This window comes from Mustela erminea, chromosome 9 (assembly GCF_009829155.1).
Source record: "Mustela erminea isolate mMusErm1 chromosome 9, mMusErm1.Pri, whole genome shotgun sequence".
NCBI classification, from domain to species: domain Eukaryota; kingdom Metazoa; phylum Chordata; class Mammalia; order Carnivora; family Mustelidae; genus Mustela; species Mustela erminea.
The window spans coordinates 98,834,265-98,906,353 of NC_045622.1; the positions used below are offsets into that span (position 1 = coordinate 98,834,265).

At 36.2% G+C, this 72,089-nt stretch overlaps 3 protein-coding genes across 3 annotated transcripts; all 3 read right to left on the minus strand.

Annotated features, from left to right (window-relative positions):
* Window positions 1-11,280: 11,280 nt before the first annotated feature.
* LOC116600081 (olfactory receptor 4C11-like) lies at window positions 11,281-12,213 on the minus strand. The gene has a single exon (XM_032360087.1). The coding sequence runs from the start codon at window positions 12,211-12,213 to the stop codon at window positions 11,281-11,283; it is 933 nt and encodes a 310-aa protein (XP_032215978.1).
* Window positions 12,214-21,309: 9,096 nt separating this feature from the next.
* On the minus strand, window positions 21,310-22,242 carry LOC116599709 (olfactory receptor 4C46-like). Its single transcript, XM_032359700.1, has one exon. It carries the CDS (start codon window positions 22,240-22,242, stop codon window positions 21,310-21,312), a length of 933 nt encoding a protein of 310 aa, XP_032215591.1.
* Window positions 22,243-42,669: 20,427 nt separating this feature from the next.
* Window positions 42,670-43,602, minus strand: LOC116600057 (olfactory receptor 4C11-like). The gene has a single exon (XM_032360040.1). It carries the CDS (start codon window positions 43,600-43,602, stop codon window positions 42,670-42,672), a length of 933 nt encoding a protein of 310 aa, XP_032215931.1.
* Between the last annotated feature and the right edge of the window lie 28,487 nt (window positions 43,603-72,089).

The window sequence follows — 72,089 nt, forward strand, 5'->3', positions numbered from 1 at the left end:
AGTTTCAGGTACCATTTTGTATGTCTTTTCATCTTGGAACCTTTTCTGACCCCTGGTTCTTTGCTGTGTGTCCCTCAAACATGTTTTCATAGCACCTGTGCTGCCTCTAACCTCATCATGTATAACAGTGTGCTGTCATTTCCTGCTCTCCTCTGGGTGTCTCTTAGTGGATCTGAAACTCTGTGAAGGCAAGATCCAGGTTCCTCTCTATTCACCTTTGAAACAGAAGCTGTGAATGTGTCTAATACATTCTATGGGCTCTAGAAATTTTTGATTAATGAGTGAGGGATAGAAAGAATTAATAGAATATATTCATCCTGAAGTGTTTTGTGTGTAAATAGAAGCATATATTTTTAAAACTATCTTTTCATAATGAAATGTTGCCAAAAAGTAAACTAACAGATAAAAAGAACATGAAGACCTCACATTAATATGTTGATATCCTACTGAAAGCAGGGAGAGTATTAAGGTAAGCTATTTGCCCCTTCATTGAGAATCTCAGCTTCAATTTCTGTTTCATTTCACAATTTAAGCAGGAGTTAAGACAAATTGTGTTTTTTCAAAGAGATCTAGCTAGAATTCTGAGAGTCTGGTTAGGTCAACAGCAGAAAAGAAATTCCCTACCTCCCGCCCCAAAATTAGATATATCTATCTATATATAGATAGATCTATCTATATAGATATATAAATATGTCTAATTTTTATCTAATATCTATATATAGATATATCTAATTAGATATATCTAATTTATAATCTTACAAATATCTAAATATATATCTAGATATGTAAATAAATATCTATATATATATAGATATAGATATATCTAATTTTGGGGTGGGAGGTAGGGAATATATATATTCTATCATCTATCTATCTATCTATCTATAATTTGCTTTAAATTTTATTGACTTTATTCACCTTATTTTACACTTTTTTAAATTTTCCTTTTTTTGCATTCATTTCATTTCTATTCTTTTCAATGTAAGATTTATGATAAATAGCAGTAACTTTTTTCCCCTTTATTTCATATGTGTTCCTTGTCAAGATCATCCAAAATATCTTTTTGACCTTTGCTTGAGTTGAATCAATATGGAGGTCCAGTTACATTTATTTGTCACCTAAAATAGCTTTCTTGCTACATAATTTCCTAATGACACCCATATTAAATCCTTTCATCTGGTCATTTTCATCTGGTCATTTCTCAAGGTATAGATTAAAGGATTTAATATGGGTGTTATTGTAGTATAGAGCAATGCAACTGCTGTATCAATAGATAAAGTAGCTGTGGATCTCACATACACAAATATGCAGGACACAAATAATAGGACAACCACTGTGATGCAGGAGACACAGGTAGAGAGGGCTTTGCACCTTGCCTCCAAGCTGTGGTTCCTTAGGGAGCACAGAATGACCACCAGGAGACCAGCAAGAGGAGGAAATTTAACAGACAGAAAGAACCACTGTTGGTAGCAACGAAGAGCCCTAGAGTGTGGGTATTAGTGCAGGCAAGATTGAGCAAAGTGCTCAGATCACACATAAAGTGATCTATGAGGTTAGGGTCATGGAGGGTAATGGGATGATAAAGAGGATCTGTATGGCTGCATGTAGAAAGCCTTTCTCTCACACCAATCCCATTAGCAGGACACACACATATGAGGTGAAATGGCTTGAAGATGGCCACAAGTGGTCACAGGCCATCACAGTAAGCAGGATGATATCAGAATGTTCTCCAAATATTTGGTAATACAGGCATTGAATGGGATGATCTTCTCTCCATGAAGTGAATCTAAGGTCTGTGTAGGTGCATTGACAGAAAAATAGCAGGCATCAATGAAGGAGAGATAGGAAAAAGTACATGGGGACCCTGATAAATGGCTGTCAGTGACAGTGACCAAGATAAGCACATTCCTTACCCAAGAGATGATGCAGCGACAAATATGATTTTTTGCATCTTTAGATTCTCTCTGAACCCCAGTAAGAAAAAAAAAAAAAAAAACACTGTCAATTTCTTCCTATTCTCCATTATTTCATTTGTGAATAATTAATTACCTGAAAAAATCCTTTTTGATTAATATAACCTTGAATTTATTAAGCTTTTTTTTAATCTAGTAAATAATTAATGCCTAACTTCTATTGAGTTGTGGATTTTCATGGGGTTTTTTGAGCTAGAAGGTAAGTTCTGATTCTTTTTTTTTTTTTAAGATTTTATTCATTTATTTGACAGAAAGAGATCACAAACAGGCAAAGAGGCAGGCAGAGAGAGAGGAAGGGAAGCAGGCTCCCAGCCAAGCAGAGAGCCCGATGCGGGACTCGATCCCAGGACCCCGGGACCATGACCTGAGCTGAAAGCAGAGCCTTTAACCCACTGAGCCATCCAGGTGCCCCATAAGATCTGATTTTTTTTTTTAAAGATTTTATTATTTATTTGACAGAGAGAGATCACAAGTAGGCAGAGAGGCAGGCAGAGAGAGAGAGAGAGAGAGGAGGAAGCAGATTCCTGCTGAGCAGAGAGCTGGATGCGGGACTTGATCCCAGGACCCTGAGATCATGACCTGAGCCGAAGGCAGTGGCTTAACCCACTGAGCAACCCAGGCACCCATAAGATCTGATTCGTAAAGATTGTCTTTGCACACCTCATTGTCAGAGATGGCTGAGAGCCTATATTCAAGGGTGGCAATATCATCTAAGTTTGAAAATAGTGGTAGAAAATGGATGTCAAGGGTATAAATGTAAATCTGGACTGTTTCCTTTATCCTTAGGATGTGGAGACCCATGGAAGGTATTAGAGAATATGAGTGGAAGGATGAAAAGGAATTGGAGTAAGGATGACTTTGAGATATATCTTTGGTAAAGATCTTTGTGTGTCTTGGATTAAGTCAGCTGACCTTCAGTAAAGGGATGCAAGCTAGTGAAAAGAAATCCAAGTATTTCACTATTTATAATAGTTCATAAAAAGGGTAGCAGGGTGTTTCTTACATAAATATAATAAAAAGCCTTCAGGAGCTTGTATAAAAGAATTGATAATACCTATTGCCAAATGTAATAACATTATAATGTCTTATAAATATACTTTTTAATGATCAATTGCTATGTGCATGGCAGTAACCTATGTGGACAATATTATTTCATCCATTTTGCAAATGAAGAAACAATTGCAGAGACTGATGTTAATAGTAATAATAATGATAATATCAATTAAAACTTAGTAGACACTTGCTTGTGCTCGTTTTTGCAAAAATGTTATTGTTTCTCACTACAAAACTCACTACAAAAGTGAGATAATTACCACTATTATTTTATACTTCTTTTACACAGAAAGAAATGCAAACATAGAGAAATTATGGATCCTGTCAAAGGTCAAGAAGATAATAAAAGGTAGAGCCAAAATTAGATCAATTTATACTTGTTAACTTTTTTCTAATTTTTTGATCTTTTCCTTACATTGTTATGTTATAATAAACAATGTTGAACTAGGAATCTCCTTTTGACATAGCATAATAATTATAATGACTTTAATTCTCCTTCACAGGCAAGTGTACATGAAGCAATATCATCAACAGACACACACACACACACACACACACACACACACACGCATTGGAATCCCTAAATATTAATACAAATGTGGTGGTATTTTCAATGAACAACACCTTTACCTTGGCCTCTTATGGAGCCCTATTTCCTCCCTTCCCAGTCTCCTTACAAGAGCGGGACTCTAGATTTTTCTGAACAATGTTGAAAATGACTACCATAGTGGTTAAGTGTCTTGTATTGGCTTGAAAACCAGAGAAACTAGATTGGAATCTTGCCTTTTACACTTGTAACTTTCTTTTTCCAGGGTATATTTCTTGGCAACTTACATCCTTGTTTCCTCTTTTATAAAATGAGAATTATAATATCAACATCCCAGGTGTTATGAGAATTGAGGGAACATATATGAACATACCCACCACATTATTGTGGGAGCACAAAAGACTTTTACTTTTTTTTTTTTTTTTTTTTTTTTTTTACTGTGTATGCAACTACGTGATAGGAAGAATTGGTATTTTGAGTGAAATTCAGGGAAAAAAATAAACCATGCAATAAGGCGAGGGAGAATCATCTCCTGAATTTAATTTTCAAGAAGCCACAGAGGCTCACATTATTCATGGCCATTAACCTCAGGAAGGACTATCTCTGGTCATGCTTATATTAAATGACTGGTGACTTATGTCATTGATTACTGATATGTATGTCTTTTCTGTGTGTGGAGTATATTTACATTTGATTTTCATGCTCATGATTAGTCTTTAATGTTAATGTTCTCATGGCAAAAAAAAGTGAATGGTGTCAAAGAGCTGGTTCTTGAAGACTGTGTAATCATTATGAGCCTCAATTTTTTCATTTGTCAAATTAGGCTAATGATATTTATCAACTATCTTCTGAAGAATTGGTGTGAGGATAAAATATTACTTTATTTGACTAGTGTTGAAAGATAATGGTTATTATATATAGAAAGTTCCAATCTTTCTCTCTCTCTCTCTCTCTCTTTTTTTTAAGTATAGGGATAAAGGGAACATTTCTCAATTTCATAAAATCTATCTATGAAAAACCCACACCAAATATCATTTTCAATGGGGGAAAAGCTGACAGTCTTCCCAGGAACATGACAGGGATGTCCACTCTTGCCATTACTGTTCAACATAGTACTTAGAAGTCCTAGCAACAGCAATGAGACAACAAAAATAAATAAAAGGTATTCATGGAGCACTGAGTGCAGTGCACAAACCTTGAATCTTGGAACACTGAAAAATATAAAATTAAAAAAATGCTCAACATAAAAAAAGAAATAAAAGGTATTCAAATTGACAAGAAATCAAACTCTCTTCACAGATGACACAACACTTTATATGAAAAACCCAAAAGACTCCACCCTCAAATTAATAGAACTCATACAGCAATTCAGCAACGTGGCAGGATACAAAATCAATGCACAGAAATCAGTTGCTTTCCTTTACACTACAATGAAAATACAGAAAGGGAAATTAGAGAATCAATTCCATTTACTATAGCACCAAGAACCATAAGATACCTTGGAATAAATCTAACCAAAGAGGTAAAGGATCTGTTTTCAAAGAACTACAGAACACTCATGAAAGAAATTGAAGATGATACAAAGAGATGGAAAAGCATTCCATGCTAATGGACTGGAAGAATAAACACTGTTAAAATGTCTATACTGCCCAGAGCAATTCATACTTTCAATGATATCCCGATCAGAAAGTACCGATCTTTAAGATGCTTCAATGCTACTGAAAAACTTATAGTCTTAGATTATCTTAATGATGTTTAGGCTTATGAGATGTAATTCCATTTTCAAATTGACCTCTCCTAGGAAACGTTCAGTATGAAGTATATGGAACACTCAGACATGGACTATTTCCGTAATCCGATAACCAATCAACAGTTTTTGAGAAAGTGTTTCTATTAGTTTAAAACTTTCCTTCTAGCCTAAAGCCTCAGAATTCTTCGTAGAAAATCTGGGATTTGAATTTAGAAAGAATTATTTTGAAACACTATGGAGAAATGACCTGCAGATGTTTCTGGTCCCATAGGCAAGAGGCAATAAATGTGGAGGAAACACTTTCAAATGGATCATTCCTACCCTAATGAATCTTGCTCTGGAAGATTTTCATCTGGCACTGCATGGATATTTTAAGAGGTTTTCATAAATATTCAAGGACCTTGGCTTATAGCTCCTGCTTTTTTTCTTTGGAATAATTATCTGCTTTGGTGGAAATGCTTTGACTTAGGAGCAAATATTCTGAAGAGTCATGTTAGAGAAACACCCAATTTTGAATAGGGAATTGTATTTCTTGTACTTGGGACCCACACATGCAAAAATCCTCTTTCTCTTTAGAACTTTGGTTTCATTTGTTCCTTTCTTCCTTCCTTCCTTCCTTCCTTCCTTCCTTTCTTTCTTTCTTTCTTTTTTTTTTTTTACTTTCTTTTTTGGAAAACGAATGCCTGCATAGGTTGAGTATTTATTATCAAGGCATGGCAATCGTATTGTAGGTATGGTATGGGTGACATCAGTACTGGCATTCTTAGGAATGGAATGATAAAATATCAAGGACTTGCTTTACTATTCTCAGACAGCAACAACAATAAAACAAACAAAAAATAAATAAGCCCATGTGGAATGAGGGGAAGTGCAATGAGATGAAATAGGAATAATAATATGTTGATAATTGTTGAATCTGGATAATGGTGGAAGGGACTTCTTATAGAGGTTTTTTTGTTTGTTTATTTGTTTTGTTTTGTTTTTATCAGGCTCATAGTATTTATTAACAAAAACAATCGCCTTTAACTTTTTAATATATTTATTTATTTATTTATTTGTTTGTTCACTTATTTTATTATGTTAGTCACCTTATAGTACATCATGAGTTTTTGATGTAGTGTTCCATGATTCATTGTTTATATGTAACACCCAGTGCTCCATGTAATACATGCTCTCCTTAATATCCATCACTGAGTTAACCCATTCCCCCCAACCTCAGCCCTCTAAAATCCTCATTTTGTTTCCCAGAGTCTGTAGTCTCTCATGGTTCATCTCCCTCTCTGATCTCCTCCCCTTCATTTTTTCCTTCCCTCTCCTAATGTCCTTGATGCTACCCTCATGTTCCACATATAAGTAATCCATACGATAATTGGCTTCCTCTGTTTGACTTATTTCACTAAGCTTAAACCCCTCCAGTTCCATCTATGTCAGTGCAAATGGTGGGTATTCATCCTTTCTGATGGCTGAGTAATATTCCATTGTATATATGGGCCACACCTTCTTTATCCATTCATGTGTTGAAGATCATCTCAGTTACTTCTACAGTTTGTGTATGGTGGATGTTGTTGCTATAAACATTGGGGTGCATGTGCTCCTTCTTTTCACTATATCTGATTCTTAATGTCTTAATGACAGTCACTGTTCTACTTTTTTTCTGTGAAAATGATCAGTAGATTTGAATGGGAATTTTTTTTTTGAAGGAGTTAGATATACTAGTAAGTTTTTTTTTTGCAATATAATTCTTTTTTGAGATTATTTTATTATTTTATTTTACATGTAATCAAATGCAACCTTTTAAGTATGTGGTTTGATGAGTTTTGAAAAATTTATATATTTACATAGCGATTAACAAATTCAGGATTTAGAATACTTTCATTAACCCAGAAAGATCTGTCATGCTCCATTTCAGTTAAGTCTCTCAGATTCAACTACTGTCCTAATTGGCACCACTCTGTTTTAGTGCTGTCTATTCTTTAACTTCATATAAATTGAATCATATCATCTACTAGCAGTGCATGGTCTCTTTGTTCCAAAATTAAGCATTATACATTGATATATGTATCGTTAGTCCATTACTTTTCTTTGCTGAAGATTATTGTCTCTCTCACCAACTTCTGACTTTCAAGTGCAGTGTATTTTCCTTTAATGTGATTGTTTAATTTTGGGGAATAAATTCATCTTATTGTAGTTTACTTTTCAGTCACCTTCCTAACTTCTATTTTTTTGTTCTATAAACTTTTGAGCTAATAAAGTAGATTCTTTTGATCTATTATTCAATTTTCTCTTCTTCTTAACAGATTTTTAAATAATAGATTCCATTTTCTTCAGCAGTTTCAGGTTCATAGGGAAGTTGGGCAGAGGCTATGGAAATTTCCTTTATCTCCTCTGATTACAAAATAGGCAGAGGAACTGGATAGATATTTTCCAAATACATATAAATTGCCAACATCATGTCAAAAGAAGCTCAACATCACTTGTCATGAGAGAAATGTAAATCAAAATCATAATATCACTTCACTTCTGTTAGAATGACCAGTATTGAGAAGACAAGAGAAAAGGAATGTTGGTGAAGATGTGAAGCAAAAGGATCCCATGTGTACTATTGATGGGTATGTGAATTGGTGTAGTCATTATGGAGAAAAGTACAAAGTTTCTTCAAAAATATTAAAATAGTACTACCTTCCATTAGTCATACTCTTGGGTATATATCTAAAGGATCTCAAATCATGATTGTGTAGGGCTTTCTGAATTCTCAGTTTCATTGCATCATATTTATAGTAGCCAAGGAGTGGATACAACCTCATCCTTGACTGATGAACCAATATAGGAAATGTGGGACATACATTATTCAGACTTTAAATAGAGGAAAATTCTGGGGTGCCTGTATGGCTCAGTGGGTTAAAGCCTCTGCCTTCAGCTCAGGTCATGATCCCAGGGTCCTAGGATTGAACCTCACATCTGGCTCTCTGCTCTGTGGGGAGCCTGCTTCCTCCTCTCTCTCTGCCTGCCTCTCTGCCTACTTGTGATCTCTGTCTGTCCAATAAATAAATAAAATCTTTTAAAAAAATAAATAAATAGAGGAAAATTCTTCCATTGGCAATAACATAGATGGAGCTGGAAAATTTGATGTTAAGTGAAACAAGCAAGAATAGAAAGATAAATATTGCATGATCTCACTTATATGTGGAAATGATAAAAGTTCTATTCACAGAAGTAGAGAATAGAATAGTGGTTACCAGGGGCTAGGTATTGGAGGAAATGGAGAGATGTTGGCCCAAGGGTGCATGGTTTCAGTTATGTAGAATGAAGAAGTTCTAGGCATTGAATATATAGCATGGTCACTATACTTAATACCATAACCTATACTTAAAATTGTAAAAAAGGAGAGATCTAAATTAAAACTTCTTACAAACACACACACACACAGACACATGCAATACAATGTTAAGTATATAGAAAAGATAGATGTCTTAATTAGATTGTGATGACTTTTCAGTATACACACACACACACACACACACACACATACACATATACTTTTACTATATCAACATGCCAACTTGCGACACTAGTGCAGTCACTAAGCTTCACAATATCCCCAAAAGCAAAAAGTAATGAGAACACTTAAAACATGATATCTTAATGAATTCATTTTAAAATAATCTTTGACTGGATGAAACTATTGGTATTGAAAATGTTTTTCAGGTAAACTATGAAGAACAGCATTAAAATTAAATGGAATCTTGTCTCAGTTACTAAGGATGTGGTGAACTTGAATACACTGATATCAATGATTTTATTTATTTATTTATTAGCTTTTATTTAAATTTCTTTTAGTTAACATGCATTGTGATAAGAATTCCAGGTGTACAAATGAGTCATTCAATACATACCACACCCAGTACACATAACAATTATACTCCTTTATCCCTATTTTATATTTAACTCATTGTCCTACCCACCCCACTCTCTGGTAACCATCAGTTTGTTCTCTATAGTTAAGAATCTCTTTCTTGATTTGTCCCCCCTCTCTGTTTTTCCGTATACTGATTTATTTAGTTTGTTTTTTTATTTTTATTTTCACATGAGTGAAATCATATGGTATTTGTCTTTCTCTGACTGAATTTTTTCACTTAGCATAATACTCTGTGGCTCCATTCTTGTCATGGAAAATGCAAGATTTCATTTCTCATTCTTGTTTATGAATAATATTCCATTATGTATTTGTGTGTATATATATATACACCCATATATTTGTGTGTGTAAATACATAAGCATTTGTGTGACACACACAAATACATAAGTCATATTTTTTTTTTAAAGATTTTATTTATTTACTTGACAGAGAGAGATCACAAGTAGGCAGAGAGGCAGACAGAGAGAGAGAGGAGGAAGCAGGCTCCCTGCCGAGTAGAGAGCCCGATGCAGGACTCGATCCCAGGACCCTGAGATCATGACCTGAACCGAAGGCAGCGGCTTAACCCACTGAGCTACCCAGGCATCCTACATAAGTCATCTTTATCCAATTCATCATTCTATGGATACTTGGACTATTTCCATAATTTGGCTACAGTAGATAATGCTGTTATAAACATTGGGTTGCATGTATCACACTGATTTCAGTGAATCTAAACTTCGGCCTGCTCTAATTCAAAGTATGACTGCTAATCTGCTCTGCTGGCCTCAAAAACTTATTGCCAGTTCTAGCATCAAAATACACACTACACTTTTACTAAGAAAGAACAGAGAAAGGAAGCAGCTTCCTGCTGCAAAAGTAGGGTCTCTCTAACTCCATTAACTAGAGACAAGTATAGTGAGTAGTTCTGAATGCCTCTTATACTTTCTTTTATTTCACTGATACCACCCACATTTAAATGAAATAATATACACTTTTTTTCCCTTTAAAATAAGTTTTACCTTCTGGTACTTCAATCTCAGTATATGTTTTATCTATGCCGTATTTCAAATCTTATTTAGTCTTGACAGCATATATTGTTTTGTTCTTTCCCTCTTAGATCTGTAGAAGTCTCTTGTATTAGCCCCTATTTACCAATTATGTAGATTAGCTGAATATCTCCAGGACTTTGTAATACTACATTTAAAAATCTCAGGGTCACCTGTGTGACTCAGTGGGTTATAGCCTCTGCCTTCGGCTCAGGTCATGATCCCAGGATCCTGGGATCGAGCCCCGCATCGGGCTCTCTGTTCGGCGGGGAGCCTGCTTCCCCCTCTCTCTCTGCCTGCCTCTCTGCCTACTTGTGATCTCTGTCTGTCATATAAATGAACAAAATCTTAATAAATAAATAAATAAATAAATAAATAAATGAAAATCTCATATATAATGCCTCAGTTATCTCAATAGTCAATGAAAACAATGAGAAAAAATTATTTAAGAAAAAAATACATATATTTATGTGTGTGTGTGTGCACACACTCACACATATGTATATGGTCTTTTGACCTTTGATTTGCTAGAATGGAACTTTTTAAAGATAAACTAATGATACAGTGAAAAGAATTATTGCCACACAATGTTAATTCATTTGATATGAATGTGTTCAAGACAAAGCAAGACACCTTATTTGAAATGTGCTATAGAGACAATTAAAAGCCATAGTAAACAGACTATTATTTATGGATGCTCGGAGTTTGAACAGTTGTGATTGCAAAAATATCTTTCTCCTTATCAAACTAGAGGGTAGACTTAGATGTGAGAAGTACTTCATTATCACCAATTATTCATGATAGTGTGTCATTATCACCAATATCAAAATTGAGCTCTCAGGAAAGGTAAGAACCAGGCTAGCATTATGAGGGAAACCACTAGTTTGAGGGCAGAAGTACAGAGAAAAGAAAGGAAATTAGGTGCACTACCTTAGATTGCATTGCGCAAGTCAAGATATACACTACCCTATGTGATATCTGCACAGAATAAGTAATCAACCAAAGCCCTCAATTCATCTTTTGCATTCAGATGTAATTTTAATATGCCATATCATTCTCATGGCATTTTTCACTTCTGCATTCCTCAGTGTGTAGATGAATGGGTTGAGAAAAGGTGTCCCAATAGTATAAAATACAGTCACCATCTTGTCCATTGGGAAAGTGGTTGCAGGGCGTGTATATATGAATATACATGGAACAAAGAATAACACTACTACTATGATATGAGAAGTGCAAGTAGAGAGAGCTTTTTTCCTTCCTTCTGCACTGTGGTTTCGCAGTGAATGCAAGATGATAATGTATGAGATTATCAGAATCACAAAACCACTTGTGGTAATGGCCCCACTGTTAGACACCATCAACAGGTTGATCTCATATGTATCCATGCAAGCAAGTTCCATCAAGGGCTGCAAATCACAGCAGTAATGATCAATGAAATTGGGTCCACAGAAAGGCATTCTCAAGGCCAGGATAATCTGGGTTGTAGAATGGATGAAAGCCCCAATCCATGCAATAATAATCAAAATGTTGCAGACTTGCTGGCTCATTATGGTTGGATAATGTAAGGGCTTGCAAATGGCCACATAGCGATCAGCAGCCATGAGGATGAGCACAAAGATCTCCATGCCACCAAAGAAATGTAGTGCAAAGACTTGAGTCATGCACTCATTGTAAGTTATGATTCTTTTTGCAGAGAGTGAATCCGCAATTAGTCTAGGAGCTATGGAGGTTGAAAAGCAGGCATCAGCAAAGGACAAATAAAATAGGAAAAAGTACATGGGGCTCCTAAGTGTCCGGCTGGACTTGATGGTCACAATAATAAGCAAATTCCCTACCATTGTTCCCAGATAAAAAATGAAGACGATTACAAATACCATTTTCTGTCTCATAGGATCTTCAGTCAATCCTAATAGGATGAATTCAGTCACACTGTTGTTTTGCTGCATAATTTCAGGCAACATGGAGAAAGCATTGGTTAGAAATGGTTAATCTGCAAAGAAAGAAATATTATGCAATGATTACTTAATTTAGAGATTAAATCCATATGCTTGATCATGGATGCACCACTTACCAATGTGTAATCCTTTACCTTCTGTGTCATTTTCTTCTGAATAAAGAGGAAATCATATTATCTCTTCACAATCTATTCAGCTGATTATTAATGGAAGCAATGAAAAATATCAATAATGAAAGAGTACCTGATTCTTCAGGCACAATAAATATTAACCTAGGGGATTTTGTGTGAGAAGGCATCTTTCTGAAGTGAATGTCTTTCTTTAGTTTAACATAAAAAAAGAGAGAGAGAGAGAACAAGAGAAAAACAAACAATATTTTAACAGTAAACTTTCAGTCAATTGGTAAACTCCATTGTGAAACTTGGTCTGGTAGCTTGAGTCTTTATTTCCTATTCTTTTAGCTCTCAATAATTTCTAGTTGCTTAGAGTTCTAAATTCAGCTTCTATCATAATATTTTGTACTTTTGAAATTATACTATGTTGCCAAAAGTTAAATTCTTCACCTCATTCACTATTTTATTTGTTTTTTTTTTCAGCATATTTTGTTAAAACATAAGGATCGACTGAGATTGCAATATAGGATAAATACAGAACATATGACATAAATCAAAGTGTTCTTTCAAATTTTGTTATTTTAAGCACCAGGGACTTAGAATTCTTGGAATCTATGTTTTGAGTGACCATACCTGGTTTTCAATAAGAGAAGATAGATAGAGGAAGGGAATGAATATTTATTTATATATACCAAACAGTGGAAAAATCCTTATCTGTCCTCATCATATGTATTTACCATATTGTAGCACAATACCAAAAAATGCCAAATCATTTAAGGAGATATGCAACATGTATTCCACACAGAAGCACAATTTTCTCAAATGCAAATGACTTTCAGAGATCACTCTTTAAGAAAAGAGTGTGTAGGGTGCCTGTGTGGCTCAATCAGTTAAGCATCCCATTCTTGATTTCCACTCAGGTTGTGATCTCAGGTTTGTGGGATTGAGTCCCATTCTAGGCTCCGCATTGATCATGGAGCCTGCTTAAAATTCTATCTCTCCATCTCCCTCTCTTCCCCTTTCCCTGTTCAGGCTCGCCTCTCTCTATAAATAAATAAACAAAATCTTTTTTAAAAAGTGCAAATAAAAATGGGGGAAAGAACTGACTTCAAGAGCAACTCTTCTTATTAAACATTATTTGACAGTATAATCATATTCATTTGCAGAAAAATACATTCAGATTTAAATTCCAGTTAAATATCTTTTCACCTATCAGATTAACAGTGGCCTTTTTGATAAATGCCTATTAACAAACACTGCTGAAACTGATGTGGGAAACAACTGATGCCACACATCCTTAGCAGGGTCTTAAAGGGATGCAGTCTCCCAGGGAGTGATATTCGGCATGATGATATTTCAACAGCGCATAGACACAGGACTGGTGTTTCCATTTGCTGCAAGTAATTTCAGTCACAGGCACAAAGACAATCACAACAGCCCTTTCCAAGTAGGCAAAAATTACGAAACAACTTCAAGCCCATCAAAAAGGAAGCTAAATGAATGAGGGATGGTATTTTATGTAATTATCAATAAAAATGAAGTGGCTATATACACAAATGGTTTTTAATATACATTGGAAAGTGATAGAGTTCAGGACTATATGTGGAAGATGGTAATATTTTCTTTCACATCATAATAATGTATATCACACACACATGGACTCATTTCAATTAATTGTATTTAAGATAGTAACAAAATAGCATAATATTTGTGACTTGGTGTGGGGGGATTGATTCCTCAATTCACAATTGGGAGGAGGACTTACCTTTTAAAACATTTCCTTTGGTCACTGAAAATATATCATAATGATGCTGCATTAAAAATAAAGCTTTTAGAAACCTCTTAGTAGATGGTTTGCTAATCACATTGGCATATTACTGCTTTATAACAACTGTCTTTGGACAAAGGCTGTAGGGACAGTAAGATTCCCAGGGCCAGAGTAAGATTTAAATGTCTGTGTCACAGGGTGAGTCAGCTGTAGAGTCAGTCCTGGACTCACAGCTCTTAACCACATCGTATCCCAACCACACTGCCATTCACTACAGGTTCCTTTGCATTCTTAGGGGTTTGCCAGATATGCTTTTTGTCCAAATCTTTAGCAAATGGGAATGAAAACTTGTTTGTGGTTTTTAACAGTCAGTTACTATAAAAAGATATCTAATATCTATCCAATTGTCAATCCAGCCACCTACTGATCTATTATCATCGATTATCTATCTATATATCCGATAGAATTATAGACTAAACTATTTGTATAGTTAACATAATAATAGATATAAGCTTGGCATACATTTGAATGAAGCAAACTAAGGAAGGCAGATTTTATTCACATTTGTTCACTTCTGAATTTAAACATCTAGAGAAAATACATATTTAATAATAAGTATTCATAAAGTAAATGAAAGAATTAAGAGAATTTCCTATTATTAGGATCCAATTGTTTGGTCCTATTCAATATTCAGTTACCACTGAAAAGGGAAGCCTACTCCGTCCAAAATAAATCATCATCTCCATGGAGCATTTCCTGGAACACTCAGATATTATTTCTATTTGCTCATTTCTCCACCAGGAGCTGTTGTGCATTTATCTTATTCTGTCTTCTCAGTTTCTATTATAATCTACTTCTAGAAAACCCCCAAAACTTTCTATCCTTCTACAAATGCCTTCTATGTGCTAGATGAACACTGTGACATTGATCAGATAATTTTTCTGAGTATTAAATAAAGTCACGTTAATCTCCAACACAAATCTTACCAGTTTTAAGAGCTTATACAAACATTAGGATTTAGAGTAATCTTTTCTTCTCAAGGTAATTTGGCCACTATTAGTTCAAATGAGAAAAAAAATAAATGTTTCTAAAATCCTGTCTGATCTTTTTATATGTCACTGAGGCTTAGGTTATTGCCTGCATACCAGAAGACAAAGTCTCCTGGATTCATCTGACACTTTCTGAAACCCACTCTCACATGTAATTTTGACTGGAAAATGCTCCTTTTCTGCCTTTCCTGCACTAGTATTTAAACATGAATGATGCAAAATATAGGAGTCTGGGGAAGGTCATTCCCTGAGGTCTCCCTTCCCTTTTAGTTAAGAAGCATGATCTAGATGTAATGAAGTAGATAATTTTCAATATTTATTTTTTAGATTATGGGGAAAATGTGATCTCTTCTTGCAATTAAAGGAGCTTATTTGGACCATAAATGATGACTTTTGTCTAGAATAAAAAAAAAAAATCAGTGATTATCAAATGATCTATGACCAGGACATGGTTCCAGACACCATTATCTAAAAATAGCTGACTCTAGCTTGGGGGCATGAAATATACGAGATGAACTGGAGCATCTTGTAATGTTAGAAGGTAAGGAAGTGCTAACACCCCCCCACACACACACACACGCAGAGATACACACACACAAAGAGATTTATTGAAAAGAATTGATTCTCATGTATATGGAGCTGGCAAGTGCAAAACCTGCACAGTCTATGTCCCATTTTGAGTCTAAAGACCAGAAACTGCTATAAACCAGTAAAAGCCAATGTCCCGGTTCAGGTCCATAGAGAGGAGGCTCCTTTCATCAGGAAGTGTTAATGTGTCAGAGTGAAAATTATCAGACAGGAAGAGCTGATGGTTCAGTTTGAAGGCTACCAGGCAGGTGAATTCCCTCTTACTGAGGGGACATTAGCCTTTTGTAATTTTCAGGCCTTCATTTAGTTAGATGAGAACCTTACTTTAGTGAGATTAATCTATTTTATTCAGTCTACCCATTCAAAAGTTAATATCATCCAGAAAAATATAGTCGCAAACCAAAACAATAGTTGAACAAATATTTGAGTACCCTGTAGCCCAGGCAAGTTAACATATAAAATCAACAAGTGCAAATCCATTGTTTATCCATTAGTACCTATACACATCTCCTAAATCCATACTTGCTCTCCAAAAAAAACAAAAAACAAAACAAAACAAAACACAAGGTCATAATACCACCTAACATCACACAACTATCCTGTTTAGAACTGAAAATGACCTAGAAGCCCCAAAGTAAAGGGAAGTAAATTTTGGGGGGTGATTTTTACTTTCCCCTTAATATTCAGTAACTTCAATATTATGGTGGAAAACAAAAATACTAAAATGCCATGGTAGAAATTCAATATATATTTAGTTTCATAGTAAAGTAATAAGAAAGGGAAGAAAACAAAGATATTTGCTTTATATATATTCAAACACACAAACACATTCATAATATAAGGAGTAAATACAATAATTACAGTCTTCATTTTACAACAATCAGATGCTTAATTTATAATTTCTTCTGTTACTCATTCTATACTCAATGTGTCTTCAGCAAGCACAGATGCTGCTCATGGTTCTCAAGCTGGTGGGGTGACACAAACCTTCATTACTGAAGCATCTGGGTCCTTAGTAGTTCTGCCTGGATTGGGTTGTTGTAGTTTTCCATTGACCATACTCAAAGACTATGGTGATACTAAGAGTGATCCTAGGGGATCTCCTGTATTCTAGATATACTATTTGTTATCTCCATTCTGGAGTAGTTGTCCAATTTCCCCTTTGTTGCCAGGAACAATCACCTCAAGAAGAACAGTAACTTACATCTTTGCCTATAGATTCAAAGGCATGAGCATGAGCTGCCAAAAGTGGTCAGGCAGCAGTCTTAACACTGTTAAATAGAATCTTGTGTCTCTTGCTGGAAGCACTTCTCCCTTTGGATTAAAGACCTCAAAGCAAGAAGAGCATAAGTAAGAGGAAACAGGAAGCAAAAAATTTGCTGGTGGGTCACTAAGGGTAAAAATGTGTAATGCCAGGGCGCTTGGGTGGCTCAGTGGGTCAAGCCGCTGCCTTCGGCTCAGGTCATGATCTCAGGGTCCTGGGATCAAGTCCCGAATCAGGCTCTCTGCTCAGCAGGGAGCCTGCTTCCTCCTCTCTCTCTCTCTCTGCCTGCCTCTCTGCCTACTTGTGATCTCTCTCTGTCAAATAAATAAATAAAATCTTTAAAAAAAAAAAAAGTGTAATGCCTCGGGGCACCTGGGTGGCTCAGTGGGTTAAAGCCTCTGCCTTCAGCTCGGGTCATGATCTCGGGGTCCTGGGATCGAGCCCCGCATCGGGCTTTCTGCTCAGCGAGGAGCCTGTTTCCTTTTCTCTCTCTCTGCCTGCCTCTCTGCCTACCTGTGATTTCTGTTTGTCAAAATAAATAAAATTTAAAAAAAAATGTGTAATGCCTCACCCATTTCTATCCTTTGATTACAAAACCTGGCAATGGGAGGAAGAGCATGTCATGGATGTTTATTCAGAGCATAAGTCTTTCCAGAAAACTGAAGAATCTTGCTCCAAACCTAGAAGGTATTGTTACCTGGCATGTACTATAACTAATTCTGCAAAGGATTTTCTCACCATTTTATCAGGACAGTTCTTCAACGGGGTGAGAAATGTAGTAAGACCAGTGAATTCCATGAGCATGGATCCCATTATAGCCCTTTATTTGTTGTGAAGTGAGATTGTTTGATCACAAGCAATGCTGTGTAAAATGACATGAATGTGGGTAAAAAATTCTCTAAGTCTGTGGATGGTAGCTTTGGCAGAAGCATTGCATACAGGGGATGCAAATCCATATCCAAAGGATGTGTTTAGGCAATAAGAACAAAACACTGCCCTTCCATGATGGAAGCAGTCCAATGAGTTCAATCTGCAAACAGGTTGATCATCCCAGGGAATGCTGCCATATTACAGACTTCATGTTGCATGTCCTACTGGAAGATTTGGCACATAGCAGTGGTCATGGCCAGGCTAGCTTTGGTGGGTGAAAGTCCACGTTGTTGAGCTCATGGACAACCTCCTCCCTGCCACCATGACCACTTTGCTCATGGGCCCATTGTACAATGATGGGAGTGGTTGGGGAAAGAGGCTGACTGTATGCACAAAATGGATCATCCTATCCACTTGATGTTAAAATCATTCTCTGGGGTACCTGGGTGGCCCAGTCATTGTTTGCCTTTGGCTCAGATTATGATCTCAGAGTCCTGGAATCTAGCCCTGCTTTGGGCTCCCTGTTCAGCAGGGAGCCTGTTCCTCCCTCTCCCACTCCCCCTGCTTGTGTTCCTGCTCTTGCTGTGTCTCTTTCTGTTAAATAAATAAATAACCTTTTTTTTTTTTTTTTTTAATTGGCTCCTGCTGGTTCCTAGGATGATGGGCATAGCCTATAATTTCATTCTGGAGGAAATGTACAGAAATGATGGGGCTCTGAGTTCTGGGCTGTTAGTAGTGCAGACACAGCAGCTTGGGCATTGGAGAATTGAAGGGAAACTGAACTGGACACAGCAATGCCCACCATTTTCTGTATCCTTTCTGGCATCACCATTCTTCAGGCCTCCATCCTTTCACATCCAAATCATTTCAGTAACATCCTGACACCACTCTTGCTCCCTTCAGACCACTTCCCACCCTGATAACCCATTCAGTTATCATCTCAAACTCAAATCATACTGCATCATTCACTGTTTCAAAGGTCCTCGCAAAGTTTGTCCCATGATATTTAGCAATAAACTTTAACATGATTATGAGACCCATGTTCCTTTCATTCCGGGTTCATATCCTGCTGCGTACCTTTTATAAGTTCATTGTGTAGTACACTGCCTGGCTTATGGTGAGACTTCAGTAAATACTTGTTGATTGAATGGATGGATTAACAACCATAGTCATACTACTTTCATGAGGTTTCCTGCATACTGATTTTCACACCCTGGACTTTGTTACGTATTCTCTCATGTAGGAATGCTCCTACTCTAACTGATGTGAACATACTCATACTGTTGACTTGATTTCAAGCTCCAGGTTCCATGTTGCATGTCCTTTCATCTTGCAACCTTTCCTGACCCTTATTCTTTGTTGTGTATCCCTCAAACATGCTTTCATAGTACCCAGTGAAGCCACTATGTTAACATTTATAACATGGTGTTGTCATTTTCTGCTCTCCTCTGGGTATCTCTCAGTATATCCAACGCTCTGTGAAGGCAAGACCCAGGCTCCTCTCTATTCACTTTCAAAGCCCCAGCCACCATCAATGTGTCTGATATATTCTTTGGGGTCACAAAATTTCTGTTGATTAATGAGTGAGGAATGGAAGGAATAAATGAAATATATTTAACCTGAAGTTGTTCTGTGTGTAGATGGATCTGCATATTTAAAAAAAAATACTTTTTAATAATGAAATGTTGCCAAAAACTAAACTAATTAAGAGAGAATATGAACAGCTCCCATCATATGATGAAATCTTGCTGAGAAGAGGAAGAGTATCAAAGTAAGCTATTTGCTCCTTCACAGAGAATCTCAGCTTTAATTCTTTCTCATCACACATTTTAAGCAGGAGTTAAAGCAAATTGTAGTTTCTCATAGAGAATTCTCAGAGTTTGAATCAGGTAAAATATGAAAACCAAACATAACTACACCGCAGTATTTTTTTTCTCTACATTTTATTGACTTTATCTATCTTCCTTTATACTTTTATTTTTTATCCAACATTTATCATGCACCAGACATTGTACTGCTTGTAAAAACTATTGTTAATTGTCAGGCAATAAGTTTATGGACTATAAATGTATATTAAAAAATAGAAATTACTATCTGACATTGAAATAATCTTTCCTTTGAGGCACTGCATTTTCTAATGGCTTATTAGTGTACTGTTTAACTGTAAAAAGTTTAACAGACAGATGAAACCACTGTTGGCAGCAACAAAGAGCCCTAGAGTGTGGGTATCAGTGCAGGCAAGATTGAGAAAAGGGTTCAGATAACACATAAAGTGATCTATGACATTAGGGCTATAGAAGGGTAAAGGGATGATAAAGAAGATTTGTATGGTTGCATGTAGGTGACATGAAAAATACAAAATGATTCTGAAGCCTACAAGGAAATTTGGAAACATGATATAATATTCTTCACCTACCCCTTAAGGGTTCAGTGGGCCATTGTTTTTATATATATATATTTTTTAAAGATTTTATTTATTTGACATAGAGAGATCACAAGTAGGCAGAGAAGCAGAGAGAGAGAGAGGAGGAAGCAGGCCCCCCGCTGAGCAGAGAGCCCGATGCGGGACTCGATCCCAGGACCCTGAGATCATGACCCCAGCCGAAGGCAGCGGCCCAACCCACTGAGCCACCCAGGCGCCCCCTGCTTTTATATTCTTAAAGTAATTATATACCACAATATTTTAGTGGACATATTATCAACTAGGATAAATAAAATTGAGCAAGTTGTTAATGAAATGGCCATAGAATTTAGTTATAGGAAATTAATTAATATACATATAATATATAATTATATATAACTACATATAATTCTGATATATAATACACGCATATACATGTGTATGTATGCTATATATAATATGGAAATAATAAATATCTTATATTTTATATTATATATATGTGGTATCAGACAAATCCTTAGTTCAATAAATGATATCTATTATAATCATCTTGTATCATCATTATCTGGCACTGTACCACAGCATTTAAGAGCATGTCTTGAGAAATCAGGTATATTCTGATTACTGACTCTTCAGTCTACTTATTTTGATACTTTCCCCTTTCTGTCTCCTCACCTATAAGAATGGGGATAATGGTAGTACCTCCCTCTTTTGATTGTTATAAAGACAGCTGCTCAATACCAATATATTTTTAATTATTAAATTATGATGACAGATTAGGAATCTATACATATGCATGAAGCTAGTAAAACAAAGCCCCAATTTCATAGAATTGCCCAAATATGCAAAGAGTGATCCTGAGTCAGTGTTATTTTTTATTTTCTTGAACTCATTTCTGTTCTTTTCAATGCAAAATCTTTGATCCATAGCAGTTTGTTTTTTTTTTTCATTTTATAGGTATCCCTTGTCAAGATCATCCAAAATGTCCTTCTGATCTTTGTTTGAGTTGAATCAATATGGAGGTCCAGGCACATTTATTTGTTACCTAAAATAGATTTCCTACTACACAATTTCCTAATGGCATTTTTCATCTGGTCATTTCTCAAGGTATAGATTAAAGGATTTAACATGGGCGTTATTGTAGTATAGAACAAAGCAACTGCTTTATCAATAGATAAAGTAGCTGCAGGTCTCATGTACACAAATATGCAGGGCACAAAGAATATGACAACCACTGTGATATGGGAGACACAGGTGGAGAGGGCTTTGCGCCTCGCCTCCAAGCTGTGGTTCCTTAGGGAACGCAGAATGACCACATAAGAGACCATCAAGAGGAGAAAGTTTAACAGACAGATGAAACCGCTATTGGCAGCAACAAAGAGCCCTAGAGTGTGGGTATCAGTGCAGGCAAGATTGAGCAAAGGGTTCAGATCACACATAAAGTGATCTATGATGTTAGGGCCACAGAAGGGTAAAGGGATGATAAAGAAGATTTGTATGGTTGCATGTAGAAAGCCTCCCACCCATACCACTACCATTAGCAGGCCACACACCCGCCGATTCATTATGGTCATGTAATGCAGTGGCTTGCAGATGGCCACATAGCGGTCATAGGCCATCACAGTAAGTAGGATGACATCAGCACCTCCAAAAAAATGCTCCCCAAATATTTGGATAATACATGCATTGAATGGGATGGTCTTCTTTTCACGGAGTGATTCTATGATCAGTGTAGGGGTATTTACAGAAGAGTAGCAGGCATCAATGAAGGAGAGATAGGCCAGGAAAAAGTACATGGGGGACCCTGATAATGGGCTGGCAGTGATAGTGACCACGGTGAGCACATTTCCTACCAAAGAGATGATGTAGATAACCAAAACCACAGCAAATATGATTTTTTGCATCTTTGGATTCTCTGTGAGCCCCAGTAGAACAAACTCTGTCACGTTGTTCCTATTTTCCATCATTTCATATTATGATTAATTACGTTACCTGAAAAAGAAATACCTTTTGTTTAATGTAACCTTGACTTTATTGAATTTTTTTCATCTCATAAATAGTAAATATCTAGATTCTATGGAGTTGTGGGTTCTCATAAGGTTTTTGAGATAGGAGTTCTGAATTCTTGAAGATCCTCTGTGCACACATCATTTTCCGAGAACTATCTATTATCTTTAAGTGGTGATACTGGTAGCTAAGTTTGAAAAAAGTGTGTGGAAATGGGTGTCAAGGCTATGCGTATACAGCTAGGAATTGTTCCTTTATCCTTAGAAATAGGGACCCATAAAAGGTATTTGAGAATATTAATGGAAGGATGAACAGGAGTTGGAGGAAACATGACTCTTCCTGCATGCAAGTATGGTGAAGAACTTTGTGTGCCTTGATGAAGTCACCTGAGGTTCAGTAAGGGAATGCAAGCCAGTGACAGAAAGCCCAGTATCAGATTATTTATAATAGTTGACAAAAAATATAACACATTGTTTCTTACAAGAATGTAATAAAAGTCTCCAGGAGCTACTATAAAAGAATTAGTAATACATGTTGTCAAATCCAATAACATTTTAATAGCTGATAAATATGTCTTTAATGATTGATTGTTATGTGTATGACATGAGAGTAACCTGTGTAGTTAGTATGATTTTATCCATTTTGTAAATGAAGTAATAATTGCAGAGATTGGTGTTAATAGTAATAATAATGATAATATCAACTAAAACTTACTAGTTACTTGTTGTGTTCTGTTTTTACAGAAATATGGCTGTTTAATCCTCTGTACAAACTTGTGAAATAATTACCACTATTATTTTGTTCTTCTTTACATAAGAGAAAATATAAACACAGAGAAGAAGTTAAGGATCCTGCCCAAGATTAAGCAGATAATAAAAGACAGAAACAATATTAGATCAAATTGTATTTGTTAAATTTTCCCCCCAATTTTTAATCCTTGCCCTACATTGTTATGTAATAATAAGCAATGTTAAACCAGTAATCTTCTTTTGACATGGCCATCGTAATTATAATGACTTTAATGTGATTTCAGAAAATTATAGATGAGGAAATTTCATGAACATACACACACACTGGAATCCCTAGATATTAATAAAAATGCAGTGCTAGTTTCATTGAATTGAACTTTTACTTTGACTTCTTTTTTTTTTTTTAATTTTTTATTTTTTATAAACATATATTTTTATCCCCAGGGGTACAGGTCTGTGAATCACCAGGTTTACACACTTCACAGCACTCACCAAAGCACACACCCTCCCCAATGTCCATAATCCCACCCCCCTCCCCCCAGCAACCCTCAGTTTGTTTTGTGAGATTAAGAGTCACTTATGGTTTGTCTCCCTCCCAATTCCATCTTGTTTCATTGATTCTTCTTCTACCCACTTAACTTTGACTTCTAACACAGCTCCATTTTCTCCCTTCCCAACCCCTTTATAAATAATGAGTCCCTAGATTTTTCTACACAATGCTGAAAATGACTACCACAGTGGTTAAGTGTAGTGTATTGGTTTAAAAATCAGAGGGACTAGATTGGAATCTTGCTATTGAACTCCACTTATTTTATCCATGTTATAGTTCTTGGCAACTTAAATCTTTGCTGCCTCATCTATAAAGGGAGAATGATCATATCCATATCCCAAGTGTTATGAGAATTGATTGAGGAAATATATATTCACATACCCACCACATCACTGTGGGCACATAAGAACTTTCACCTATTTCTGTGACTGTGTATGAACCTAGGAGGTAGGGAGAATTGGTATTTGAGTTTGTATTGGAATTGGTTTTTTTTTTTTTTATAAAACCTCATCACTGATACAATTAACTAAACACAGAGCATGAGGAACAGTGACAACTCTCTCATCAGAGTGTCCAAAGCATGCTTATTATGATCACCCAAAAAAACAGGAAAATCTGTGTTCTTCTCTGATTTATAAGTATGAGATATTATGAGCTTCATAATGATGTGTTACCACAACCACCTAATCAAACATGTTTCTACCTGATAATCCCTCAAGTTTAAGATCCAACTTTCCTGATTTCTTATGTGCTTTAACTTAACTGTGTAATATATTCCTTGGGTCTTTGAGGCAATGACACTAGTATTAATCCAAAGCAAATATATTAAAAGCAAATGTATTAATCCAAATACAGAAAAACATTAAATCATGCATTAAGGTGAGGAAGAGTCATCTCCCCAATTTTACTTTTCAAGAAGCCACAGAGACGTTATCCATAGCAGTTAACTTCAGGAAGGACTGTCCCTGGTCATTGTTCGATGATTTATGAATGATGATTTATGTTATTTATTACTGATATTTATGTCTTTTCTATGTGTGAAGGGTATTTACATTGGATTTTCAGACTCGTGATAAGTTTTGAATGTTAAAGGAGTTGTCTCATGCCAAAAGAAAGCATGTGCTGTTGGAGCTGGGTCCTACAAATTGTGTTATCTCTATAAGCCTCAACATATTCATCTGCCAAATTAGGTTAATGACACTTACCAATTATCTTTTTAAGAACTGGTGTGTGGATAAAATAGTACTATATTTGAAAAATGTTGAAACATATCAATTACTACATATAGAACATACCGATCTTTAAAATATAGATTACTACATGTAGAACATAAAATGCTTCAATGCTACTAAAAAACTTACCTTATAGACTTAGATGATCTAAACGATGTCTATGGGTTTTCAGAAATAATTCCATCTGCAAACTGGCCTGTTCTTGAGTAGGAAACGTTCAATATGAAATACATAACACACTCAATTTCCGTAATTCGATAATCAATCAGCAGTTCTTGAGGAAGTGTTTCTATCAGTCTAAAACTTTCCTTCTAGCCTAAAGCCTCAAAATTCTTCATAGAAAACCTGGGATTTGAATTTAGAATGAGGGACGCCTGGGTGGCTCAGTTGGTTAAGCAGCTGCCTTCGGCTCAGGTCATGATCCCAGCGTCCTGGGATCGAGTCCCACATCGGGCTCCTTGCTCAGCAGGGAGCCTGCTTCTCCCTCTGCCTCCAGCCTGCCACTCTGTCTGCCTGTGCTTGCGCTCTGTATCTCTCTCTCTCTCTCTCTAACAAATAAATAAAAATCTTTATAAAAAAAATGATGAATTTAGAATGAATTCTTCTACTACACTATGGAAAAGTGATCTCCAGATATCTCTGGTCCCATAGGCAAGAGACAAGAAACGTGGAGGAAATGTTTTCAAATGGGTCATTTCTAGCATAATGAATCTTGCTCTGGAAATGTAAATGCCCCACAACGTTTTTTACCTGGTACTGCATGGGTATTTAAAGAGGTTTCCAAAAAGGTTCAAGGACTTAGGCTTATAGCTGCTAGTTTTTCTCTCTGGAATTAATTATCTCCTTTGGTGGAAAGGTTTTGTTTTAGAAGCAAGTATTCTGAAGAGACATGTTTGAGAAACATCCAATTTTGAATAGGGAGTTTTTTTCCCTGTACTTGGAACTGAAATATGCAAAAATCCCCTTTCTTTTTGCAAACATTGGTTCCAAAGGAAGTCAAACATCATGTGAATAGGAAAATGGCATAATTTCAATGTGGGAACCTGTGATGTACTTAAATTGTTGACTCAGGTCCTAGAGAGAACTTCTACCTCCTGTATAATATTAAAACTTTTCTGGAAGCCTGCTATTGATTGCCTCAGAGCTAGAGCACTGAGGGCTTAAAATCAATGGAATGGCAGCCATTAAAGATCTTGACTGCAAAAACTGTTTATCAGGTTCTATCAGTAACTCTAATAGACTCCCAATTAGTAATCTCTGGATCTCATGGTCTGGTCAGTAAGGAATACTAGGCAACATTAAAATTGGGGAGATATCAAAATGCAAGAAGAAATTTGTAATTTTAATTACAGGAATTGTTCCACACTCTTGTCACTTGGTATTGTTATTTTTCTTTTAGTCATTCATGGCATTATGTGGTAATAAATTATTGTGGTTTTAATTTGCTCTCCCTGATGATTAAGGGTATTGAACATTTTTTTTCTAGTTACTGTTTGCCATTTGTATATATTTTTAATTTTTTATTTAAATTCCAGTTAGTTAACATAAGGGTAATATTAGTTTCAGGCATATAATATGGTAATTGAACACTTCTTTATAACATCTGGTGCTCATCACAAGTGCTCTCCATAATCCCCATCACTGATAAAACCCATCCACCCACTCATCTCCCTTCCAGTAAACAACACCTTGTTCTCTACAGTTAAGAGTCTGCTTCTTGGTTTGCCTCTCTATCACTCTCTCTATTGCCAAACCCCCAACCATAATGGCTTGTTTTATTTCTTAAATGCCACATATGAAGAAAATCATATGTTATTTGTCTCTCTGTGACTGACTTATTTCAGTTAGTATAATACTCTCTAGCCCCATCCATATCATTGCAAATAGCAAGATTTCATTCTCTTTGATGGCTGAATACTATTCCAGTGTGGGGGGTGTGTGTGTGTATCACATCTTCTCTATCCACTCCTCAGTTGATGGATACTTCAGCCTTTTCCATAATTCGGCTATTGTTTTTTAGCTCCTATAAACATAAATGTAGATGATTTTTGTTGTATTTTTCTGTTTTTTGAGAAAATACTTAGTAGTGAAATTTCTGGAACGTAGCATCCATTTTACACACACACACATCTGCCTTCAGCTAGGGTCATGATCCAGCCCTGGGATCAATTAGGTCCTGGGATCCAGCCCTGCATCAAGCTTCCTGTTCAGTGGGGAGTCTAGTTCTCAGTCCCTCTCTCTCCCTCTGCCCCTCCTCAGTGCATTCTCTCTCTCAAATAAATAAATAAAATCTTTAAAAAGAAAGAGAAAGGAAGGAAGGAAGGAAGCAAGCAAGCAAGCAAGCAAACTCGGAGTGTGTAAAGTGAAAGGTGTGACAAATGGCTCACTGTATTCAGTAAAGCTGCTTGGTTCAAACATTGGAGGAAATATAGTTTCCCAGCTGTGCATTTCACCATTTTATTTGCCCTGTTGATTGAATCAAGTGTCCTACTCATCACAGTTGTCTTTGTTTTCATTGTTTCTTTAGTTTTTACTTTTAGTCACTTTATGTTATTTGGGGACCACTGGCTATAGAGAAGGCAAGATTAGTCAGTTAGCAGAAGCATATGAATGGGATGTTAGCCTCACAATGGGGATCTTAGCTTTCTCCCAAGAGTAGAGGAAGAGAACAGGTCTGTGGTGTTTTAAACCTATTTTCTCTCTGCTGCACATACCTCCTCTCCCTTTCTAGCCTTGCTAGGTTTAGTTTCCACTGTGTTCTGGAGGACTTAGATCAGAATACTATAGTTAGATCTCTGTTATTTTTCCTGTATCCTTTTCTGCATGCAACATATACATTTGAGTGCTCAGTATGTTTCTATCAGAGTTCTAAAACTGGAAAACGGCATTAAATACTTCATAGTAGACTCTCAATTTAAGGAAAATGACAGAAAGACCAAAATGGTGAGGAGAAAATAAGTGTGCTCAGTAGCATTGTCCTGGGCTTCTGTGTTTAAAAGATTCCTCTGGCCTAGATCATTCAGGAAATTTATCTACTTATGAAATACTAGAACAAATATAAAAATAATGATAAATAACACCTCAGGTGGGTAGAAAGTGCTAGTCTTTCTTTTGTTCTCTAATAACCTTCTGAAGTTGTTATTATTGACTTTGTTGAGCAGAGGAGAAAATTTAGGATCATCCTGGTTAAATTGTTACTTCAACTATTTAGCATTAGCTTCTGAGAAAACCTTGTGTCACAGTCTTTTCAGCGCATTCTTGACTTCTTTTCTCAGCAACATAGATCAGGGAATTTAATATGGGGGTAAAAATGGTGTAAAATACAGCCACCATCTTATCCTCTGAAAAGGTAATATTAATGCATATACAGGATAACACAGTGGCCAAGAAAGATGATGACCATAGCAATGTGGGAGCCACAAGTGGAGACTGCTTTGTGCCTGCCTTCTGCTGAATATTTTCTCAGGGACACCAGGAGGATGGTATAGGAAATTATCAAGATTACAAAGCTCCCCAGTGCAATGATACCACTATTGGCTGTCACCACAATACTGACAACATATCTGTCGGTGCAGGCAAGTTTCAGCACAGGGTGGACATCACAAAAATAGTGATTGATCTTACTGGGTCCACAAAAGGGTTACTGCACTACCAGAGCCACCTGAATAATGGAGTGTAAGAACTCACCTATCCAGGTCCCCAACAATGTTTTATTGCATTTTCCCAGTCTATGATGATCGTATACATATTTGGGGTTTACATATAGCCACATAACAATCATAGGTCTTTACAGTAAGGATGAAGATCTCCATGCAACCAAAGAAATGAACTGCAAAGAGTTTCAGCATGCACCCCACATAGGAGATAGTTTTACTCTTGGCCAATAGGTCAATAAAATTATTGGGAGCTGTAACTGAAGAGTGTCAAATATACCAAAAGACAAGAGTTTGAGGAAGAAATGCATGAGAACCTTGAAAAGGTTTCTCATGTAAACACTCATCGTGATGAGGTTTCCTACTGTTTGGCTTACTTAGCATAATTTCCATAATGATACATCCATGTGGTAATAAATGGCAATACTGAAAAGACGAATAATACGTAATTTTTATGAAGGCAGACCTTGGGGACTGTTTAGTTGGAGCTGGACCAGTCAGGCTCTCCTGACTCAAAAATTTGTCCTCACTTACAACCCTCAGCTCCAGTGAGGGTTTTGTGATATGCTTCTCAAGTACCTGGAACATGGACTACTCTAGCAACACATAGAAATTTTGCATTTAGTGGACAGCACTGTGCTCTGCACTTGGATGCTAAATCAGATGTCGCTGGGTATAGTTCCTATGGCACCATTTTGCAGGTTAGAAAGAGATGGCCATTTCTTATGTCACATGATACTTATTTCCCAATAATAAAATTTCTATGAGCCATTCTGTATGAATGATACAAACTAAATTTTCAAATATGATCTTGATCATTTAAAATTTTAATCAGAATAGAGATCCAAGTCACTGTGGCACAGTAATTTTAATAGAATATTTATATGTTTTCTGTTCCCTGGAAATATATATATATTTTTAAAGATTTTATTTATTTATTTGACAGAGAGAGATCACAAGTAGGCATAGAGGCAGGCAGAGAGAGAGAGAGAGAGAAGGAAGCAGGCTCCCTGCTGAGCAGGAAGCCCAATGCATGACCATGAGATCATGAACTGAGCAGATGGCAGAGTCTTAATCCACTGAGCAACGCAGGTGCCCAAAAATAGATTTTTAATAATGGTTGCTTCATGGACTTTTATTCTGTACAAATGATTGCTAGATTAAATATTTATCTGTTTTTAAAAGCTTTATTGAGATATACTCCTCATACAATACAATTCACTTATTTAAAATATGTAATGTAATATTTTTTGTTATAGAAGGCTATGAATCATCATGGCAACCTCTTTGCCACTCTAAAAAGAAACTCCACTGGGTGTTATACTCAAGCAATAAATCATGAAACACTACATCAAAAGCTAATGATGTACTATATGGTGACTAACATAATAAAAATTTATAAAAAATAAAATAAATAAAATAAAATATAAAAAGAAACTTCATACCAATTTAGTAGTTTCTCATTCCTCTCCATCATCATCACCAGCAGTCCTAGGAAAATATGACCTACTTTTGGATTTTTTCTTTTTCTTTTCTTTTTCTTTTCCTCTCTCTCTCTCTCTCTGTTTTTTTTTTTTTTTTTTTTTTTTTTTAAGAGAATAAGAGATCAAATACCAAAGCATTGGCAGCAGGGAGCAGAAAAATGTGAGTGTCTTAAGCAGAGTCCATGCTGAATGCAGAGGCCAATGTAAGGCTCAATCCAGGACACAGATCATGATCTGAGATGAAATCAGGAGTCCAAGACTGAATAGTCTGAGCCACCAAGGGGCCCCCAAATCTACTTTCTTTCACTTTAGATTAGCTTCTATAATATTTCATAAAAAATTATACAATATGTTTTATCTTTTAACACTTTGAGGAGCTGCCACATTGTTTTCCAAAGTGGTTGCACTATTTAACATTATCACCAGCAACTTATGAGAACCCCAATTTCTCTAGTACCTCACCAAACCTAGATACTGCCTACTATGTTTCTATCTATTTGTTTTTGTTCTGGTAGTATATAAGTCTTACACTTGGGGTTCATTTTGAGTGGGTTCTTTTTATTTATTTATTTATTTATTTATTTTTCTTATCTCTTGTCATCTACTTTTGTTGGTCTTTTTGTTTGTCTTTCTTTGTTTATGTACTTTATAAATCTTACCTTTGGGGCCCATTCGGGCTGGGCCCTCTCTTTTCTTTTTTCTTTTTTTTTTTTTCCTCTCTCTCTCTCTTTTTCTTTTGGTGGGGACTCTCGATTACTCAGAAGCATTCTGGATTGCACCTTGCCTGCACCACAGTTGATACATTCAGCTACACATCCATTAAGCCATATCTCACCAAAATGAGTAGAAGGAGGAATGCCCAGCAGAGGAAAAATTCAGAGACTGGGTGCTCTCCATCAGAGCTTTTGGAATTGGACATAAACAGGATGTCAGAAAGAGAATTCAGGCTAAAAATTATCTAAGCAATAGGTAGGTTGGTGAAAGCCTTTGATGACAAAATGGAATTGATTAGGGTAGAAGTGAAAGCCACCAAGGATGATGTTAACAATGCTCTAAATGAGTTCCAATCTAATCAAAATTCTCTAAAAACTAGGGTAACTGAAGCAGAAGATAGAATTAGTGATCTCGAGGACAAACTGATAGAGAAAAAGGATCAGGAGGAAGCCTCGAACAAACACCTTAGAAACCACAAAAACAGAATTAGGGAAATAAATGACACCATGAAAGGTTCCAACGTCAAAATTATTGGAATCCCTGAGGGGGAGGAGAAAGAAAGAAGACTAGAAGATACAGTTGAAGAAATTCTCCTTGAAAATTTTCCCAGTCTGGTGAATGGAACCAGTGTTCATGTCCTACAGGTTGAAAAATCTTCCTACAAGATCATAGATTCTAGAAAGAGCTCAAGACACCTGGCTGTGAAAATGATGAATCATAATTTTAGACAGGAGCTCCTCAAATCAGGTAGGGTAAAGATATTCCTTACATACAGAGGAAGGCCCATCAGAATAATGTCAGACATGTCCACAGAAACATGGCAAGCCAGAAAGGGCTGGCAAGATGTATTCAGGGCACTAAATGAGAAGAACATGCAGCCAAGAATACTTTATTCAGAAAGACTGACATTCAAAATGGATGGAGAGATAAAGAGCATCCAAAACTGTCAAGGTTTAAAAGAGTATGTGACCGGGGCGCCTGGGTGGCTCAGTGGGTTAAAGCCGCTGCCTTCAGCTCAGGTCATGAACCCAGGGTTCTGGGATCAAGCCCCACATTGGGCTCTCTGCTCAGTGGGGTGCCTGCTTCCTCCTCTCTCTCTGCCTGTCTCTCTGCCTACTTGTGACCTCTGTCTGTCAAATAAATAAATAAAATCTTAAAAAAAAACCAAAAAATGTATGTGACCACCAAGCTGGCACTGCAAGAAATATTAAGGGGGATTTTATAAAAGAGAAAAAAAATAAACCAAGAATATCATTGAATAGGAATATATTAAGACAATCTACAGAAACAAAGACTTCACAGGTAACATGATGTTCATAAAAACGTATCTCTCGGAAATGACAGATGCTGGCGAGGATGCGGAGAAAGGGGAACCCTCCTACACTGTTGGTGGGAATGCAAGCTGGTGCAGCCACTCTGGAAAACAGCATGGAGGTTTCTCAAAATGTTGAAAATAGAACTGCCCTATGACCCAGCAATTGCACTATTGGGTATTTACCCTAAAGATACAAACGTAGTGATCCAAAGGGGCACGTGCACCCGAATGTTTATAGCAGCAATGTCCACAATAGCCAAACTATGGAAAGAACCTAGATGTCCATCAACAGATGAATGGATCAAGAAGATGTGGTATATATACACAATGGAATACTATGCAGCCATCAAAAGAAATGAAATCTTGCCATTTGCAACGACGTGGATGGAACTAGAGCGTATCATGCTTAGCGAAATAAGTCAAGCGGAGAAAGACAACTATCATATGATCTCCCTGATATGAGGAAGTGTTGATGCAACATGGGGGCTTAAGTGGGTAGGAGAAGAATAAATGAAACAAGATGGGATGGGAGGGAGACAAACCATAAGTGACTCTTAATCTCACAAAACAAACTGAGGGTTGCTGGGGGGAGGGGAATTGGGAGAAGAGGGGTGGGATTATGGACATTGGGGAGGGTATGTGCTTTGGTGAGTGCTGTGAAGTGTGTAAACCTGGTGATTCACAGACATGTACTCCTGGGGATAAAAATATATGAATAAATGTTTATTTAAAAAAAAAAAAAAAGAAGGGACTCTTTCTGCCCTTCAACAGATGAATGGATAAGGAAAATGTGGTCCATATACACTATGAAGTATTATGCCTCCATCAGAAAGGATGAATATCCAACTTTTGTAGCAACATGGATGGGACTGGAAAAGATTATGCTGAGTGAAATAAGTCAAGCAGAGAGAGTCAATTATCATATGGTTTCACTTACTTGTGGAGCATAACAAATATCATGGAGGACATGGGGAGTTGGAGAGGAGAAGGGAGTTGGGGGAAATTGGAAGGGGAGGTGAACCATGAGAGACTATGGACTCTGAAAAACAATCTGAGGGGAATGAAGTGGTGGGGGGGATGGGAGGTTGGGGTACCAGGTGGTGGGTATTATAGAGGGCACAGATTGCATGGAGCACTGGGTGTGGTGCAAAAATAATGAATACTGTTATGCTGAAAATAAATTAATTTAATTTAAAAAAAAAAGTATCTCTCAATAATTACTCTCAACGTGAATGGCCTAAATGTGCCCAAAAAATGACACAGGGTTGCAGATTGTATAAAATGATAGAACCCATCCATATGTTGTCTAAAAGAGACCCACTTTGAACCCAAGGATACAACCAGACTGAAAGTGAAGGGCTAGAGAAGCATCTTTCATGCCACTGTGCCTCAAAAGAAGCCTGGGGTAATGATTCTCATATCAGATAAATTGGATTTTAAACTAAAGACTGTAGTCAGAGATACAGAAGGACACTACATAATTCTTAAAGGGACTATCCACCAAGAAGATCTAACAATTGTAAATATTTATTCCCAAAATATGAGAGCCAATTACATAAGAAAACTGTTAATCAAGATAAAAATTCATATTGATATGAATGCATTAATAGTAGGAGATCTTAAGATGCCACTCTCAATAATAGACAGATATCCAAGCAGAAAATCAATAAAGAAACAAGACCATTGAATGACACATTGGACCAAAAGGACCTCATATATATATATATTGAGTATTCTCATATATATATATATGTGTATATATATATATATATATATATATATAGTATATAATCATATATATATTGAGTATTCTGTTGTTTTAGGGTGGAATGTTTTATATATATATATGTATATATACATATATATGAGTATTCTCATATATATATATTGAGTATATACTCATATATATATATTGAGTATTCTGTTGTTTTAGGGTGGAATGTTATATATATATATATATATACAGCGTTGCGGTGCTGTGCTGCAGCCCAGTCGGGACTGCAGGACCCGCCGGACTCGCGGCCCCTGCGCTCCTGCACTCCAGCCCAGCCCCCGAGGCTGCACCAACCAGCTCCAGCAGCGGCTGCCCCTCCCCACCCCATGGCTTCTCCAGAAGACCCTCTGCGCACAGAGCTATTTCATGAATGAATATACATGAGACAGAGTCTGAGCCCACCTGTGAGAGCCCACCTGTAGAGGCCTGTCATTAGAGTGGTCTCTGGTTCTAGCCTCAGTTCAGAATACTGCGTGTACCTGAGGACTGAGTCCAGATGTTTCTTTCATCTCTGACTTGAGTTTGAAATCTTCCTCAGACTTCAGCTTCCAGGATTTCTCCCGGCTTTGCTCTCCCACTGTCTTGGTGGGGATCCGCCATGAGTGTTGAACACAGGAATGAATGCCAGATCGCTGGGGCTTTTTCTTGTTTTGCTGAGATTGTAAGGCTTGGGAGAGACCCCCTGTATGCAAATACAGAGCTGCATGCAATTGCTTAGATAAACGTGTTCCCCATATATATATGTATATGTAAATATATGTGTATATATGTTATATATATATATATATATATATATATATATATATATATAACATTCCACCCTAAAACAACAGAATACTCAATCTTCTCAAGTGCACATGAAACCTTCTCCAGAATAGACCACATACTGGGTCACAAATCAGGGCTCAACCAACACCAAAAGATTGAGATTATTTCCTGCATATTTTCAGATTACAGTCCTTTGAAACTGGAGCTCAACCACAAGCAAAAGTTTGTAAGTAACTCAAGCACCTAGAAACTAAAGACCACCTTGCTTAAGAATGCTTGGATCAACCAGGATATCAAAGAAGAACTGAAACAATTCATGGCAACCAATGAGAATAAAGACACTTCAGTCCAAAACCTATGGGATACAGCAAAGGCGGTATTAAGGGGGAAATACATAGCCATCCAAACCTCCCTCCCAAAAATTGAAAAATCCAGAATATACCAGCTGTCTCTACGCCTTAAAGAACTGGAGAATCAACAACGAATTAAGCCAACTCCTCACACAAGAAGGTTAATAATCAAGATTAGAGCAGAGATTAATGAGATAGAAACTAGAGATACAGTAGAATGCATCAATTAAATTAGAAGCTTTTTTTTTTTGAAAGAATCAATAAGATCGACAAGCCATTGGCCAAACTAATCCAAAAGAAAAGAGAGAAGGCCCAAATTAATAAAATTATGAATGAAAAGGGAAAAGGAAAATTTCCCAACACCAAGGATATAGAAACAATCATCAGAAATTATTATTAACAGTTACATGCCAATAAGCTAAGCAACCTAGATGAAATGGATGCATTCCTGGAAAACTATAAATTCCCAAAATTGAACAAGGAAGAAACTGACAACCTGATATCTATTAACTGTTAACAGATATCAAGACTGATATCTATTAACAAGATTGAAGCAGTGATCAAAAACCTTCCAAAAAACAAGAGCCCAGGACCTGACAGATCCCCTGGGGTATTCTACCAAATTTTCAAAGAAGAAATAATACCTATTCTCTTGAAGCTGCTTCAAAAAATTGAAGCAGAAGGAAAACTTTCCAGACACTTTTTATGAAGCCAGCATTACTCTGATTCCTAAACCAGGCAAAGACCCTACCAAAAAGGAGAATTTCAGACCAATATCACTGATGAATACGGATGCCAAGAGTCTCAACAAGATCCTATCTAATAGGATTCAACAGCACATTAAAAAGATTAACACCATGACCAGGTAGGATTCATCCTTGTGTTACAAGGATGGTTCTCCATTCGCGAATCAATCAGTGTGATAGAACAAATCAGTAAGAGAAGAGAGAAGAACCACCTGGTCCTCTCAGTTGATGCAGAAAAATCATTTGACAATATCCAACATCCCTTCCTGATTAAAACGCTTCAAAGTATAGGGTTAGAGGGAACATTCCTCAACTTCATCAAATCTATCTATGAAAAACCCACAGCAAATATCCTCAATGGAAAAAAGTTGACAGTCTTCCCTTTGAGATCAGGAACATGACAAGGATGCCCACTCTCACCACTCTTGTTCTACATAGTATTAGAAGTCCTAGCAACAGCAATCAGATAACAAAGAGAAATAAAATGTATTCAAATTTGTAATGAAGAAGTAAGACTCTCTCTTCACAGATAACATGATACTTTATATGGAAAACCCAAAAGATTCCATCCCCAAACTACCAGAACTCTTACAGCAATTCAGCATCGTGGCAGGATACAAAGTCAATGTACAGAAATCAGTGGCTTTCTTATACACTAACAATGAAAATACAGAAAGGGAAATTAGAGAATTGATTCCATTTACTATAGCTCCAAGAACCATAAGATACCTGGGAATAAACCTAACCAAAGAGGTAAAGGATCTGTACTCAAGGAACCACAGAACACTCATGAAAGAAATTGAAGAGGACACAAAAATATGGAAGACCATTCCATGCTCATGGATTGGAAAAATAAACATTGTTAAAATGTCTATATGCCTAGAGCAATCTATACTTTCAATGCCATTCCAATCAAAATTCCACTGGCATTTTTTAAAGAGCTGGAGCAAACAATCTGAAAATGTATATAGAATCAGAAGAGACCTCGAATTGCTAAGGAAATGTTGAAAAAGAAAAACAAAACCTGGGGCATCATGTTGCCTGATTTCAAGCTTTACTACAAAGCTGTGTTCACCAATGCAGCACTGTACCAGCATAAAAACAGACACATAGACTAGTGGAACAGAGTAGGGAGCCCAGATATGGACCCTCAACTCTATGGTCAAATAATCTTCAACAAAACAGGAAAAAATATACAGTGGAAAAAAGACAGTCTCTTCAATAAATGGTGCTGGGAAATTTGGACAGCTATGTGTAGAAGAATGAAACTCGACCATTCTCTTCTAACATACACAAAGATAAACTCAAAATGGATACAAGACTTCAACATGAGGCAGGAATCCTTCAGAATCCTAGAGGAGAACATAGGCAGTAACATTTTCAATATCAGCCACAGCAACTTCTTTCAAGATATGTCTCCAAAGGCAAAGGAAACAAAAGCGAAAATGAATTTTTGCGACTTCATCAAGATCAAAAGCTTTTGCACAGCAAAGGGATCAGTCAACAAAACAATGGGGCAACCCACAGAATGGGAGAAGATATCCACACATGACAGTACAGGCAAAAGGCTGATATCCAGGATCTATAAAGAACTCCTCAAACTCAACACACACAAAACAGATAATTATGTCAAAAATGGGCAGAAGACATGAACAGATACTTCTCCAATAAGACATACAAATGGCTAACAGACACATGAAAAAATGTTCATCATCAATAGCCATCAGGGAAATTCAAATCAAAATCCCATTAAGATACCACCTTACACCAGTTAGAATGGCCAAAATTAACAAGACAGTAAATAATGTGTGCTGGAGAGGATGTGGAGAAAGGGGAACTCTTACACTGTGGTGGGAATGCAACTTGGTGCAGCCATTTTGGAAAACAGTGTGGAGATTCCTTAAGAAATTAAAAATAGAGCTTGCCTATGACCCTGCAATTGCACTACTAGGTATTTACCCCAAAGATACAGTGTAATGAAAAGAAGGGCCATCTGCACCCCAATGTTCATGGGAGCAATGGCCACAGTCACCAAACTGTGGAAGGAACTAAGATGTCCTTCAGCAGATGTATGGAAGAGGAAGATGTGGTCCATATACACTATGGAGTATTATGCCTCCATCAGAAAGGATGAATACCCAACTTTTGTATCAACATGGATAGGACTGGAAGAGATTATGCTGAGTGAAATAAGTCAAGCAGAGAGAGTCAATTATCATATGGTTTTGCTTATTTGTAGAGCATAAGAAATAAGAGGGAGGACATGGGGAGATGGAGAGGAGAAGGGAGTTGAGGGAAATTGGAGGGGGAAATGAACCATGAGAAACTATGGACCCTGAAAAACAACCTGAGGGTTTTGAAGGGTCGGGGCATGGGAAGTTTGGTGAGCCTGGTGGTGGATATTATGGAGGGCACATATTGAATGGAGTACTGGGTGTGGTGCATAAACAATGAATTCTAGTACACTTAAAAAAAAAAAAAAAAGCAAACTAGATACTGTCTTTTTTTGTTTGTTTGTTTTATTTTTGTTTTGCTTCTTATTTATTTATTTATTTATTTATTTATTTATTTATTTATTTTTAAATTCTAGGCATCCTAGTGGATGGAATGTTTATCTCATTGTGGCTGAGGTTTGTGTTTCCTGTTATCTAAAGGTGTTAAACCTTTCTCACGCTCTTTGGCCATTTGTATATTCTTGTAGAGATACAGCTTTTGGCGTATATTGCCAGTTTACAAGTTGTTTTTTTTAAATGATTAATTGGTATTGTTAAGTTTTTTATACAACTAATATATCTGAAAACAAGTTCTTTTTCAGATTCATGATTTGCAAGTATTTTCTCCCAATATGTGGGTTGGCTTAAGACTTATTTGTTGACACAATTTTCTGTATAAATATTTTTTATTTTGGTGAAATCTCAGGCACTGTTCTGCTTTTTCACTATATTTGATATGAAGTTTTTACATATATTTGTAATGTTTTGTTTGTTTATGTTTTTTAGTAATAAATTCTTTCTCTGAGACAAATACTATATATAATGAATAGCATACCTTTAAAGTATATGGTTTGATGCATTTTAATAAATATATATACACACAATGTCATTAACAAATTCAAAATCTAGAATACTTTCATTAACTCTGATCATGCTGTTATGCTCCTTTCCAGTTAATTCACTCAGATGCAACTATTGCCCTCATTCCTGTCACTCTTAGTGTTGTCTATTCTATAGCTTCATGCAAATTGAACCACACATTTACTCATACTACATGGTCTCTTTATTCCAGGATTTATCATACTGACAAGTTTATCATCAGTCCATTACTTTTCTTAGCTAAAGATTGTTCTGTGTATTGCCTCAACTTCTTTCTTTCAAGTGCAGTGTATTTGCCTTTAATGTGATTATTCAATTTGGGGGAATAAGTTCATCTTATTCTAGTTTACTTTTCTTTCCCCTTTATAACTTGTTTTATTTCTTTTCTATATTTTTCTGAGCTAATAGAATAGATGGAGTTTGCCTAATACTAAATTTTTGTGTTCTTCTTAACGTCTTTTTTTTTTTAATTTATTTTTTATTTATTTTCAGCATAACAGTATTCATTGTTTTTGCACCACACCCAGTGCTCCATGCAATCTGTGCCCTCTCTAATACCCACCACCTGGTTCCCCCAACCTCCACCCCCCCTGCCACTTCAAACCCCTCAGATTGTTTTTCAGAGTCCATAGTCTCTCATGGTTCACCTCCCCTTCCAATTTCCCCCAACTCCCTTTTTTTTTTTAATTTTTTATTTTTTATAAACATATATTTTTATCCCCAGGGGTACAGGTCTGTGAATCACCAGGTTTACACACTTCACAGCACTCACCAAAGCACACACCCTCCCCAATGTCCATAATCCCACCCCCTTGTCCCAACCCCCCTCCCCCCAGCAACCCTCAGTTTGTTTTGTGAGATTAAGAGTCACTTATGGTCTTTTTAATAGGTGACTGTTTTTAGAGCAGTTTCAGGTTCAGAGGAAAACTGAGCAGAAGCAATGGAGATCTCCTTCATCTCTTCTGATTACAAAATAAGCAGAGGGACTGAATAGACCTTTTCCCAAAGATACACAAATGGCTAACAAGTACAACAAAAGGTGCTCAACAACACTCATTTTCAGGGAAATGCATATCAAAATCATAATGACATATCACTTCACATCTGTTAGACTGACAATTATTGAGAACACAAGAGATATGAAATGTTAATGAGGATGTAGAGTAAAGGGATCCTTGTATATTATTGAATGGTATGTAAATTTATACAGTCATTATGGAAAATAATATAAAGGTTCCTTCAAGAAGTAAAAGGAGAATGACGATCCTTCAATCCCTCCATTGGGTAGATATCCAAAGAATCAAAAATCATGATTGTGAAGGGTGATCTGTGTTCCCAGGTTCATTGCATCATTATTCACAGTAGCCAAGATGTGGGTACAACCTCATCCCTTACTGATGAATCAATATAGGAAATGTGAGACTTATATTATTCAGACTTTAAATAGAGGAAAATTCTGCCATTTGCCATAACATAGATGGAGCCGAAGGACTTGATATTAAGTGAAACAATGGGACACAGAAAGAGAAATACTGCATGATCTCACATAAATGTGGAAATGATATAGTTCAATTCACAGAGGCAGAGTATAATGGTGCTTATCAGGGGCCAGGGAATGGGGGAAATTGAGAGATGTTGCCCCAAGGGTGCAAGGACTCAGCTGAATAGAAAGAATAAGTTCCAGACATCAAATATATAGCATGGTCACTATTGCTAACAACATCATAACGCATGCTTGAAATTGCAGAAACAATTGATGTTAAATGAAATCTTCTTACACACACACACACACACACACACACACACACACTGGTAACTATATAAAGAAGTCTGTTGTGCTAATTAGATTGTGGTGATCTTTACACATTGTATATATATGAAAAACCAAGTTGTACAACTGAAATATGTATATAATTTTATATGTTAACATGTCAACTTTCGGACACTAGTGCAGTCACTAAGCTTTGTAATATTCCCAAAAGCAACAAGTAATGAGAACACTGAAAACATGATATTTTAATGTATTTATTTTAAAACAATCTTTGACAGGAGGAAACTATGGGTATTAAAAATGTTTTCCAGGTAAATAGCGGAGTCAAAACTGAAATGGAATTGTAAAGCAGTTACTGAAGATCTGGTACGCTTGAATACACTGATAAATGAATTTTATTTATTATGTATGTATGTATGTATGTATGATGCATGTATTTAAGTTTTTGTTTCAATGCCAGTTTGGTAATATACAGTGTAACAGGTGTTAAAAGTGTAAAATTTAGTGAGTGTACTGCTACATGCCCCTCACATATCTCACCTGTCCTCCTACCCATCTACCCTTGTAACCATCAGTTTGTTCTCTATATTTAAGAATCTGTTTGTTGATTTGACACCCTTGCTCTGTTTTTTCCTAGAATGATTTGTTTTGTTTCCTAATTTTCACATGAGTGAAATCATATGGTGTTTATCTTTCTCTCACTGACTGCTTTTGCCTCGCATACTACTTTCTAGCTCCATCCTTTTCATGGGAAATGGCAAGAACTCACTTCCCATTCTTGTTGATATTTGAATCATATGCCATTATATCTACCTATCTATCTATTATCTATAATCTATTTATCTATCTAAACATACCATATACCTAAATATACCATATATTTTTCAATTAATCATTTGATGGACACTACAGCTATCTCCACAATTTGTTCATTACTGATAAATGCTGCTATAACCTTGGCATGCATGTATCCCTTTGAGTTAGTTTTTTGTATTCTCTGAAATGAATGAATTTTAGAAGTTCATGATACGACCCCTGGTATGCCTCTATTCAAGGCATGGTTGTGAATCTGCTCTGTTCACTATGAACATCAAATTCTATTGGCTATTCTAATTTGATAATGCACACTACCCCTTTAGTAATGTGGCACCAACAGAAAAAGAAAATGGCTTCTTGCTGCAAAAGTAAATTTTTTCACACTCCATTAACTATATACAAGGATACTGAGTATTTCTGAATGCCTCTCAAACTTTTCTTTTATTCCATTGATACAACCCAATTTTAGATAGAATTATATACATTTTTTTTCCTTTAAGGTTGTTCTTACCTTTCTGTACTTCATTCTTAGATAGTATGTTGTGTCTATGGTGTATTGTAAATTCTTATTTACTCTTGACAGCATAAATTGTTTTACTTATTTCCCTCTTAGAGTTGTAGAAGTCTCTTGCTGAAGCCCCATTTAAAAATCATAGAAATTATCTGAATAACATAATGCCTTTGTAATACTACATTTAGAAAATCTTATACATAATACCTCTGTTATCCTAATAGTCAAAGGAAACATTAAAGCAATTGTATAAGAAAAAAATTACATATATTCATTTATATGTATATATAGAGAGAGAAAGAGAGAGAGAGAGCACCTTTGTTTCACTAGGATGAAACTTTTTTCAAGATAATCTATTGATATAATGAAAAGAACTTCTTGACTCACAGTTAGCTCCTTTGCCCTGAATGTGCTCAAGGGAAAGTTGGATACCTTAAATGAAATGTGCTTTAGAGAAAAATACAAGTCATAGGGAACAATGCAGACTGACCGAACTTCCTTCCTTCCTTCCTTCCTTCCTTCCTTCCTTCCTTCCTTCCTTCCTTCCTTCTGTCCTTTCTTTCATTATTTCTGGCTGTTTACTGTTTGAAAAGTTGTGATTGTATACATATATTTCTCTTTACCAAAACAGAGTGTAGACTGAGATGTGAGGAGTATTTCATAATCCATAGTGTCAGAGTTGAGCTCTCAGGTAAAGTAAGAACCAGGCTGGCATTATGAGGGAAGCTACTAGTTTGAGGACAGAAGTACAGATAAAAGAAAGGAAATCAGCTGTCCTTTTTAGAGTGCATCCAACAAGTCAAGATATACACTATCATATTTGATATGTGTATAGGTTAAGTCATCAAACAAAGTCCTCAATTCATCTTTTGCTTCCTGAGGAAATTTTGATATGCCAGAGCTTTCTCATGGCATTCTTCACTTCTGCATTCCTCAGGGTGTAGATGAGTGGATTGAGAAAAGGGGTCCCAATAGTATAAAATACAGTCACCATCTTGTCCATGGGGAAAGTGGTTGGGGGGCGTGTATATATGAATATACATGGACCAAAGGATAAGATTACTACTATGATGTGAGAAGTGCAAGTTGAGAGAGCTTTTTTCCTCCCTTCTGCACTGTGATTTCTCAAGGAATGCAAGATGACAATATATGAGATTATCAGAATCACAAAACTGCTTGAGCAAAGGGCTCCACTGTTAGACACCAACAGTAGGTTGATCCTATAGGTGTCCATGCAAGCAAGTTTCAGCAAGGGCTGCAAATCACAGCAGTAATGATCAATCAAATTGGGTCCACAGAAAGGCAGTCTCAAGGCCAGGATAATCTGGGCTATAGAATGGATAAAAGACCCTATCCATGCAAGAACAATAAGGATGGTGCAGACCTGTCGTCTCATGATGGTTGGGTAATGTAAGGGCTTACAGATTGCCACATAACGATCAGCAGCCATGAAGATGAGCACAAAGATCTCCATACAGCCAAACAAATGTAGGGCAAAGACTTGAGTCATGCACTCATTGTACGTTATGATTTTTTTTGCAAAGAGTGAATCCACAAGTAGTCTGGGGGCTATGAATGTTGAGAAGCAGAAATCTGTAAGGGACAAATAAAATAGGAAAAAGTACATGGGGCTCCCAAGTGTAGGGCTGTACTTGATGGTCACAATAATAAGCAAATTCCCTACCACGGTTCCCACATAAAAAATGAAGAAGATTACAAATACCATTTTCTGTCTTATGGGATTTTGGGTCAATCCTAACAGTATGAACTCAGTTACGCTGTTGTTTTGTTGCATTGTTTCAGGCAAAGTGGAGAAATGGAAGTTAGAAATAATCTACAGATTAAAAAGTATTATTGGAGCGCCTGGGTGGCTCAGTGGGTTAAAGCCGCTGCCTTCGGCTCAGGTCATGATCTCAGGGTCCTGGAATCGAGTCCCGCATCGGGCTCTCTGCTCAGCGGGGAGCCTGCTTCCTCCTCTCTCTCTGCCTGCCTCTCTGCCTGCTTGTGATCTCTGTCTGTCAAATAAATAAATAAAAACGTTTAAAAAAAGTATTATTAGATGACTACTTCATTTGGAGATCAAATCCATATGATCATGGATGTGTCAATTACCAGTGTGTAATCCCTTACCTTCTGTGTTGTTTTCTTCTGAATAAGGTGGGAATCATAATAGCTATTCACAATCTATTCACCTGAGTGCTTATGGAAGCAATGAAATATGCCAATAATAAAAGTGTATGTAATTCTTTAGGCATAATAAACATTAATCTAGGAGATAGGTATGAGATGGTATCTTTCTGAAGTGAAGGCTTCTCTTTAGTTTACAGCAAGGACCTATAATGACAGGATGTGGCAAAATGGAGACAACTCATGCATTATTTACATATTGCTCATTCACACTATTTGAGCCTTGTAGTTCAGTTATGAAGTATTTTCTAGTAAGTATTCTGAACTATCAAGGAATTATGTAGAAACTTTTGATAGTGTTTTCCATAATGACACCTAAAAGGGAGACGAACATGAGAGAGAGAGAGAGAGACAACAAGAGAGAAACAAACAATATTTAAGCTGTGAACATTCAGTCATTTGGTCCAATCCATTATGAAATTTATTTTAATCTGTTAGTTTGACTGTTTATCTCCTGTACTTTAACTCTCAATAATTTCTAGTTGTTTAGAGTTTTAAATTCAGTTTATATCATAAACTTTTTCATTTTTTATATTATACAATATAAAGGATTACTTACCATTTTAAAATACCCCTTTTATTTGTTGAAAATACATCATAATGATGCTGCATTAAAAATAAGGCTTTTAAATACCTTCTCTTAGTGGTTGATTTATTAATCACCTTGGTATATTAGTGGTTCGTAAGGTTCATGACAACTGTCTTCTGACATAGGCTGCAGGGACAGTAAGATTCCTCAGATCAGCGTAAGATTTAAATATCTGTGTCAGGGCGCCTGGGTGGCTCAGTGGGTTAAGCCGCTGCCTTCGGCTCAGGTCATGATCTCAGGGTCCTGGGATCGAGTCCCGCATCGGGCTCTCTGCTCAGCAGGGAGCCTGCTTCCCTCTCTCTCTCTGCCTGCCTCTCCATCTACCTGTGATTTCTCTCTGTCAAATAAATAAATAAATAAAACCTTTTAAAAAATAAATAAATAAATAAATATCTGTGTCAGAGTGTGAGTCACTGTAGAGACAGTTCTGGACTCATGGCTCTTAACCACATTATGCCCCAACCACACTGCTAATCCGTATGATTTCCCTGCACTCTTAGGTTTTTGCCAGATATGCTCTTTGTCCAACTTTTTGGCAAACAGGAATGAAAACTTGTCCTTGGTTTCTAACAGTTAAATATTATAAAAATATATCTATCTTTCTATCCACCCAACTACTTATTGATATATGCTGTATTTATCATCTATCTATCAATCATCTATCCTCATCTATCTATCCTCTATCCCTCCAGAGCTATTCATCTATCTATATAATAGAGATCCAGACTGAGACATTTATATAGTTCACATAATAATATATATGAGAGGCTTACATTTAAAGGGAGCAACATAAGAGAGGCATCCTGTTTACTGCTAAATTTATCATCTAGGGAAAAAGTACATACTTATTAATAAGTATTAAAAAGGAAATGAAAGATCTAAGAGACTTTCCTATTGATAAAATCCAATAGTTTTCAGTCACATCCAATATTCACTTACACCAAAAAGGGATGCCTCATTCATCCCAAGTAAAATCATTATCTCCATGGAGCACTTCCCTGGACATTCAAATAGGTATTATTTCTATTTGCTTATGTCTCCACCAGTTGCTGCTGTGCATTTCTATTATTCGGTGTTCTCAGTTTCCATTGTAATCTATGTCTAGAAAATCCTCTAAACTTTCTTTCCTTCCACAAATGGCTTTTATGTGTCAGATGCACACTGTGACATTGATCAGATTAATTTTCTGTGAGTAGATACACAGTTATGTTAATCCCTAAAACTAATATTTTCAGCTTTGATAAGAGTTTACCTGAAGGTTAGGATGTTCAGTTCTTCTTTCTTCTAAAGGTAATTTGGTTATTCTTTGCTCAGATGAGAATTTTAAAAATAAATAAATAAATAAATAAAAAGGGACGCCTGGGTGGCTCAGTGGGTTAAGCCACTGCCTTCAGCTCAGGTCATGATCTCAGGGTCCCGGGATCAAGTCCCGCATCGGGCTCTCTGCTCAGCAGGGAGCCTGCTTCCCTCTCTCTCTCTCTCTGCCTGCCTCTCTGTCTACTTGTGATTTCTCGCTGTCAAATAAATAAATAAAATCTTAAAAAAAAAAGAAAAGAAAAAGAAAAAATATGTTTCTAAAATTCTGTCTGATCTCATTTGATGTCACTGAAGCTCAGGTTCTCACTTGCATGCCTGAAGAAGCTGGTCTTGGATGCACCCCACACTTTCTGAAATCAAATCTTACATGGAATGTTGACTGGAAAGAAAATGCTCCCCGTTTTTCCTTTCCTGCTGTGGTATTTAAACATGAGTGATGCAAAATATTGGAGTCTAGGGAAGGTAATTACCTGAAATCTCCCTTCCTTTTTTTTTTTATTTTGTTCCTTTTTTGCCTCCTTCCTTTTTAATTAAGAATCCTGAGCTAGAAGTAGTAAAGAACTTAATCCTCAATATGTATTAACAGATTATGGGAAAAAGGTGATCTCTTCTTGAAATTAAAGGTGATTATTTGGGCCATAAAAAATGTTGTTTGGCTAGAATAAAAAAAATAATAATAAAAACAGTGATTACCTAGTGATCTAGTGGCCAGGACATGGTTCTTGATACCATTATCCAAGAAAATGAACAGAATGTCTTAAGTAAATGGCTGATTCTAGGTCTAGGGCAGGGGATGTACAAGATGAACTGGAGCATCTTGGAGTGATGGAAGATAAGGAAGTGCAAACACATACACACACACACACACACACACACACACACTGTGATGAGAATATGTCAAAGGGACACAAAAGCAATGTGAAGAGCCCTTGATGACAAAAGCTGGAAAAAATTAAGAAACAAAATAAGTGACACTGAATTGAAATGTAACTCATAGTTTAAATAATCCACAAGTTTATAATGATATTAAACACTTAAATAAGGAATCAATAGGGGAAACTAGACAAATCCACCATAATAAAAGAATCCCTAATGATACTGCAGTTACTCTTCTCTCAAAGGATTGTAGGCTAATTCTCAGTCTCTTATTTGTAGAGTGTACAAAAATGAGTTCCTTCCAAAAGGCTCACTGTGCATTGGGATGGAAGGAGTAATTTTAGAGAGGAGAAATGTGGAAAATACTACCTTAACCAGGTGGTTAAGGTTAACATCAATTGTGCTGAATCACATTGAAAATATGTACCCACTGGGATGATCTGATGCAAATGGAGCTTGGCCTCTGTGATCTTTCTCCTAATAACCATAACCCTTGTCCAATCTTGAGTAAAATATCAAACAAACACCAAGTGAAGGTTTTTATGTAAAACGTCTCACTAGTTCTTCTCAAAACAGTCAAGTTCATCAAAAACAAAAACCAGTTGAGAAGAGTTATGTGATGGACACTGCATTAGCTATAGAAATGTAGCATCATTATTTTACACACCTAAAAGGAATAAAGTGTTGTATGTTAAATATACTTGAAATAAATAAGAGAGTATCTATAACTCACTGTCTGGAGGTGCTGAAGAAGATATGTCAACTGAATTTAATGTGGTATGCTGGATGAGATTTTGGAGGAGAAAAATGCCATTAGTGAAAGTAATCTGAATAAAATATGTTTGTTGGTTAAAAATAATGGGTTCCCATGAAGTCAATTACTTGTGAACTAATGTACTCTTCTATGTAAGATGGTAGTAGAGGAAACTGAGCACAGAGCAGGTGGAAATCTCTTTTTCACCATTTCCCTGTTAATATAAACCTGTTATAAAATATGAGGTTTTTTAAAACATAAATGGCTTATTTCACCTAATATGTCATCAAAGTGTATTTCTGTTGTAGCATGGCTCAGGAATCTTCCTTTTATATGCTGAATAATATTTCACTGTATGTGTACCACATTCTGTTTATTCATATGTTGATGGACACTTGGGTGCCTTACCTATTTTTGCTAATGTGACTATTGCTGATATGGACATGAAGGTACACATATTTCTTCCAAATCCTCACTTCCAATGTTTTTGTTATATACCTGGAGGTGGAAATTAGAGATCACTTGATCATTGGAATGATCTGGAATCATTTTCTGGAATGTCATACTGTCTTTCATAGTTGCTATGCCATTTTTATATTCCTATGAACAGTAGGTACATATGTGTTTAGTGATGTTGGGTATTTTCTCATCTGATCATTGCCCATTTGTATGCACATTTTTTGATAAATGTTTGTTCATTCAAGGATTTTATTGATATTGAGTTTTATGAATTCCATGAGCTGCCTTTTCACTCTATTGATTGTGGCCTTTGATGCATAGAAGTTTTTAACTCTGAGCTTATTCAATTTTTTAATTTATTTCTTCTGTAAGCTTTTTTTATTGTCATATTCAAGAAATTATTTCATAAAATAATGTTTTGAAGATTTTTCCTTTTTTTTAAGGTTTTATTTATTTGACATACAGAGATCACAAGTAGGTGGAGAGGCAGGCAGAGAGAGAGAGAGAGAGGAGGATTCAGTCTCCCCACTGAGCAGAGAGCTAGATGTGGGGCTCGATCCTAGGACCCTGCAATCATGACCTGAGCCAAAGGCAGAGGCTTTAACCTACTAATCCTCCCAGGCACCCCTTGAAGCTTTTTTTTTTTTTCTTCTAAATATTTTACAGTTTTAGTTCTTATACTTCGGTATTTGATCCATTTCCAGTTTATTTTGTATATGGTGTAAGTTAAGTTCTACCTTTATTCTTTTGCACATGAATCTCGAGTTTCTCCAAACTATTTGTTGGAAAAAACTGTCCTTTTCCTATTAGGTGATGTTGATACCCTTGTAGAAAGTAAGGTGACCCTATAGGAGATGTTGTGTTTCTGGGCTCTCCAATCTATTCCATTTGTCTAAGTACCTGTCTTTTTTTTTTTTTTTTTTTTCTATCTTATTTTTTTTTATTTTATTTATTTTTATTTCCAGCATAACAGTATTCATTATTTTTGCACCACACCCCGTGCTCCATGCAATCCGTGCCCTCTATAATACCCACCACCTGGTACCCCAACCTCCCACCCCCCGTCCCTTCAAAACCCTCAGATTGTTTTTCAGAGTCCATAGTCTCTCATGGTTCACCTCCCCTTCCAATTTCCCCCAACTCCCTTCTCCACTCTAAGTCCCCATGTCCTCCATGCTATTTGTTATGCTCCACAAATAAGTGAAACCATATGATAGTTGACTCTCTCTGCTTGACTTATTTCACTCAGCATAATCTCTTCCAGTCCCGTCCATGTTGCTACAAAAGTTGGGTATTCATCCTTTCTGATGGAGGCATAATACTCTATCCCCAGGGGTACAGGTCTGTGAATCACCAGGTTTACACACTTCACAGCACTCACCAAAGCACATACCCTCCCCAATGTCCATAATCCCACCCCCTTCTCCCAAACCCCCTCCCCCCAGCAACCCTCAGTTTGTTTTGTGAGATTAAGAGTCACTTATGGTTTGTCTCCCTCCCAATCCCATCTTGTTTCATTGATTCTTCTCCTACCCACTTAAGCCCCCATGTTGCATCACCACTTCCTCATATCAGGGAGATCATATGATAGTTGTCTTTCTCTGCTTGACTTATTTCACTAAGCATGATACGCTCTAGTTCCATCCATGTTGTCGCAAATGGCAAGATTTCATTTCTTTTGATGGCTGCATAGTATTCCATTGTGTATATATACCACATCTTCTTGATCCATTCATCTGTTGATGGACATCTAGGTTCTTTCCATAGTTTGGCTATTGTGGACATTGCTGCTATAAACATTCGGGTGCATGTGCCCCTTTGGATCATTACGTTTGTATCCTTAGGGTAAATACCCAATAGTGCAATTGCTGGGTCATAGGGCAGTTCTATTTTCAACATTTTGAGGAACCTCCATGCTGTTTTCCAGAGTGGCTGCACCAGCTTGCATTCCCACCAACAGTGTAGGAGGGTTCCCCTTTCTCCGCATCCTCGCCAGCATCTGTCATTTCCTGACTTGTTTATTTTAGCCATTCTGACTGGTGTGAGGTGATATCTCATTGTGGTTTTGATTTGTATTTCCCTGATGCCGAGTGATATGGAGGAAGGAAAACTTCCAAACTCATTTTATGAGGCCAGCATCACCTTGATCCTAAAACCAGACAAGGATCCCACCAAAAAAGAGAGATATAGACCGATATCCTTGATGAACACAGATGTAAGTACCTGTCTTAATGCCATTACCACACTGTTTTCATTACTATAATATTATGATAAGCTTTAAAATAAGGAGATGTGAGACTTAAAACTTTTTCTTTTCAATATTTATTTCTTTTCTTTTGACTAAAGGTCCCTTGAGATTCCATATGAAACTGTCAGCTGATTTTTCTATATCCTCAAAAATTGCCATTGGAGTTTTGATATGGGTTTATTAAAAGTGAATTGTTTCATATCTTACTGACTTCTAAACAATATTGAGTCTCCTGATCAATGAAAATGTGACATCTTTCAGAATACACACACACACACACACACACACACATACACACAAAATGATTCATTAGAAAGAATTTGTTTTTGTTTAGATGGAAGATGAAGAGTGCAAAATCTGCAGAATCAATGTCCCATTTTGAGTCTGAACACCAGAAACTGCTACGAGCCTGTAAGAGTTGATGTCCCACTTCAGGTCCACAGGCAGGAGCTCTGTACATCAGGAAGAGTTATGTGTCAGAGTGGAAACATGAGGCAGGAAGAGCTAATGGTGCAGTTTGCAGGCTCTCAGGCAGGAGAATCCCCTCCTACTCATGGCAGGTTAGTCTTCCATAATTTTCAGCCCTTCATTTGGTTGGATGAGGAGCCACTTTAGTTAGAGCAATCTACTTTATTCACTCTCCCAATACAAAAGTTAATATCATCCAGAAAAATCTTAGTCATCACCAAAAGCAAGAGTCAAACCAATATCTGAGTTTCCAGTGGTCTAGATAAGTTAACACATAAAATTAAACAGTCCATTGATTATCCACACTGTGTGTGTGTGTGTGTGTGTGTGTGTGTGCATGTGTGTGTAATCTCCATAAATAACACCTAAACTCCAAATAAAGACTACACATGGTTATAATTCCACCTAACATTGTACAACTATTCTGTATGCACATGAAAATGCACTAAAACCTCCAAAAAAAGGCAAGGTAAAACTTTTTGGTGATTTTTATTTTCCCCTTGATGTTTAGTTAGCTAAAACCATGATGGAAAATAAAAGACAAATAGGATATGGCACAAATCCCACATATCTTCAGTTTCACGGTAAGATGAGAAAGTGAAGAAAAGAAACAAGCAAAAAACATTTGCTTTAAATATATATATTTACACACATATACCTATCCATAATATAAAGAGTAAATAAAATAATTACCATATTCTGATCTGAGGGTATTGAAGGGGCAGAGGGTGAGAAGTTGGGGGAACCTGGTGGTTGGTATTAGGGAAGGCATGTTTTGCATTGAGCACTGGGTATGGTGCATAAACAATGAATTCTGGTACACTGAAAATAAATTTAAAAAATAATAAATAAATAAATAATAATTACCATCTTCATTTTTGTAACAGTCCCATGATTAATTTATAATTACTTTCTTCTATTATTCATTCTGTATTCAATGTGCCTTCAGCAAGCAGGAAAGATGGTTGTGTTTCTTTAGCTGGTGGGGTGACACAAACCTTCATTCCTTAAGTATCTGGGTCATTAATAGTTCTGCCTGGATTGTGTTGTTTTAGTATTTCATTGCCCTTGATCACAGAGTATGGTGACACTAAAAGTGGTCCTATGGATCTCCTGTATTCTTGGTGTACTCTTCCTTATCTCCACTCTGCAGTAGTAATAAATTTCCCCTTGGTTGCCAGGATCAGTCACCCTAGCCAGCACACCAACTTACTCTTTTGCCTTTAGATTCAAAGACATGAGCTATCTAAAGTGGTCAGGCAGCAGTCCTAACACTCTGTTCAATAGAGTTGTTGTGTCTCCTGCTGGAAATGTTTCTCTCATTGGAATGAAGACTTTGAAGCAAGAAGAACATAAGTAAAAGGGAATAGGAAGCAAAAAACTTGATAGTGGGTCACTAGGGTTAATAATGTGTGGCACTTCTCCCATTTCTACCCTTTGATTAGAGGTCTGGGTATGGGAGTTCAACAACATATCATGGGTGCTGATTCAGAACATCTAGGGCCTTCCTGAGAAGTCAGGCCCCTTGTTTCAAAATCCCCCAGTGGATGTCTGAAAAAATAATAGTACTGAACTCCTTATATAATTTTTTTTCATACATGTATATCTAGGGTAAAGTTTAATTAATAAATTAGGCACAACAAGATATTAACATCAATAATAATGAAGTAGAAAACTTACAACAATATACTGTGAAAAAAAAGTTATCTGAATATGGCCTCTCTCAAAGTACCTGAATATACTGTACTCACCCTTCTACTTCTGATCATATGAGATGATAAATTGTCAGTTGTGAAAGAAATACATGGGGAACTTCAAATCTGTACCCATGTAAAAAGCCTGATGAGGAGGTTTTCCAGAAAATGACCTTGAAGAAAAAATAAATCACCACAAAACAAACTTCTTCAAACCTCTATGTTCTGAGAAAGAGCCCAGGAAATGAATTCTATTTCATTGTTCATTTTTCTCATGGAATAAATCTAGTACACCAAGTTCCCAAAGATAATGAAATTATCTGAAAGAAAAACATAACAAGGAAACAACGTTTATTTTTCACTCAAAATAAATGGAGAATGATAGCAGTTGGAAAAGAAAAAATGGGTACTCACTGCTGCTTGGCATGAATATTTATAGAAATTGAGGTATACATATTTTGATCACTTTACCTCCATTTTTAGCCCATTAATTCGCATTATATGAAGAAACAAAGTCCAGAGACATAAACTAATTCTCTAAGTCACACATCTAACCATGAAACTCAGGCTTTTTTAAGTGTTGGTTTGTTTTGTTTTGTTTTTCCGTTTGCTTATTTTTAGGTATTTAGTAGTTCTCATTCTGTGTAAGACAGCCAACTAATTTTGAATCAATTAAGAGTTAGAGGATATGGTAATGTTCATATATCTAGAAAGGGTCATCCTATTTTTGCCCCAGAATTAAAAACATGTTCCCATATTTTCCCTTCTGAATACTGCTATGAGTGTTCAAGAAGTTGAGTGTGGGTTATCTCCATGGGTTTGTCTTAAAATACAATCTATGATCTTTGAGTACATGAATTTATGGTCCCTTATTTGATATCAAGCTCTTATAGTCAAGAGGTGGTAGGTATAGTTAAAAAGAGGACAAAAATTGTATACTTCTCCTTCTGATACCATGGTGTTATAATTTTAGATAAATCCTTTAGCTTCATGGGGCTTCTGTTACCCCATTTGTGAAATTACAAAATCGGTTTATTATTATCATATGAGCAGTTACTTGTACTATGAAAATAAATCGATGCTTTCAGCCTGGGATAGCAATCAATCTCTTAGGAGGAGGTAGAGATAAAAGTAGATAAAACAATGAAAGGAACTGTTGTAGACACATCAAGACCTGTTGGATTTGAAAGAAGGGGAAGTGAAATCTCAGGCAATTTCTTGTCTTCACTTTCAGTGTTTGAGGATTTTTTTAAGAATTACTTTTAGCCATTCTGACTGGTGTGAAATGAAATCTTGCCATTTGCGACAACATGGATGGAACTAGAGCGTATCATGCTTAGTGAAATAAGTCAAGCAGAGAAAGACAACTATCATATGATCTCCCTGATATAAGGAAGTGGTGATGCAACATGGGAGCTTAAGTGGGTAGGAGAAGAATCAATGAAACAAGATGGGATTGGGAGGGAGACAAACCATAAGTGACTCTTAATCTCACAAAACAAACTGAGGGTTGCTGGGGGGAGGGGGTTTGGGAGAAGGGGGTGGGATTATGGACATTGGGGAGGGTATGTGCTTTGGTGAGTGCTGTGAAGTGTGTAAACCTGGTGATTCACAGACCTGTACCCCTGGGGATAAAAATATATGTTTATAAAAAATAAAAAATAATAAATAAATAAATAAATAAATAAATAAAAGAATTACTTTTAAACACCTGTCTGTTTACTAAAAAAATAAAAAGAAAATATAGTCACAGGAAAAAAATAAAAGAAAGAAAAGGAAGGACTCTGCTCTTAATCTCACTAATTTCTTCATTCTCCTTGTAAATGTTCAGGTCTTAAGGTAGTTTATATTATTCTCCCACTCAGGATGTATTAGCTATTTCAAAGAGGTTATCACTGGAAATGCTTTTAATGGATTTAGGAAGAAGGCAGTACCAGATGCATCTTCAGTACTGGGACATCAGGTGGTCTAGTAAGGCCACCCGAATGTACGGATAGAACGGTGTATGAGCAATAGTTTTGATTTAAACATACAAGTTCATACTCTAACTGAGCCACAGATGCAAATGATTTCTCTAGTGGTAGGTTAGGATGGCATTGCACAGTGTCTTAGACCATCATTAGGAATTCTGTCTCTCTGAGGCCATATCACCCTCAGGTCTGTCTTGTATAGCACATGTAGTTTCTACTCTACTCTCTGCTCTCAGCTATCACTTTGCCCCAACGTTGTTCCTGGCTCTTTCCGCTTTTGAGACACTGCAAGGCTTTGTTTCCTCAGATCTGTGTGTTATAGCTAATAGAGTAGTCATTAATAGAGTATATTCTTTTATATGGTATAAAACAGTGTTAATATCAATGGTAAAAATCATAATAGTAATAAAAATTCAGGTTTACACTAAAAAATAAACCCTGTTTCCACATGTTCATCCTGCTTTGTTTGTTTCTTCCTTTGACTACTTTCACCATTTAATCCACTCTTCTTATCCCCCCCTGTGGCAAACACCAATATGTCCTGTGTATCTGTGAGTTCAGTTTTTTTTATATATTTTTTCTGATTTCCCATGTTAATGAGATCTTACAGTATCTTTCTTTCCCTTTGATATATTTAGCATAATTCCCATAATGATCCTTTCCTTTTTGTCACAAATGGCGATATTCAAAAGGAGAACAATATCTAATTTTTATGACGGCAGACCTTGGGGGTTGTTTAGTTGTAGTTGGACAAGTGAAGATCTCCTGGCACTAATGTTTAGTCCTCACCTACACCCCTCTTCAGTTGGGGCTTTATGCTATGCTCCTCGAGCACCTGGTGCATGGACTTCTCCAATAGCCCATAGAAACTTTGCCTTTGGTGGATAGCAGTGTACTCTGCACTTGGCTGCTGAAGCACATGTCCTGGGTCTAATTCATAAGGCACCATTTTGAGGATTAGAAACAGATGGCCTTTTCTCATGCCACAAGCGATTTATTTCCCAATAATGAAATTTCTATGAGCCATTCTGTATGAATGATACAAATTAAATTTTTAAACACGATCTTGATCATTTAAAATTTTAATTATGGGATGTCTGAGTGGCTCGGTCAGTGAAGCATTTGCATTTGACTCAGGTCATGATCTCAGGGTCTTGGGATCTAGCCCTGCATTGGGCATCTTGCTTGGTAGGGATCCTGCTTCTGCTACTGCCTGCTTCTCCCTCTTCTTATCTGCTTGATCTGTCTCTGAGAAGTAAATAAATAAACATCTTTTAATGTAAATAAATAAATGTATTTTAAAGAATAAAATAAAATTTTAACTGTTATGGATTCCAAAGTTATACACTAACTTTTAAAAATATTTATATATCTTTTGTTCATGGGAAATAAAATTTTAAGAACAGTTGCTATATGACCTTTTATTCTGTACAAATGATCAGTAGGATGAACATTTACCTGTTTTTAATGTCTTTATTGAGATACATACCACATGCTAAACAATTCACTTATTTGAAGTATATAATAGTATAGAAGGCTGAGAAACAACCAACATTAACTAATTTTACAATATCTTTGACACTCTAAAAAGAAACCCTATTCCGCTTGCCCCTTTTAGTTACCTGTCATTCCTCTCCATCACCATCACTAGCAATCCTAGGCAAATAGCATTCTACTTTTTATATTTATTTATTTATTTATTTATTTATTTATTTATTCAGGAGTAATGGGGGAGGGGCAGGAGAGATTCTGAAGCAGATTCCATGGTGGGTGTAGAGCATGATGGGGCCTAATCCCATGATCATGAGTTCATTATCTGAGCTGAAATTGAGTCTGAGCCTGAACAGACTGAGCCAGAAAGGGTCCCCATAATCCACTTTATTACTCTATAGATTAACTTTTCTAGACTTTTCATATAAAAGGAATTAAGTATGTTTTCTTTTTTAACCTATTTCTTTCATTTAGTATTAAGTTCTAAGCATTAGTTTCACCCATATTGTGGCAATTATCAATATTTGTTTCCTTTTTGTTGATGAATAACCTTCCATTTTATGAATTCATCAGTTGTTTGAACTGTAGATGTTTCCTCATTTTAGCTCTTATGAATTATGTTGCTACAAATATTGGTTTTCAAGTTTATGTGAAGATATATTTAATTTCCATAGGGTAGTTGTTTAAGATGAGAATAGCTAGGTCTTGTTCTATGTTTAATCTTCTGAGGCATTTCCACATTGTTTTCCAAAGTGGTTGCACCATTTAACATTACCACAAACAATTTATGAGAACACTAATTACTCTACCACTTCACTAAAACTCATTATTACCTGATTGTTTTGATTCTAGACATCCTAGTGGGTGGAAAGTGCTGTCTCATTATGGCTGAGGTTTGCATTACCGATTATCTGAAGGTGTTAACATTTTATGTTCTTTTGGACATTTGTATATTTTTTTGGAGTAGGGTTTATTCAGATATTTTGCCAGTTTTTAATTTGGGTTAGTGCTTTTTTTTTTTTTATTACTAAGTGGTAGGAGTACTTTATAGAGTCTGAAAACAAGTTCCTCATCAGATACATAATTTGCCAAAAAAAAAAAAAAAATGTCTTGGTGGCTCAGTTGGTGAGGCATCTGTCTTCTGCTCAGGTCATGATCTCAGTTAGGGTGTTGGGATCAAGCCCTCCATTAGGCTGCCTGCTCAGTGGGGAGTCTACTTCTTTCTCTCCTCTCCCCCAACTTCTCCTCTTACTTTATCTCTCAAATAACTATAATCTTTAAAATCTATACATACATAATTTACAAGTATTTCCTCCCAATATGTGGGTTGACATTATACTTTGTTGATGATGTAATTTTCAGCACAATAGACATTAATTTTTATGAAGCCTTAAGGCAGCGATTCAAGGTCACAATGAGGTACTCATTTGCAATAAAATATTTGTATATTTTCAACTCAAGGGAATGGAATTTTTAATGACAGTCACTGTTCTGCTTTTTTTTTCCCTATGAAAAATCACTAAATTTGAAAGGGAATTTTTTTTTTTTTGAGGAGACTTAGTTATATCAGTAAGGTGTTATTTTAGTAATATAAATCTTTTTGTGAGACAAATTTTACATGTAATGAAATGCAGACCTTTTTAAATATAAAGTTTGATGAGTCTTGATAAATGTATTGTTCACATAGCCATTAAGAAATTCAAGACCTAGAATACTTTCATTAACCCAGAAAATTCTGTCATGCTCCTTTTCAGTTAATTGTCTCAGATGCAACTATTGTCCTGATTTGTATCACTCTATTTTAGTGTTGTCTATTCTTTATCTTCATGAAAATTGAATCACAGCATTTACTCATAGTGCATGCTCTCTGTTTTGGGACTTGTCATGTTGTTCTGTATATGATTAGTTCATTACTTTTCTTTGCTGGAGATTATTCTGTCTATACTGCCAACTTGTGCCTTTCAAGTGCAGTGTATTTGAATTTCATGCAATTGTTAAATTTTGGGGAGTAAGTTCATAGTAGTTTAGTTTACTTTTTTGTTCTCTTTGTAAATCATTTTACATCTTTTCTATATTTTTTGAGTTAATGAAGTAAATGGTTTTTGTCTATTATTCAATTTTCTCTTCTTCACAACTTCTTTATTTTTATTTTTATAAAACTTAATAAATCTCTATTTTTTAGGACAGTTTCAGGTTCACAGCAAAACTGAGCCAAAGCTATGTGATTTCCTTCATCTCCTCTGCTTAAGAAATAGGCAGAGGGACTGAATGGACCTTTTCCAAAGACATAAAAAATGGCAAACAGGTACATCAAAATGTGCTCAACATCATTTATCATCAAGGAGATGCAAATAAAAATCATAATGAGATATCACATCACCTTTCTGGTTTCCCAGAAAATGACCTTGTAAAAGAATGAGACCACAAAGAAGAAAAATTATTGCATCCAGGTCCTGAGAAAGACCCCAAAATATGAATTGTTACATTATTCATTTTTTCCATGGAATAATTCTAGCACACCCAGTTTTGAGGAAACAATGAAATTATCTGAAAGACAAACATATCAGGGAACAACAACATTTATTTATGATTCAAGATAAATGAAGAATCCTAGTAGTTGCAAAAGGAAAATGGGTACTTACTACTGTTTGACATAAATGATTAGAGAAATTGAGGTACACATATTTTGATCATGTTACCTCCATTTATAGTCAATCCATTCACATTAAATGAGGAAACAAAATCCAGAGACAGAAAACAAATTCTCTGCGTCACACATTTAATCAAGAAACTGCTTTTCTTTCTGATTGAATCTTCGAATTCTGGAGAAATTGCTGGGTAAATGATTTCTAGTTTATACCTGGGAGAAACTATAATGCAGGCTTTCATACTTCTGCTTTTTGAGTATAAGCCATTAAACTGACTCTTGACCTCATATCCTTTCTTATTCCTCTCCTATTCCTACTCATTTCATTCACCTCATTCTTTCTATTCCCTTTGTATTCTCATCAAACCAACTTCTTCCTTTTTCATACGATGTCCACAATGTCAGACTCTTTTACCTGCTTCTATTCCTGGAAGGAGTCTATAAACTGCCTATGCCTGGACTAGTTTCACCACTTACACAGCTGACTTCTTGATCTCACCAGACCTTTTATGAGAGACTATACATTCCTTTTCCAATCTGTAAAAAGCCACAAAGGGGGAAAATTAGTCATTGAGTTTCCTTCCCACTGGCCAAAGTTCAGTCCCAGAGTGGGCCATTTGCACTGTCATCTGGCCATGTCACTGGACCCTTTCTAGAGTTGTAGAAAAATAAAGCGTCCAAATTAGCAGCAGGGGCATTCCCAGCAGTAAGCAAACTTGATGGGAAAGCCTCTGTGCATATTAGGTCCCGGTCATGTCACACAGCTTCTACTATATCAGCAGCGATAGGGAATATCTCTTGGTAGGATTTCAGAAGTGCCCCCATGAATATGAGCCAAAGTCTTGTCAAGTCAGGCCCACGAGTGACCAAAGATGGAGAAGAGTATCATGATGAAATGCAGGACATTGCTAAGGCATCTCTGGCTATAAGCAAGAGAAGTGCAGGAATATCGGTGACACTAAAAAAGAAAAATCTGAGTGCCATGCTTGATCTGTCTCACACTTAGATGTTAGCTCTCATTTGCTTGATTGGTCAGGTGATGTTCACCTTCACTGCAAAGGGATTTGACTCTTTCCTTCTTTGGCTTTGTCAAATCTGAAAACTAGTCATCTTTACAGTTAACATTAAAAAAAAAAAAAGATTTTGAACAGTGCTCTCAGATATAGTATATGTTACTTCCCAAATTTAGAGGCTCATGAAATTCTGTGTTTCTTTCCTACTGGTAGGAGAAAATACTACTTTTTTTGATTGAGGGAATCTCTGCATCTCCAGGCCACATCACTCTCTGCCCATGTGACTGTTTCCTGAAACTTCACAATGTTTATCTTCTGCTTTCTTCTTTGTGTGAACATAGTACGTGTGTTAATTTCCTACAATTATATACCAGGAAATAACACTAAGCAAAAAATAAGTGGCTTAGAACCACAAAATTGGATTTCCAAATTAACAGTTTTGTTTTATTTTTCTTTTTTTAAAGATTGTTATGTATTTATTTGACAGAGAGAGTGTGTGCGTGTGTGTGCAGAGTGAGTATAAGAGGGAGAAGCAGACTCCCTGCGAAGTGGAGAGTCCTAGAGGGAGCTTGATTCTGGGACCCCGAGATCATGACCTGAGCCTAAGGCAGATGCTTATCTGACTGAGCTACCCAATCGCCACCCCAACCTGATCCCTAATTACTAGTTTTAAATTGCAAACCAAAACCTGAAAGCTTAAAATAAAAGCAATTTATTTGATTATGCTTCTGCAGTGTAGGTTGGATTCAGCTGGGTGTTCCTTCTTCTGCTTTCACCTGCGAACATGCTCAGTGTTATGAATGGAGTCTGAATGAAGTGCATGGTCCAAGATGGCCTTATATATACATCTGGTAATCGGCTCAGGCATGTCAGTTCTCACAGTTTCTTTGGGAGTGTAGATTGGGCACTACTTCACCACTGTTGTTTCAGGGCAGTGGTTGTTTCACAAAACAAAATTTCAAGACCTCTCAAGCCAGCCTTTAGGGATTATACAACATCACCTTTACCATCTTCTGTTCATGTGGCTAAAGGTTATATGTGAGTTGTGTCACAAGTTTAATCCATATAAAAGCATAAAAAGATAGACTCCACATTTTTTGTAACATATAATTATCATATAACAGTATTGGTGGATTTAGGTGTACAACCTAACTATTGATAAGGAATATATTTCAAAAAATCACCACACAAATCTAGTTAGCACCCACCACATCACATAGTTACATGTTTTTCTTATGATGAAAAATTACAAGAGCTACCTGTGATTTTGAGATAAACAATATAGTATTATTAACTACAGACTCTAGTACATTATTACATTCCCATCGGGTAATATTTGTTTACTTTATAACTGGAAATTTCTTCCCTTGTCCACCTTCACCTATTTCATCTACCCTTCCTATCCCCCACTGCGGCAACCACCAATATGGTCTCTCTATTTATAAGTTCATTTTTAAAAAGCAATTATTATTTAAGATTCCCCATGCTAATCAGATCATATAGTGTCTGTCTTCCTGTTTGCCTTACTTAGCATAATCCCCATCATCATACATCCATGTGGTAATAAATGGCAATACAAAAAGGCAAACAATGCCTAATTTTTATAAAGGCAGACATTTGGGGCTGTTTAGTTGGAGCTTGACTAGTCAGGCTCTCCTGACTCAAAAATTTGTTCCTCACCCTCAACCCTCAGCTCCAGTGAGGGTTTTGTGATATGCTCCTCAAGTACCTGGAACATGGACTACTCTAGCAACACATAGAAATTTTGCATTTAGTGGACAACACGTGCTCTGCACTTGGATGTTAAATCAGATGTCCCTGGGTTTGGTTCCTATGGCACCATTTTGCAGATTAGAAAGAGATGGCCATTTCTTATATCACATGCTATTTATTTCCCAATAATAAAATTTATATGAGCCATTCTGTATAAATTATACAAAAAATTTTCAAATATGATCTTGATCATTTAAAATTTTAATCAGGATAAAGATCCAAGTCACTGTGATACAGTGATTTATTTTCATTATTTTGTATTAATATATGATGTATTATTAGCCCCAGGGGTACAGGTCTGTGAATCACAGGTTTACACACTTCACATCACATACCTTCCCAAATGTCCATAAACTCCCACCCTCTCCCTACCTCTCTCCCCCCGGCAACCATTGGTTGTTTTGTGAGATTAAGAGTCTCTTATGTTTTGTCTCCCTCCCAATCCCATCTTCTTTCATTTATTCTTTTCCTACCCTCCTCATGATCCATGTTGTCCCTCAACTTCTTCATATCAGAGAGATCATATGATAATTGTCTTTCTCTGATTGACTTATTTCACTAAGCATAATACCCTCTAGTTCCATCCATGTCATTGCAAATGGCAAGATTTCATTTCTTTTGATAGATGCAAAGTAATACATTGTATATATAGTCCATATCTTCATTATCCATTCATCTGTTTATGGACATCTAGGTTCTTTCCATTGTTTGGCCATTGTGGACATTTGCTGCTATAAACATTCGGGTGCATGTGCCCCTTTGGATCACTACATTTGTACCTTTATGGTAGATACCCAGTAGCGCAATCCCTGTGTCATAGGGTAGCTCTATTTTTAACTTTTTGAGGAACCTCCATGCTGTTTTCCAGAGTGGTTGCATCAGTTGCATTCCTGCCAACAGTGTAGGAGGATCCCCGTTCCTCTGCATCCTCACCAGCATCTGTCATTTCCTGACGTGTTAATATTAACCATTCTGACTGGTGTGAGGTGGTATCTCACTGTGGTTTTGATTTGTATTTCCCTGATGTGGAATGATGTGGAGCACCTTTTCATGTGTCTGTTGGCCATCTGGATGTCCTCTTTTAGAAATTTCTGTTCATCTCCTCTGCCCATTTCTTGATTGGATTACTTGTTCTTTGGGTGTTAAGTTTGATAAGTTCTTTACAATTTTGGATACTTGCCCTTTATCTGATACATCATTTGTAAATATCTTCTCCCATTCTGTCAGTTGTCTTTTGGTTTTGTTAATGGTTTCCTTTGCTGTGCAAAAGCTTGGATCTTGATGAAGTCCCTAAAGTTCATTTTTAACCTTGCTTCCCTTGCCTTTGGCAATGTTCCTAGGAAGATGTTGTTGCGGCTGAGATCGAAAAGGTTGCTGCGTGTGTTCTACTCAAGGATTTTGATGGATTTCTTTCTCACATTGAGATCCTTCACCTATTTTGAGTCTATTTTCATGTGTGGTATAAGGAAATGGTCCAATTTCATTTTTCTGCATGTGGCTGTCCAATTTTCCCAACACCATTTGTTGAAGAGACTTGTCTTTTTTCCACTGAACATTCTTTCCTCCTTTGCCAAAGATTAGTTGACCATAAATTTGAGGGTCTATTTCTGGGTTTTCTATTCTGTTCCATTGATCTATGTGTCTGTTTTGGTGCCAGTACCATACTGCCTTGATGATGACTGCTTTGTAATAGAGCTTGAAGTCCGGAATTGTGATGCCACTAACTTTGGCTTTCTTTTTCAAAATTCCTCTGGCTATTCGAGGTATTTTCTGGTTCCATATAAATTTTAGGATTATTTGTTCCATTTCTTTGAAAAAAAAATGGGTGGGATTTTGATAGGGATTGCATTAAATGTGTATATTTTTTTAGGTAGCATAGACATTTTCACAATATTTCTTCTTCCAGTCCATGAGTATGGAACATTTTTCCATTTCTTTGTGTCTTCCTCCATTACTTTCATGAGTACTTTATAGTTTTCTGAGTGAAGATTCTATGTTTCTTTGGTTAGGTTTATTCCTAGGTATCTTATGGTTTTGGGTGCAATTGTAAATAGGATTGACTCCTTAATTTCTCTTTCTTCTGTCTTGTTGTTGGTGTAAAACAATGCAACTGATTTCTGTGTATTGATTTTATATCTTGACACCTTACTGAATTCCTATACAAGTTCTAGCAGATTTGGAGTGGAGTCCTTAGGGTTTTCCAAATATAGTATTATATCATCAGCAAAGAGTGATAGTTTGAATTCTTCTTTGCCGATTTGGATGCCTTTAATTTCTTTTTGCTGTCTGACTGCTGAGCCTAGGACTTCTAGTACTATGTTGAATAGCAGTGGTGACAATGGACATCCCTGCTGTGTTCCTGACCTTAGTGGAAAAGCTTTCAGTTTTTCTCCATTGAAAATGATATTTGCGGTGGGTTTTTCACAGATGGCTTTGATGATACTCAGGTATGTGCCTTCTGTCCCTAAGCTTTGAAGAGTTTTGATCAGGAAGGGATGCTGTACTTTGTCAAATCTTTTTCAGCATCAATTGAGAGTATCATATGGTTCTTGTTTTTTTCAGCATCAATTGAGAGTATCATATGGTTCTTGTTCTTTCTCTTATTAATGTTTTGTATCACACTGATTAATTTGTGAATGTTGAACCAACCTTGCAGCCTTGGAATAAATCCGACTTGGCAATAGTGAATAATCATTTTAATGTACTGTTGGATTCTATTGGCTAGCATTTTGGTGAGAATTTTGGCATCTGTGTTCATCAAGGATATTTATCTATAATTCTCTTTTTTGTTGGGCCCCTTGTCTGGTTTTGGGATCAAGATGATGTTGGCCTCATAAAGTGAGTTTGGAAGTTTTCCTTACATTTCTATTTTTTGGAACAGTTTCAGGAGAATAGGAATTAATTCTTCTTTAAATGTTTTGTAGAATTCACCTGGGAAGCCATCTGGCCCTGGCCTCTTGATTATTTGGAGATTTTTGATGACTGTTTCAATCTCTTTACTGGTTATGGGTCTGTTCAGGTTTTCTATTCTTCCTGGTTCTGTTGTGGTCGTTTATATGTCTCTAGGAATGCATGCATTTCTTCCAGATTGTCAAATTTGCTGGCATATAGTTGCTCATAATATGTTCTTATAATTGTTTGCATTTCTATTTTGTTGGTTGTGATCTCTCCCCTTTCATTCATAATTTTATTTATTTAGGTCCTTTCGTTTTTCTTTTTGATAAGTCTGCTCAGGGGTTTATTAATCTCATTAAGTCTTTCAAAGAACCAGCTCCTAGGTTTCTTGATTTGTTCTATTATTTTTTGGTTTCTATTTCACTGACTTCTCTGATCTTTATGATTTCTCTTCACCTGTAAGTTTAGGCTTTCTTTGTTTTCTTTCTCCAGCTCCTTTAGGTGTAGGGTTAGGTTGTATATTTAAGACCTTTCTTATTTCATGGGAAAGGCTTGTTTCACTGTATATTTTCCTCTCAGGACTACCTTTGTTGTGTCCCACAGATTTTGAACAACTGTGTTTTCATTATCATTTGTTTCCATGATTTTTTTCAATTCCTTAATTTCCTGGTTGACCCATTCATTATTTAGAAGGATGCTGTTTAGTCTCCATGTATTTGGGTTCTTTCCAAATTTCTTCCTGTGGTTGGTTCTCGCTTCAGAACATTGTGGTTTGAAAATATGCAGAAAATGATCCCAATCTTTTGAAACTTCTTGAGACCTGATTTATGAGCCAGAATGTGATCTATTCTGGAGAATGTTCCATGTGCGCTAGAGAAGACTGTGTATTCTGTTGCTTTGAGATGGAATGTTCTGAATATATCTGTGATGTTTTTCTGGTCCAGCATGTCCTTTAAGGCCTTTATTATCTTGTTGATATTTTGCTTGGATGATCTATCCATTTCAGTGAGGGGAGTGTTAAATAATATTATTATTTTATTATTGTTGATGTGTTTTTTTGATTTTGTTATTAATTGGTTTATATAGTTGGTTGTTCCCATGTTAGGGGCATAGATATTTAAAACTATTAGATCTTCTTGCTGGACAGACCCTTTGAGTATGATATAGTGTCCTTCCTCATCTCTTATTATAGTTTTTTGCTTAAAATCTAATTGATCTGACATAAGGATTGCTACCCCAGCTTTCTTCCAATGTCCATTAGGAAAGGTGAATTGTTTTCCACTCCATCACCTTAAATCTGGAGGTGTCTTTGGGTCTAAAATGAGCTTCTTGTAGACAGCATATTTATGGGTTTTGTTTTTTATGCATTCTGATACCCTGTGTCTTTTGATTGGGGCATTTAGCCCATTAACACGCAGAGTAACTATTGAGAGATATGAATTTAGTGTCAGTGTATTGAATAAGGTGACTATTACTGTATATTATCTCTGTTCCTCTCTGATCTACTACTTTTAGGCTCTCTCATTGCTTAGAGGACCCCTTTCAATATTTCCTGTAGAGCTGGTTTGGTGTTTGCAAATTATTTCAGTTTTTATTTCTCCTGGAAGCTTTTCATCTCTCCTTCTATTTTCAATGATAGCCTAGCTGGATATAGTATTCTTGGCTGCATGTTTTTCTCATTTAGTGCTTTGAATATATCATGCCAGCTCTTTCTGGCCTGCCAGGTCTCTGTGGATGTCTGCTGCCAGTCTAATATTTTTACCATTATATTAGTTATAGACTTCTTATCCTGGGCTGTTTTCAGGATTTTCTCTTTGTCACTAAGACTTGTACATTTTACTGTTAGATGACAGGGTATGGACATATTCTTGATTTTGAGGGGGTTCTTTGTGCCTCCTGGATTTTGATGCTTGTTTCCTTTACCATATTAAGGAAATTCTCGACAATAATTCTCTCCAATATACCTTCTGTTCCCCTCTCTCTTTCTTCTTCTTCTGGAATCCCAATCATTCTAACGTTGTTTCATCTTATGGTATCACTTATCTCTCAAATTTTCCCCATGTGGTCTTGTAGTTGGTTTTCTCTCTTTTGCTCCACTTCTTTATTCTCTGTCATTTGTTCTTATATATCACTAATTCTTTCTTCTGCCTCATTTATCCTATCAGTAAGAGCCTCCATTTTTTATTACACCTCGTTAATAGCTATTTTTAAAATTTCAACTTGGTTAGATTTTAGTTCTTTTATTTCTTCAGAAAGGGTTTTTTATTTCTCCAGACAGGGTTTCTCCAATATCTTCCATGCCTTTTACAAGCCCAGCTAGCATCTTGAGAATTGTCATTCTGAATTCTAGATCTGACATATTGCCAATGTTCTATTGATTAAGTCCTTAAGTCCTAGCCTTCAATACTACCTCTTGTTCTTTTTTTTTTTTTTTGTGGTGATTTTTTCCTGTCTTGTCATTTTATCCAGATAAAAATATATAAAGGAGCAAATAAAATACTAAAAGACCCCATGAAAATGTGGTTCAATCAAATCAGAAGAGACCCCAAATTGTGGGAGGGAAGAAAGGGTAAAAGGAAGTTCAAAAATAAAATTAAAAAAATGAAAATTAAAGAAAAATATAAAAAAGAAAATATATATATTAGATAGGTGAGTAGAATACAGTTGTCCACTTAATTTTGGGAGAATTTTGGTGTCTTAGAAGAAAGTATCTCCCAAAATTTTAAAGTATGGAAAAAAAAAATATATATATACACAAAATAAGAGTAAATACAATGAAGGGTTGGAATATGAGTATAAAGATTATTATTTTTTTTAATTTCTAAAGAAGGAGTTGGTAAGTTGGTTGGGAGAATAAAGACAAAGAAATTGGAGAGAATTTGCTCAGGATGGAGTCTAGGACAAAGCCTTGTGCTAGATTTAGGGTATATTTTGATCTATTAGAAGAAGTTGTATGCCAGATTTTTGTAGAAGAAAAAAACCTATGTGTATACAAAAAATAAATTTAGATACAATGATGGATAAAATATGACTATAATAATGAAGTTTCAAAAAGATTTTTTTAAATGAAATGTATTTAGATAAATTAGTTAAAAAATCATTAAAAGAGGAAAGAGTAAAAGTTTAAAAATTACTATAAGAAAAAAAATAAAGTTAAAAAAATTAATTAACTCTGTAAGACTAAAGAATCATGGGGAGAAAGCCATGATTTCCATGTTTTGTTTTCTCCTCCTCTGGAATTCCACTGTTCTCCTTAGTAAGTGAACTTGGTCTTGCTAGATTTCTTGCTGATCTTCTGGGGGAGGGGCCTGCTATAGTGATTCTCAAGTGCCTTTGCCTAAGACAGAATTGCACTGCCCTTACCTGGGGCCGGGCTAAGTAATCTGCTCAGGTTCGCTTTTGGGAGCTTTTTTTTCCCTGAACGCTTTCCATAGAGCTCTGGAGTATGGGAATGAAAATGAAAATGGTGGCCTCCCAGTCTCTGGCCTTCAGTGCACCCTGGGAGAAAAGTGCTCAATCACTCCTGTCTCCCTGGCCTCTGGCCACACTTCAAGCTCACCCAGCCTGTGACCAAGCCTCTCTGTCTCTAGCACAGAGATCCACCTGGAATCTCCAAACCCAGTAGATCCCTGTGCTCTTCCAGGGGGTTATCTCCAGATCTTGTGAGGTCTCTGCTCACAGAGCAATCGTCTGACAGTGCCACCAATCACAGTTTAAAGTAACCCCAAGTTGATAGCTCACTCATCATCTCTGCCTCTGTAGCTGGCTTCGTCACTCTAATACCTGGGAGCTCTGTGACACTCAGACACCCCAGATCCTTCTGTGACCCCGTGGGACCTGAGACCATGCTGACCCCGCATGGGCTTCACCCCAGCTTAGCCTCTGGAGCAATCTCCCTCAGTAGAGAAGACTTTTAAAAGTTCTGATTTTGTGCTCCATTGCTCCACCACTTGCTGGGAGCCTGCCCCTTTGGCCATGGTCTATCTTCTCATCACTTTGGATTCACTTCTCTGCAGGTCCTACCTTTTAGAAAATGTTCAATTTTCTGTTTCTAGAATTGCTGCTCTTCTTCTCTTCAGTCTTCTGTTGGAATTTTAAGTGCTTGGAATGGTTTTGTAAACTGTCTTGCTGATCTGCTACCTGATGTCATCTCAACCTGCTACTTCTCCACCATTTTGACTCCTCTGATAGAGTAATTTTAATAGAATACTTATTTATTTTCTGTTCATGGAAAATAGATTTTTAATAGTTTTTGCTGTATGGATTTTATTCTGTACAAATGACTGTTAGATTAAATATTTATCTGATTTTAACAACTTTATTGATATATATTCCTCATACAATATAATTCCCTCATTTGAAATATATAATGTAATATTTTTTGGTATAGAAGGCTGTGAATCATCATTATCTGATTTTGCAACATCTTTGCTACTCTAAAAAGAAATTCCTCTGGGTGTTATACTCAAACAATGAATCATGGAACCCTACATCAAAAACTAATGATACACTATATGGTGACTAACATAATAAAAATATAATAAATAAGATAAAAATTTAAAAAAAAGAAACTTTATACCTGATTTAGTCACTTATCATTCACCAGCAGTCCCAGTCAAGTGTAACCTACTTTCTGGGTTTTTTTTTTCCTTTTCCTTTTCCTTTTTCTTTCTTTTTCTCTTTATCTCTCTCTCTCTCTCTAGCTCGCTCTCTCTTTTTATTTTTTTTTGTTTGATTTTGTTTTGTTTTTAAGAGAATTAGAGATCAAATTCCAGAGCATTGGTAGCAGGGAGCAGGAAAATGTGAATCTTTTAAGCAGACTCCATGATGAATGTAGAGCCCAATGTAAGGCTCAATCCAGGACATTGAGATCATGATCTGAGATGAAATCAACAGTCCAAGACTGAACAGTTTGACCCACCAAGGGGTCCCCAAATCTACTTCCTTTCACTATAGATTAGCTTCTCTAATATTTTGTAAAAAAATAATTATACAATGTATTTTCTTTCTTAACCCTTTGAGGAGCTGTCACACTATTTTCCAAAGTGATTGCACCATTTAACATTATCACCAGCAATTTATGAGAACCCCAATTTCTCTACTACCTCATTAAAACTAGATACTGTTTTTTGTTTTATTTTTGTTTTGATTCTTTTTTTATTCTAGACATCCTAGTGGGTGGAAAGTTTATCTCATTATGGGTGAGGTTTGTGTTTCCTGTTATCTAAAAGTATTAAACATCTTTTCATGTTCTTTAGCTATTTATATATTTTTATGGAGGTATGGTTTTTGGCATATATTGCCAGTTTATAAGATTTCTTTTAAAAAATTAATTGGCATTATTAAGTTCATTATACAACTTAATATATCTGAAAACAAGTTCCTTTTCAGATACATGATTTGCGAGTATTTTCTCCCAATATGTGGGTTGGCTTAACACATCATTGATGATATATTTTTCAGTACATAAGTTTTTCATTTCGGTAAAATCTAAGGCACTGTTCTGCCTTTTTTTGCTCGACTTGATACAAATTTTTTTTTTTACATATATTGGAAAGGTTTTGTTTAATTTTTGATTATGTTTTTTAGTAATAATTTTTTTCTCTGAGACAAATAACACATATAATGAATTGCAGACCTTTAAAGTATATGGTTTGATGCATTTTAATAAATGTATATAATCCCATAGCCAAGAACAAATTCCAGATGTAGAATATTCTAATTAACTCAGAAAATTCTGTAATGCTCCTTTACAGTTAAGTCCCTCAGATGTAACTATTGTCTGTATTTATGTCACTCTGTCTTAGTATTGCCTATTCTGTAGCTTCATGCAAATTCAACTACGCATCTACCACTCATAGAGTATGGACTCTTTCTTAAAGGATTTATCATGCTGACATGTATATCATTATTCCTTTACATTTCTTAGCTGAATATTATTCTGTCTATTGCATCAACTTCTTTCTTTCAAGTGCAGTGTATTTGCCTTTAATGTGATTATTCAATTTGGGGGAATAAGTTCATCTTATTCTAGTTTACTTTTCTTTCCCCTTTATAACTTATTTTATTTCTTTTCTATATTTTTCTGAGCTAATGGAATAGATGGAGTTTGCCTAATACTAAATTTTTGTGTTCTTCTTAACGTCTTTTTAATAGGTGACTGTTTCTAGAGCAGTTTCAGGTTCACAGGAAAACTGAGCAGAAGCAATGGAGATCTCCTTCATCTCTTCTGATTACAAAGTAAGCAGAGGGACTGAATAGACCTTTTCCCAAAGATACACAGATGGCTAACTGTACAACAAAAGGTGCTCAACAACACTCATTCTCAGGGAAATGTATATCAAAATCATAATGATATATCACTTCACATCTGTTAGACTGACAATTATCGAGAACACAAGAGCTAAGAAATGTTAATGAGGATGTAGAGTAAAGGGATCCTTGTATATTATTGAATGGTATGTAAATTTATACAGTCATTATGGAAAAGAATATAAAAGTTCCTTCAAGAAGTAAAAGGAGAATGACAATCCTTCAATCCCTCCATTGGGTAGATATCCAAAATCAAAAATCGTGATTGTGAAGGGTGATCTGTGTTCCCAGGTTCATTGCACCATTATTCACAGTAGCCAAGATGTGTATACAACCTCATCCCTGACTGATGAATTAATATAGGAAATGTGAGACTTATATTATTCAGACTTTAAATAAAGGAAAATTCTGCCGTTTGCCATAACATACTTGATGTTAAGTGAAACAATGGGACACAGAAAGAGAAATACTGCATGAACTCACTTAAATGTGGAAATGATATAGTTCAGTTCACAGAGGCAGAGAGTATAACGGTGGTTAACGGGGCCAGAGATTGGGGGAAATTGAGAGATTTTGGCCCAAGGGCGCAAGGACTCATCTACATAGAAATAATACGTTCCAGACATCTAATATATAGCATGGTCACTATTGATAACAGCATGATAATGCATACTTGAAATTGCAGAAAGGATTGATGTTAAATGAAATCTTCTTACAAACATACACACACACACACACACACACACACACACACACTGGTAACTATAGGGAGAAGTCCATTGTGCTAATTAGGTTGTGATGATCTTTACACATTGTATGCATATGAGAAACTAAGTTGTACAACTAAAATATGTATGCAATTTTTGTATGTTAACATGTCAACTTTCGGACACTAGTGCAGTCACTAAGCTTTGTAATATTCCCCAAAGAAAAAAGTAATGAGAATACTGAAAACATTATTTTAATGTTTTTATTTTAAAACAATCTTTGACAGGAGGAAACTATGGGTATTGAAAAGGTTTTCCAGGTAAATCATGGGGAACAGCATTAAAACTGAAATGGAATCTTAAAGCAGTTACTAAGGATCTGGTACACTTGAATACACTGATATAAATGAATTTTATTTATTATGTATGTATGTATATATGTATGATGCATATATTTAAGTTTTTGTTTAAATGCCAGTTTACTAATATACAGTGTAACAGGTGTTACAAGTGTGCAACTTAGTGAGTGTACTACTATATGCCCATCACATATCTAACCTGTCGTCCTACCCACCTACCCTCGTAACCATCAGTTTGTTCTCTATACTTAAGAATCTGTTTGTTGATTTGACACACTTGCTCTGTTTTTTCCTATACTCATTTGTTTTGTTTCTTAATTTTCAGATGAGTGAAATCATATGGTATTTATCTTTCTATGACTGACTGCTTTCACTTTGCATACTACTTTCTAGCTCCATTTTTTTCATGGGAAATGGCAAGATCTCACTTCCCATTCTGGCTGATAATTGAGTCACATGCCATTATATCTATCTATCTAGCTATCATCTATCATCTATCTATCTATCTATCTATCTCTCACTC

Coding starts and splice junctions, on each gene's coding strand:
- LOC116600081 (XM_032360087.1), bottom strand. CDS start 12,213: ATGCAGCAAAACAACAGTGTGACTGAATTCATCCTATTAGGATTGACT.
- LOC116600057 (XM_032360040.1), bottom strand. CDS start 43,602: ATGCAACAAAACAACAGCGTAACTGAGTTCATACTGTTAGGATTGACC.
- LOC116599709 (XM_032359700.1), bottom strand. CDS start 22,242: ATGATGGAAAATAGGAACAACGTGACAGAGTTTGTTCTACTGGGGCTC.